This window comes from Amblyomma americanum, chromosome 10, assembly GCF_052857255.1.
Source record: "Amblyomma americanum isolate KBUSLIRL-KWMA chromosome 10, ASM5285725v1, whole genome shotgun sequence".
Classification (NCBI taxonomy): Eukaryota; Metazoa; Arthropoda; class Arachnida; order Ixodida; family Ixodidae; genus Amblyomma; species Amblyomma americanum.
Genome location: NC_135506.1, coordinates 37,553,762 through 37,625,475, shown reverse-complemented (window position 1 = coordinate 37,625,475; position 71,714 = coordinate 37,553,762). Strand labels below are relative to the sequence as shown.

Here is a 71,714-nt window from a genome sequence, read left to right as displayed (position 1 = left end):
CCAGGGCTCACCATTGTCCAGTATAGCTACTCTAGATGACGCACGTTTATCAAAGTTCGTCGTAATATTTTCCACAAATTATACTTTTCTCAAAACCTAGGAAGTCATCTTTAGTTAAATGGTAATATCTTCGGTGTAGAGGCGCTAAGTTTGTCTCTTTTCTCATGACCGCTGTCCCGTTGATGGGCTTCTTCCTTACTGGTTTGAACCATCGTTTATTCTGAAATGCTATTCTAATTCGAGGTCACACTCTCCTGCAGTCACTACTCTCGCTGCTGAGTACCTCCACCTCCGGCGTAATCTGAGAGTATGCACAGAAAAGTATTTAATTTTTAGTCAAACCATTCCGGGACGACCACGTTCACTTCCGGTTCTCCAGATTGCGGAAACAGGTATTAATGGTCTGCAAATTGTGTTGTACTGCGAGCTAACACACCCCTTCATATCCTTAGGACCTCCACTATATTAATCTATTGCCTGGTTACATGCCTTCTTTTCTTGCCTGGCACTGAAGTCACACATTACTACAAAACAGCGTTTTCACTTAGCGCATTGCATACTTAAGGTTATTCTAGAACCTCTCGTCAGTCTAGTCTTCATAACTGCGTTTATTCCTTAGGCACTGTTACGATAACTGCCGCCCACTCTATAAAGGATTAAAATTTTACTATGATGCTAGCTTTATCCTTATTTTTGAAGTATCTGCTCAAGACAGGAGCATAGTAAGGAGGCCCCTATTTTAGCAACCCATATGCTTTATCTGTCCTCCAACAGCAGCACTACAGGAGCCGTGAAGATGACTTGTGACAGATTACAAATCGATGTGAAAGGCATCCTGAGCAATTACTTCTTTAGCAGGACAATAAAACTGGGTTTGTGAGGCGAAAAGGAGGTTTCGCACCTTCTGTGGAAGCCGTTACTTCGTCTTTCTTCGGTGGGTTCACTTTTCCTCCTCCTCCTCCTTTGGGGTCTGAAAAATCAAAACAGCAATTTCTCTTGTTCACGATGGCTGAAAATTACCGGCTAACAGTGGCTTCCTGCACCATCGGCAATAACAAATGTAATATTAAACGACATTCGCGTGATTGCTTCCAAAATGCATGTAGTAATTATCGACACCATGTGTGCGTTTGCGTTCGTTTTCATGGAAGAGAGACTTCCTTGCGCTTCGAGCGTGGCAGTTTTTTTCCTATTGCTCGAGGTTTATGGAGAATCTCGCCGAAGGGTGCAGTTCAAACCAGTGAAGTCATCTTTCGAGTGGTTAGGCTTCTGGTTTGCAATATCAAGACCCCGTGTTGCCTCTGTTTTGCTCTACCGTTTTGATTGCTGATTCGATAAGACATGATATCAATTTAAAAAAGAACTGTAGTTGCAAACAAGAAACAAGATGCAGTGGCGTAGTACGGTAGTTTTTTATGATATCCATGGTCATATTACAGAATAAAATGCCTGCATAACCGATATGCGTAAGACTTATTTTTCATGCACTTCTTCACAGGTGCACTTCCAAAACGAGACAACAGTGTACCCAATGTCAGGGTTTCGGTCGGTTATGTATGACAAGTTGTGGAATGTCTGTGGGGATCTGAATAGCTTAATATTTGCCTCTGAGAAAAAAATCTGCAAGTGTAAACGAATAGTCATGAATTCGTTTGCTGGCTTTCATCAATCAGAAGAGTACATTTTTCTGAGAGTGCTCTGGGGCTATGTGAGAAAATATTCCGCGGCGTTACCTACACTTCCAAACTAGAAAATTCTCAAGGCGCAGTGGTCTAATATATGAGTGTCATTTTAATTATTGCGGCAGCTTACTCTGTTGTTCCTACACGCAAGTTTAGCGACCGGTTATTGCGCGCATACTGCATCTCGCGAGGCTTCTGGGTATCCGCGGCATATCTGCCTATTGACCCAATGAAGTTATTTAGAATAAAGAAAGAATAGTGAAGTGAGAATAATGAGTTGAGAATAAAGTCGTCCGCAGTTACAGCAACGCCGCGCAATATTGAGTCAGTAAAAAGAACATTTTCGAGAATAATTTGAAGGTTCCTAGTGTCATGCTGACAACAATTCCTCTCACACCACTACCCTTTAAAGCTGCTACTGAAGTGAAAAGAAGTGATAAGAAGCCAGCGGTTGTAACAAAAAGTGAAGTATCGCCATTGAAGGATGAACAGATAAAGCCAATCATCTTTGAAACAGAGCGGCTCATCACAAGAGGCAGGAACTCAGAGACTTAAAACGGCAATCGTTTGTATGTTTTAACCAAATACAGGTGGCATATGCCTTAGTCTTTAACATAAGCCCTGTGATTTTTAACTGAGCTGTGTGCAGCGATGTATGCCCAGAGCGTAGCTAGAAAAATTGGCCATTATCCTTCGGCTGAAAGCACATCTGTTAAGAGGTTACGGCTGCATTGAAGAAATAAGATGGAGTCGAAAAGCCTGGAAACGTCAAGCATATAACGCAAATAAACAAAATCAGCTACAATAAATACTATTTTCTGTGTTAGTTCATAACAACATAAGCCCACAGGTGTTTCATTTCTAAGAAAAGCTTATCTCAATAGAAAAAAAGTATCGCCGACGAGGCGGCTTACGCCAGAATGCAGGTATGATCCAATACAGGTTGTCTTTTAGTATGCAATAAATTGAGTGGTGAGAAAATTGTGTGAAGTGAGCTGACTTTTATTTTGCCCACCTGCAGATTACTTCTTGTGAAAAATGTTTCTTTCAAGCATTGTGCACGAATTATAATAACTACGAGTGACGTCTTCCAAGGCGCATTGCTATAACCTTATGCGATGCAGCGAAAAAATTTCGATATGACGCAATGAGTTAAAATGATTACCTTTCATGTATAAAAAGCTTTCTGGCTCTTCCCCAAACATTCTGAAGGTTCTTTTTTCGGATCATAATTAGGTAGACATTTCAGTGAGCGCTTATTACTGTCATTTTCATTCTACAAGCACGAAACGGTCGTGAAGCATTGCATCGTAGATTTGTACTGAATTACCCAAAATCAACAAGACTCGGATGGCAACCTGCCAAACAATAATTCTGCTTGACTTGATCTGCAGCCTTCACCTATTTTATTTAGCTTTGGTCACCGCTACAAGCCTAGTGCAACCTGTCGTTGCTTTGCTACGTATGAGTTGATTTAACGACAGAAATTATTTTTCTTTCCGCAGTCCGGTCTTGTATTGAAACTCCTCACTGAAAATTGCTACTATCATATTTTTAGATATTGTCAAGAAAGCATGAAATAATCATGTTCGTGTTTTGATAGAATATTAGTAGAAAACATACTTTAGTGTGCGCGACCGTGCCAAGGGTACAATGTAATACTCAATAAGCCAGAAGGAAATGTAGGCCACCATGGCAAGCTTGCGACTTTTTTTATGGTCGACTTAGGTTAAGAAAATTTCGCCTACAACCATACGGACAGGAGAGAAGCTAAGTTTGGCGTTGAATACTTTTAGCGAAGAAGGTAGAGCTTACCCTTATTGACGTTGAACATTATTGTTTCTGCAGAATGGTAAGTGTGCTTTCATTTTTCCTGACAGGATTCACATTGTGCCTGTTATAGCAGAATTACAGAACGTTTTCAGTAGCATTATACGTTACAAATCTTTGAAGACGAAAGTTTCTTTCAGAAGGTCACCAGGATATCACGTTGCAACACTAACCCCAAAGTTTTGAGCAAATTTATTGGAGAACTCGAGCATGCTTCGAGCTCACATGGCAGATGTAGCTGGTTGACTTACTGCCGGCATAATTAGAATTGTCTTCTGCCTCCCCGTCTTTTTCTTCTTCTGCAAAAAGAGAATAGTGAACTGAATATTCTTAAATTTTCAATGCATATCGAAACAATTACAATACACTATATTATATTGTACAATGTTATTACTATATTCTTTCAACCGCCTTGTACTTGGCTTCGTTTAGGTGAAAGGCTTGGAAATGGGTTTTGGGCCCCACCTTGAGTAGAAGAAAAAGATCCTTGTGCCATGGCAGCCATGGCGCGCTTTAGCCACGGATGCTCTTGCATAAAAAAATCATCATTATTATTAATATGATATGATGTTTTAGACATCAGCTTGGCAAGAAATTTTGCACAGTGAAAAAGCTCTCTTGAACTAGCTTACTAGCTAAGCGTAATTCTCGAGCAGACTATGCCTGTTGCGACTTAAAAAGCTCGTCAGCAGTGCAGTCGAGGAAGGCCAGCTTACATACTCAGGGTTGAACAAAGATTAATTTAGCCTTTATGATAGAGACAAAACCATATGCAAGGAGTAATTATGCAAAACGTAGGAAACAGGCCTTGCTGCTCGTGCACGAAATCATTATTCGTCACCTCTATCAGCCTCTATTACATGTACTGCAGGACAAAGGACACTGCAGATAACTTTATTTGATCTGAGCAGAATCGAATGGAAAGTTGGGCTAGTTGGAAGCTGTTCATGATGAAAATAGGGGCGCAAACAAAACGGAGACAGAAAAAGAAGACAGCAGGACGAGCGCCGTTTGCATAGCTGGATTATTTGGAAGGAAACGAACCGTTAAAAAAGAAACGATACCAAAGGCAGTGACAAACACGTTAACATATCTGGGTTATAAAAGGAAACAAAGAAGACGAAAAACTAAAACCTGCGCAGGTAGCCTATTTCCTTCATAGATAGCAATACTGAAGGCTTGCTTACGTAGTTTCCGTGCGAGGCTGTGTGTAATGCTACCATCACCACTCTGGGTCTTTGTTGCGGGTGATGATACAACACCATTCTGCCTCAGAGAGAGGACGGCATTGTTGCATTCTCGGAGGTGTTCACTCACCCCTGACGAAGAATCATTTTTTCATTCTCTAAGGCGAATGTTCACATGCCGCCCGGCTTGGCCTATATGTACACTAACGCACAGAGGTATTGAATTTTATACACCGCACTTGTTTCACATCGCACACATTTCGCTGTATTCTTCACCTTGCAGAAACGGCAACTACTATCAACACTTACCGCCTTCCTTTGCACAAGAGGGCAAAGTCTTTCTAATCTCAGGGCGCAGGGCAGAAAGGGCTACTCCGACATCATATATTTTGACAACCTGTCTTAACCCATGAGTTAATCGGTGCATGTAAGGTATCACAGCGCGCTTCTAGTTCTCTTCAGTGGGTGATGGACAGCCTTTGACCCACTTCATTACCTTCATACAGGACTGGGAAATGATATTGCTAGGATAGCCGGCTTTTATCAATCGGGAAACTTTAGCATTGAAGCTGTCGCATAGAAGATGAAGGGAAGTTTTTGTTAGGCTCGACTTGAGACAAGAAACAGCTATTCCATTCTTCACTATTCAGAATTTTCGGAGTTGTATTTGAGGAGTGCATTTTTTAGCTACGGCAGTACTGCCAGCAAACGTGCCTAGAACTGAAGTCCATCTTGAGGTCCAGAAACTGAAACTCATTGTTTTTTGGAACCTCTAGGGTAAATTTGATGCCAGATCCACACTCGTTGAAGGTTTTCAAAATGATCACCATGCTGTTATTGAACCCCGCGTTATCAACTGAGATCAAGAAATCATCAACATAACGAAAGATGCCTTTTTGTAAACCTTCCAATATTTGGCAGACAACACCATCGTCTTCGCTCAAAAATAAATTACCCAAAATGCGTGCCAAAGGCGACCCGATACAAATTCCCGACTTCTGTCAGTATACTAGAGCCCTTACTTGCTGCGACTGCAGCCACCATGGCCAAATGTTCAATTTGCCCATCTGGCATCGCAATCACTTGCTCTATGCGACCAGTCCTTTTCCTTTGTATTTCTATCAAACTTGAGCGACTCTTATGTTCCCAGACTGCTGATCTAGAATAGTTTTTCTGCATTCATCGGCAAGCGCACCATTGTCCAGTTATTCAAATCCTCAGTCATGGGCAGCGGGTCTAGTTCCGAGTCAGCAATGCAGTTTCACAAAGGTGTCGGGATGCACCCACATTAAATGGAGGCATCCGTTGTTACGAGAGGAGTCTGTCCTTTGATAAGTGTAACCACCTGCCTGCATCGAAAAAACGTGGCAACTTCATTGGACGCTGCGCAGACAGGCAGAGATAGATAGAAACGAACTGCGCCTGCCCAACGATCATTCCAAAGAGAGAAGATAAACGACCAAATCTGCCGGCAACATTCGTAGTGCTACAGCTCTGATCCTGTGACGTTATTCTAGGCATGACCTTTTTCGATCAGCACCTAGCATTCATCTACCTGCGAATGAAATCGATAATGAGCTGTCCAGAAGATGTCTTTGTCCATGACACGCATCTAGATCATCAGATTGTTCTCCGCGTAGGTGAGGAACTAGTAAAAGTGCCACCTCTGTCTAGTCTCTGTTTTAGTTCCTGCGTAGATTCGGGACAACTTCGGGGGCATCATCGAGGAAACGAATAGTTGCTTTGGTCCTCAAGAACTGCCGCCAAAACAGGAATTACCTGTTTAAGGAATGACCGAGCAGAGGTTCTGGCGACAAAAGTCAGTGAATAATATAGTACTTGACCATCGTCCTATGGGACTCACATTACAAGGACACACCTAACAAGACGAGATGTCAATATTGGACGCAACCCAGTGGTCCCCTGGTCGAAATGAGCACAGGCTCAAGTCAGTTTTGAAGTTCCAGCCAGCTTTTGGCGCCCTGATCAAACGTCTGACAAAGCCCCTGCAGATTGGTGACGCGAGAAAGTCAGACCAACGGATACCAAGTCGAACACATGGTCCGTGTCGGCGTCACCTAGTTGTGGAAAAGATTTTGGGCGGTGTCGACCGGTTGCCGTTTTTTAAAGAACAGTTTAGGTTTTTGTCTACTATGTACTGAACAGCGCAACTAAGACGCATTCCGTCTCGCTTCCGCGCATACATAGATGACGCACTAGACCGAATCTCCAAGTGAAATTAAATCTCGCCGAGGTATCTTACAAGTGGCTGCTGTCAAAGCGAAATCAAGGAAAGGGACCAAAGTATGAGGTAGTTTTGTTTGGCACTCTGGCAGGGAATGAATGAAATAATGAAAAACACTTATTGACTTCACCTAAGCTTTCTCTGGCAGTTGGGCGAGCCCCTAGCTCAACGTGCCTATAGAGACTGCAGAAGGTCTCGCCCTGTAACCAACACATCATTGGTCTTTCAGCCATGGGCAGGACGAAGCTTCCTCCTAATCCTTCTTTGAAGAGCGAGGAAAATATAGCATGTACGGGAAACCGTGGGCTGCAGAAATACCTCGCAGCGTATTTATTTGCAGACTTGGACGTTTAATAGACTGTTGTAAAGTTCTTCCCACATCTAATTACAAATCATACATGATAATCAAATCGAAAACAATGCATTGGGGAAGCATTTGTGCTGAAGGAAGGTGTATGATGCAATAACCTCACACAGGCTTCGTCATACAAATGTCATACAATTTGTGCGATATTGAATGACAAATTATGATTTTGAAAAAAATGAAGGACATTTGCACAATTTTTAAGATTTGAATGATATTTGCATTGCATGCGTATGAGAACTGTATCAGTTTTTTACATCATACAACTTTTTTCAGCAGGGTTAAGCTTCATCTGTCACCTCAGCGTTCCTAAGTCAGCCTTTTTGTCGTAGAACGCTTCGAAGAAGAACGATGAAGCTAAAACTCTGACCAGCGAAAGTACTCTCACTGAAAACAGTGCGAAGGACGGCGCAGTAATAGGCGGGCACCACGATGTGTTACTGTAAATAGGTAAGTTTTTTTTCCTACAAGAAGATTAGGAAATTACGTTCCTGCCTACTAGGCCATTGTACTTAAGTAACAATTCTTGCGACAAATGTGTTGAAAAAATCCACAGAATATTTATACGTTTCCATTCTTCCAAAGCTTCAAGTTTTTTATGTGTACCCTCCACACTTTGTGTACCTTATCCATATGCGAGCACAAAATTCTTCCAAAAGGCTATTTACGCGCACTCAAGTGTACACAGTTCTGGTCACGCTAGTTGTGACTACTAAGAGCTCCTTAATCTCCGCTGATGCTATTCTTACTTAATTCCTGCGAGGCGCAACTTCATTCAGTTTCTATAAGCAATATTTCACGAAAAGGTGTCCACCTCGAACAATATGGAACAGCGCTTGCAGCACTGTATGCGGAATAATTACTGCAGTAAGAAACGGCTAACTGCCCTGAAAGATCGCGCACTACCCATTATTTCACTAAAGACTTTGTCTTCGCTATATGCAGTATCAATGAACACTAAAAGTATAAAAACTCACCGTTATGGCTAAAATGTGCACTTAATTGATTGAACTTATTTTGTTTAGGAGGATAAGTTGACGAAATAACCGGCTGGATTGTAATGGAAGCTTAGATCAGCCCAAAGAGCTTTTTCTCTGCTCTTTTTCATGCTTTTTTCTTATTCTTCATAGTTACAAGGAAATAATTACAGTGCTCTCAAGTTTTGTTGCAAAATTCCAATTTGTGACTGATATAAAGGCCCTTATTCAAAGAACGAGGTGACCATCCGCGGACAAAATCGGTAGCTACGTCTTGATGCCTTCCTAGCATTTGTAACAAAAGCTTCGAAACCTAACAAGTGAGAGCCTGAGATAAAGACGACTGCTGAGTGTTTCTCGGTGAGAAACCGATGTTTGTATATTACATAGCTTCAATTGTTTTTTTCATAAATTAATAAATACTCAGAAGGATCCAGCGAAGCGCAGCCATCCGGCTACAAGCTATATAGCTGCCTTAGTGGCCGTATGGCTGCGTTTGGGCTGACGCTAATGAATGAGTAATTACTCAGTTATTACAAATCAACTTTGCCACGGCGGTTATCCTGAACATTGAAAGAACATCTGCCCAGTTCGAGTTGTTGATCAACTCTTACTTGTTCTACTATATGATAGTCGTCCAGGTTAGCTCAGTTGGTTGGCAGGCTGCTCTGATCAGACGATGATCCCTGATTCCAAACTCTGACAATAACGAACATTCCTTCCACAACTATGCTTGTGCAGAAGCTGTAAACGTTTCTTTGTAGCCGTGTGGCTGCGCTTGGGTGGATGCTAATAATCAAATACTCCCTTGTACGAAAAGTATCATACGACCTGGGCATGTTTACGAGGTATTCAGCAACCATATTTTGTGTAACATTGCTCTCTTCCAAGTGTAGTGAACGAAAAGAAAGTATGAAAAAAGCCTTGTAAGAATACTACACGACCTTAAAGGCGCGTTTCTACCCAAAAAGCCCACTAGGTTTGTCACCTATTAAAAAACATTATGATAGTGGCTTTTACTGGCTTGATGTGCATCCCACAGCTCTTCCATCACTTGTTCTGGTTAGGTTTGTCGTTATGAGGAGGCGTATCTGTGCCATTCGGTCACCGAAACTTACACGCTGCGCTTTGTTGCTGTTTAGGTGCTGTGCTAACATTTTCGACCTATTTAAATTAGTACGGTTTTGTTGGTTTATCATTCCTGTCACTCCAACGCTAGCGTCCTCAAAATTAGCTTCCTTCAAAATGCGATCGGATGAAATAGGCAGCATCAAGCTTGGGTGCCGTCAAAACAGCTCCATTTAGTGCACTTGTGCAGTAATGGAAACAACATGACAGCATTTTAACAGCGTTCCTTTGGTCCTACCTTCTTGGCCGCCCATGCTGCCGGCCAAAGCTGCAGCCAGCAACACTGCGAGCATAATCCCGCAGCAAATGGCCACCAGAATAGCCTTTTTACGCGTATCATCATCTCTGCATGGAAGAAAAAAGAGAGCGGATTGACATCATTGCATGAAGTTGCATGCCTTTCTTCAGCATCAGTCGCGCCTACTGGACCCAGAGTTGGGTCAGTATATATGTATCTTTTTCCGTTATTGCTTGGGAGCCATAGTTTTTTCATTATTTCTATACCCCAACACCATATAAGATGTCTAGCCGCATTATATAACAATCCAGAGTACTTACGAACTTTTTTTTCACCGGCTACGCATTGCTAACATATCGACGATTGACTCTCACAAGACAGCTTATATACAGGGCCGTGTACAATTATTAACAAAAGGCAACACTTCATAATATATTAATTTCTTCACACTCATTTTTTTTGCCCGCAGACTTATTGTGATGTCCACTTTTCAATCGCAATGTCCTTGGCTACTTACAGTCTCAATGGTGATGAATAAAACCTGTGATTCTTTCGAGTCTCGGCACAATTTCACACTAGTTCTGCGGAGCGGGTCAAGCTTAAATATGACTGAAATGAATCCACTATCGTTCAGAACGATAAACGCCTACGTGACCACCACCATACAGCAGTGCCTATTTCCGTTTCCGGTGGACATTGATGTGAGGGCAATGAGGTTGCTCAGTCTGCTCCTGCAAGAGCTGTACTTGGAGAGTAGGCTGAGCAGTCAAGTACCGACGCTAAGTGCATTTATATGTCTGCTTTAGGCTGAGCAGTCAAGTACCGACGCTAAGTGCATTTATATGTCTGCTTTTCCATTCTGCTCTTTCTATTCAATAACTGGCGAACGCGATAACCGATAACTACTCCCCAACCAGGAAAAATTCGTTCCAGTGATAATGTTGTTTTTCCAGATAATACAATTGGATAGCAAGGTTTGGTAGCAATTACTATATGGGCTAAGGTTCGAATTTCTTCATTGAGATTTAGTTCCAAAAAATGTGGTGTTATGTTCGTCAAGACAATCCTTAATGATTGTGACATAATTTTGTGCAACCAAAATTTATATGAACATCGTGAATGACAGTATATAATAACAATAAAAATGGAGAATGGAAAAAGAAAAGGTAAGCCGTCGTAATCAGAGAGGGTTTTAGCATGTCTGTGCTTCTGATCCAAGCAGCTCATCACATCCCAGTGCTGCACGGAAGTGTTGTGCGCCTAAATTTTTGCGCTTAAAACACTTTGTAATCGTAATACACGTTACTTACAGCCTATTTCTAAAATAAGTTGGAATTGAGCTGGGAGGCTCTTAGGTAACGTTTAATACTCTACTCCTACATCCATAGTGAGAGTTTGAGATAGACTGGCTGGGCTGAGGGCATGTGCCCTCCATACGGAGTGCACTGTGTCTTAAGGAGGAAGAAAATGTATTCCTGGTACGACAGTTGTGTGAGCAGGCTAACGCAACACCGGTCAGCGCTGTCACGGAGCTGCACGTACGGATTACAAACAATAAGTGTCTGACAAGATAAAGCGATGCGGTATACGACGTGTACCTGGTTGTGTTGCCTTCGTAGCGGCATGGCCTCACGATATGTATGAAAGCGTTTTCTTATTTTCATGGGATAGCCTTTAAACTCCCATTCTGCCGAAAATCCGCTGTCGGCGTGGTGATCAAATGATACAGGTGACCCCTGTAATGCAGTTTTGTGGCGTCATCATAATCTGCCCATCGGACTCCGAGATAAGTTCCCGCCGTTTAGGGTGGCAATTAAAGTAGTGATTGGTCGCTCGGGTAGAGCAGCCTGTGCTTCACAAGCCCTACTGGTGGCTGTATTTGGAGCTTTATCGCTGCGCCACTATGCCAGGAGTGGTATGAGGATTCCCTGCATCTCTATGAATGTAGAGAATAACAAATCCTGCACATGTGGGCGTGCAGTCCAAACCTTGGCGAAGTGATGAGAAAAGAGGTCCTCAGGCTGCCGAATGAAGCCATTAAAGCTATCACGTCAGTCCGTTAGTCAGGAATGTCCCTTCAAAATTCGGTTCTGTTCATTTGTTGTGAGTCTTCTCTAAATATGCTTAGTTTAATGGGATCGTTCAGGTTACAAAGCTCTAGCTCGCATTCCGCACCGGTGCTTCATTTCCAGTACTATGCTTTCAATTTGCAACGAAACGCCATGTGCAAGCCCCCGATACATTTCTCTACGCTCAAAACCGCATTTGCGTGTGCGAATGGAAGGAAAAGACTGAGCAGGACAGTCAGTAGGCGGACCGGGCGACACCAAGTGAACATTAAGTGCGCAGTGCTGACGATGTCTGTGGGAACATGGTACGGCAATTACAACGTCGTGATATTTATTGTGGCGAAGTCTTCCCCGATCCGACATATTTATAGATGAAAGGGAAAAAGCTGGATGGATTCTTCGAGTTCCAACTCATCGCGGCGCGGATGGAGCGTCTCGCGTGGCGGCAACCTTTGGTCCACGACGGCGCTGCCAATCCGGTTCCTCGTTATCGGAAAAGGGCTCACCATTTCGTCCCTTATATATCAGCTGCGCGTGCGGATGACTAAAACGTTAACATGAACCTTGCTTTTTAGAAATACTTACATTACATGTTACATTTAAAACTGGTAAATTGTATTGCAAAACTGGGTAAAATAAATGGTATTACTTTAAAAATAATTTATGATTTCACGCATACAAAACGCACACCGGTCACCTGTCTTAATGTCTATAAAAATTTCTTAATTTATTGCAACGTAGAACCAAATAACCGTCAAAGAAGGCGTAAAAATTTTTGCCCTGCATTGAACAAGGGTGCCCTTCGGCAGGCAGAACACACGCTCTGCTGACATAGTTTACGCAAGGTAATTCTTGCAGTGATGAAAAGTTCAGCTTTCGATAAATATAAATAGCGGTACAACCACGCGTTGGTGCCTGTGTGTTCATATCAAGCATCAGTCGTCCAGCTGGCAAGCTGGCCAGGGCTTTTCGCATGCCAATCTGGATTCCTGGCCGCTCATACCGAGAGTGGAGAGACGAAAGGTTGCAGGCATAAATAGCAAGGTTGCATTTTTAAAACTAATTTCGAGAGTGTTCTGAGGACCTTTTTAGCGAATTACAGCCAAGAATAATTGATAATTATTGAAAGAAGTTGTTTACTTGTTTTATTTCTCTTAAAGGAATTTGTTCACTGCCATGACTGCTACGAAGCACACAAACCGGCACATAAAAATTCCCTGAATTCAATCTCACTCTGCATAATTTCCTGATAAGGCATATACTTCCTTTGATTAGTGCCATTTTTCAAGGCACATACTTACTGATTTTGTGCTGAAATTATAAATGCAACGATTACATTATGATTTCTACTCTATAACTCTCAGAAGCTGCACATGGGCTGCGAGCGCCACCACAGAGATGGTTTCCGAATTATTTTAGGCCAGTTGGGTTTCCTGAACGTGCGCTGAAACCACACCACAAATGGTACAGATGACATTATCTAGATACCAAAAACAGCGGTTACGGTACGAACTTATTCTTGTGTTTATTAACAGTGACAAACACCATGCCACACCAGCAGGTCGAAACAGATGACGGAAGCGCTCCCGACACGCCCAAAGCATAACGGTAATTTTATATTAATTACGCTGTAGGTAAAAAAAAATACATGACCTACAAACAACTAAAAAAAAGAATAATTGCCATTATTACTGTAAAAAGTAGAAAGCATTCAAGAAGCGTATCGCGTTGGGCCTGTTGGTGCATGGTGCAAGGTGAAAACCCGGCGCAACAGGACAGCGTTCACAAGAAAACGAGTGCACTGGCACGAATCGTACAATGACGAAGTGTCCTCCCTCTGCTATCTTTCGTTAAGAATGCAATGTTTTTAGCTCTTGTTGCCGGGACACCCCGGGCGACTTTGGCGCCAGAACAAAGAACACGGAGGAGAACTTAACGAACTTTGGCAAAGCGTTCAGACCTCCTGGCGCTACGTGCTGCGCTGTCGACGTGCAGATCATGAGTCGACGGTATCTTCGTGATCCCGTGGTGGCTGAACCTATCCCCCCCCCCCCCCCCGCTGCAGGACAGTCTCAATCCCAACCGTGGTTGATTTGATAAGCTAGGCAACATCGTCGCGTGAGTTGCCATCATTAAGTAACGCACGCGAACCCTAGAACACAGGTCATGTGGCGCCATCTCTCAACACGGCCAGAGACAAGACCTAATTTGTCGCCCTTCGCGTGGTGGCCGTTGGATATTGTGACGGCGGCGTATGTACAGCCTTTGCCATTGTCCCAGCATTCTTGTATAGCATGAGTTCGTAACGTCCGCTCTTCTTGAGTACGTGGCGAGCGCTGGTATCCATATATCGAAAGCGCAAAGAAAGTCGGACGCGCTGTCACTCGTCAATAAAAGCTCAAGGAAAGAAAAGTGGCTGTTGAGGGACGCCCCTTCAAGACTCTACTGCCGCTCTCAGTATACATAGGGGCACTCCTAGATTACGATAAACCTTTACTGTACACTGCATTTAATGCTTACACCTGCTCGCAATGATGAAATACTAAATGAATTTCTTCTTTGAATGTTCCCTGAACTGTGAGCACTTCAGCTTTCTATTGCGAAATTCTGTGTGAACTTGATCTTGATGCGTGTTAAACATTTAAGGTATCTTCAGTCGTTCCATTTCACCGGCTCTTTTTCTTGTGAATGCCGCTTTTCCCGCGGGATTTGAAAATTCAAGGACTTCTCCACACGAAAACTATCACAGTGTATGTAAATTGTTTGAGAGTTAAAACACGGAAAACACTAATGCTTTCTTTTCAATTATTCCAAGAAAACAATACCGGTCTTGGAAAAGATCGGCCAGAAAAAGGTGTACAGGCTTCCAAATATTAAACGCTGTCTGCTATAAAACATGAAGGCGACACAGGGCTTACCTTGTTCACTAGTTCCTACAATGAAAAGAAAAAGAGCTTTCGTAAAAACCACGATTAAAACCAATGAGTCTTCTCGAGGCGTTAGTGAACACGGCTTGGCAGCCTTGCAGCCGTTGATGTGGAATGGCCGTAGTAGCATCCGCGTCCAACGAGGATGGAAATTCAATTAAGCATGCAACCTTTCTTCGACGTCACTGGAGCGAGGAAATGCATTTTTTTGTGCCAGTTAAAACAACTCGGTATGTTCACGGCTGTAGTGCTCTGCGCGCCTTCTGCTGTTAAACCAAGCATAACAAGGTCTGAAACCTTGAAAAACTGGGTCATTGACGGGAGTTGGCGATTACAGCTTGTTCAGACTCAACTTCAAAGTACCTTCATTAAATCCTGTGTGCATGAAACAGAATCAAGTTTTAGCAGTCGAGTGAATAGGCTTATTGGTTCTGGCTTTCCACTCGACGTTCTTTCGTCTGCTGCCGATGTGTTGCTGAAAACATTAAATGTTCCCCAATTATCACTCCGAGCACTTAATCTCAAGCAAGAAAGCGAGTGGCGGTCATTCCGTACATTCATAAAATCTCACTTATGTTATAGAAAAGTTGGAGAAAGACTCGGAGTGGACGTAGTTTTTTTTTTTATGGTGCGGAGTAGCTAGAAAGTTTCTTTATACGCGGGAGAAGCGTGGCAAAACAATCCCAGAGTTCACGGTGTCTTCCCCATGGCGATTTAACTTCCTTGATTTTAGTCAGAATATCATACCCTCGATTTTTTTTCTAGTACCACTCAGCTCTCTTCTGTTTATTAACGCTAGAACGACAGGTTTATTTTCTATCGCTCACTGCACTGTCGTGTTTTTTTTTTCAAGCGAAACCTTTTTTGTAAGTTTGCACTTTAAGGGTATAATTACATTATAAAACCAAACAAAAATATTTTTCTTTTCGCAGGTACAGGATATTTGTTACTCGTCGAAAGGGGTCCTCCGAAATACCCTGCTTTTCATTATTATTCTTTTAGGTATTTGACTTTCGTGCCTTCAATTTCTTCTTCCGCTTTCCTGAGCAGGCCTTTTATACTCTCGCTGGTTCACTGCCAACTCTTGCTTGAGACAATTTTTTCCTCAAGTTAACTTTAGACCCTTCATAGTTTTTTACTTCCTCGTTCCGAAGTCACGCTGTACTGTTGCCCTGCTTAGTTACTAGCAGCACAAATGTACCAGCAAAGTTCCATATAACTGTGTTTTTCTCTCACGCTGTACTGTTGCCCTGCTTAGTTACTAGCAGCACAAATGTACCAGCAAAGTTCCATATAACTGTGTTTTTCTCTATTAACGGTTATCAAACCTGTTCCAAAATAAATTCTCTGAACACTTCTTGTAACCACACGGAAAGTAGTAGTGAAGAGGATATGCCTCCCTGCCTGGCAGCCTTCCTAGTGAAGTATGGTGATAGCGTGCAAGCGTACGTAAACATTTTCAACTACATGGTGCAGAGGCTTCTCCATAACACTAAGTTCCTGCAAGATTTCTCGCGCTCCAACTGTATCATATACTTTCTTGCAATGCACGAAAAATGTACACACGTGTTTGTTATATATTGGGTATATCTACCTGTATATTCTGGAACTCCAGTTGAATGGAGCTATGGCTATCTATTGGTGTTTATCCAATAAGCCTATAGGTAATTAGCCAATATGTAAATAGCGAATAAGATATAGGCAATTAGCCCATAGGTAATTGCCAATTCTATTGGCAATTACCTTAGTAAATACTTTGTCAGCACAAAATAATTTATAAGCAGTGAAAGAAGTAATATATCAAGTCACTTATATTGCCTTTCTTGTTAGTATTTAATTAGCATTGTAAACTTTCTGTATGGTCTAGGCCGAGGCATTATGAATGGCTTGTCATTCAAAGACCAACTCCCTACTATTCGCTGCCTATCAGCAGTTGCTTGATGGTCACACGCTGCTTTTTCTTTTTGCATTATTTGAAAGGCTTTTTTTATAGTGTGAGCTGTTATTACCTAGTTCCTAAGTTTGCCACCGTCGTCGGCGTCGTGCTGGTGTCGCCATCAGCGCAAGGACTAGCGTGCGCAGTGCCTCCCGCTACTTGCCCCCAGCACCTGCCTCGGCAGCAGGTGACAAAGTGGAGAGAGAGGTATCGTCTCTCCACATTTATGGCACCGAAGGAGTTGAAAAAGTGGAAGAGAAGAGGCAGAGGGTGTAACAGGCTGCGAGTGCTAAAGCGATGGAGCGAAATTATTTTTTCACCTTAAGTGAGATGAGGGGGAGAAACAAGGGAAAGGGAAGAGGTGACGGGAGCTTAGGCGTCCCCATCGGCTTCGGGAGGTGGTTAGTCTCTCTCTTTCCTTTCTCTTCTCTGAAATTGAAGAGAAGATTTCTCTCTACTCCCTTTGCCTCTTACAAACTCAGGCCTCACACGCCAACGCGATTATTGGAGCTCTACAGATAACTCATTACAAAGCCCGCCGTTCTCAATACTGGCCCTCCAATAGCCTTCCACGCGGTCTGTTGCAAGTCGTGATGCTGCAGCACTAGCCCGACCTTGCTTTCTCCCTTTTATGCCATGGCGCAGACTTTTCCCAGTTCAAATTTTTTGAGACTATGCCGTACAGTACGATTTCAAGAAAACGAAGCAGCCCCACCATCCGAGAACCGTCGCTGGAACCGATCGCTTATTTCTTTACTGCAGCTTTGTGCAACCAATTTCCTTCTATCTGGCAAGTTTGACGGTGTTAACATCGCGGCCCTGTGGCGGATAGGCAGCTGGAAACCTGTATACCTCTAATCAAGGTAGAGAAATGAAACTGCATTCTTGCCACTTTTTTAAATACTGCGCCATTTCCATTACACTAAAAACCAATTATTAATTATTATTATTATTAGTTTTTAAAACAGGTGAAGCGGGAATATCTGAGTTTCTCTCCATCTCTAAATTTTAATCCGAAGCGCGGCAGCACGGAGCTGTGCTGCCCTGTATTGGCGTTTCAATTCTACCCCTTAGTACGCTAACACCGCAACGGATAAAATTTTCGATGCGTTGTAACGAGCGATGTTATACCAGTTGTTTCAGCGAACACTTTCAGCAATGCTTAAAAGCAAAGTTTTCGAGTAAAACCAACACCTCTACAAAAGAAAGATATATGCTGCGGCAGACGTCAGTAATTATGAAAACGTGGTAATGAGTAAAGACCCTTTTGTCAACTCTGCCAGTGCTGAACCATTTGCCCAGACGAAGACCAGTCTACTTGTCGAAACGTTGGCAAGCACCCAGATGATTTGGCCTGCCTTGTTCACCTTGTGTTGATCAAGAACGATCTACCCACCCTCTCTATGGCATGAGCTGGCTGATTAACTAAAATTTACTGCCTAACTTTTCAACAAAGTTTGGGGTCTATTGTAAAATAGCTATTTTGTATCCCAGAGGAGACACTTTTGCATAGTTTTCAAAGGGAAGAAAGTAATTTTCTATACTTTCACCGTACTACAAAACGTATTTTTTCCGCACAAAATCAAAACTCAGCGCATGATGACCGCAGCATATCTCATGCAAAACGATAGACCGCAGCGCCCAATTAGATTGAAGTGGTAATTGCCCTGACAAGGCAGTTTTGAGGCCTAGATTAGAATGCGGGAGGCGTTATGTCTTTCTTCGGCGCTCTGCGCAATGAAACAATCTAAGCGATTGCCAAAGACGCGGCCATCTATTTTCACAGTCCTGACAAGAGGAGCCAGAAAGCAGCAACTGCCAGGCAGGCTAAATGTGAGGCGTCATCATCCGTTCATTCAGTCACCAGGTGCAACTGTTCGTGTATAACCTCTGCGTGTTACGATGTGCATCAAAGGAACGTTTCTTGCGCGAAAGAGAGCTTACGCGGGAGTGGCTGTAGGCTATAAATCAGTAGTTCATATGATTTGCATAACAAGCTTGACAAAAAGCTTTCCCGTTTACCATTGAAGCGTTGCTTTTGGTTGCGCGTGGGCGACTTTTCTATTGTAGGGACGGAGCCTCAAATTATTTAAATGAACGGAAGTGTTGCCCCGCCCTTCAACAGAAAAAAACTTGAATGTCACATCGTGAATATTGTGAGAATGACTGCTCCAGTGAAACTGCCATACTCCGTTACCGAAAAGGTAAGCATTGGGATCGTTTATGTGAGCGCGCAAAAGGACGGGCAGTTCTCGTCCAGAGTGCATGCTGCCCAATATCTTGGCCATCCTGTTCCGACAGGTTCCACTGTTATCGAGGTTAGTAGCTTTTTTTTTTTTACTAGATGAGTCCATGTACATGAAAGCAAGTGACCGGCCAGTGCTACTGAGTATTCTGATAGCGATATCGTTGCGTATATCTCTGTCAAACAGGAAACAAGATCAGGAAAATTGCTGGCGCATAGGAAACGAGCCCGGCTTCTGCACTATAAAATTACATTCAAGACATCTGCAAACCATATCATTAGTGTCTACACCAGGAGCGGAAAACAAGTGACTGTCAGATATGGCTAAAATTTTGCAAGTGGTACCTGATTGTAATCGACGATGGGCCAGAATTGACCAGCCCAATTTTGCTGGGCTTCGAATGTTCTTTACACACAGTCTGTTATTGGTGCGGCCAGAGCTGACAGGCTACGTGAGCAAGGACCAGGCAAGACGGTGAGCAAACGTTTGGTGGGGCATTTGTGACAGCCGTGCTGCCGGCTCTTACTTGACTGACAGAAAATTTACTGAAAAGAAGTACACAGTCTGCGTTCTAAAGGGCGTCGCCTCTGAATTTACCTTTGATTTTTTCTCTGATTTGTCCAAAAACTGTGTCGCTTGCAGCACGGAGCCCAGTCACATTTTTCTTCATCGGTTTGGCAATTAACGGACGAGGTCTTTCCCAACCAATGGATCGGGAAGGTGGAACCAAAGCCTGGTGTGTTTGTTCTTCCCCCTTTATCACCATTGAATTTTTTACCCTCAGGATGAGTCAAAGTCAGAAAAATGTCTAAGAATCTCACTTGAAGGCGTCCCTAGAGATAAGCTTTTATCTACTGTGAACGCCACGAAAGGCATTGTTATGCGCATCGCGATAGAGAGAAAGCAATTGTAGTGCATTTACAAAACTTGTCTTGTCGCCTTAATTGATATTGCTTTCCTGAATTAGTTTCCTATTTGTGCTGCAACTAATTGAAACATTGAAATGTACAGATTTTTTTTCACGCCTCAAAACACCTATAGTGCAAGTTTCCCAAACATGGGCTCCCACTTGTAAAACACGTGTGCGTCTTCGCACGGCAGAACATTTTAGGCATCTGGATGGAGGCAAATTCAGGCTACAATGCGAAACGTTTCCTGCCAAGGAGTTATCAATTAATTTCAATATGAAGGCGATAAAATGTAAACGAAATAAACTGGTAATTAATATTACTTAGGGCGTGTGAAGAAACCAGCAGCACTAAAATAACCTGCACAATATCACAGAAGCGTGGCTTTTTTCCTTTGCTAAAACTGTCATGTTGCTAAAAAATGAAAAAAATCCTGGTTCCTGCGGTAATCACAAAAGAAGAGCGCAAGGCCAGTGCCTATCAGGGTTCTCAAAATCGAAGGCCGCGTCATGGGGTGACTAGCTTTTGTGTGCACCGAGGTGCAAAGACGCAAAATATAATGCCACCCTTGATCAAAGCTCAGAGTCGAGGCTATGGTCGAGGATCCTTAACCAAAAAAAAAATATAGCCGCGGTGACTCGATTTCACGCATGCTGCACCTACTTCTTGTTGTTAACAAAGCCGCATCACCCATTGGTATTCATTTCGTAAATATCGCGAGTACTCATTTCTAAGTAAAAGCAGCACGCTTTTCACAGCAACCAACCACAAGGCTTCTTTCGTATGAGCGCCACAGGCTCTATATTGATCTATATAAGGCTCGTATATAACAGCTATGGGCTGCCTCCTGGTCGGAGGTGCACTAGGCAGAGTTTAATGATTTGAGTCTGCACGGGGTCTATGTGGCGACATCAAAGAGGGTGCTCGGGCGTACTTTCATTTAGTCGCCATCGAAAAGAGGCCCGGCAGTATGCGACTTCCTGCTCCGAAACCTCATCGTCTGCAGTAAATCGCCTAAGCTGCTGTGCCACCATGGTAGGTTGTGCGTAAAAAGGAGAGAGAAAAATCGCATACGCACCCGTCTCGGTCATCGATGACATCTCACCTAAATGGGAGATAAGAGAGACAAAATTGCTATCAGTCGGCGTCACAAAGGGAATTATTTGAACGATAAAATAACGTAAACCGAAAAGCGTGCTCTAATGACAGACGCGTCGAGAGCGTAGTGCGATAGCGATTATGCGCTCTCTTGAACTGAGACCCAGGAAGGGCAAGGGGGTGCTACCAAAGCGAGTACTCTACAAATGCGCAAAACATGAAGGCACACAATGAACGCTTTGTGATTTTTTTTATCTAAAGCGAGAGCAGTTTATTACAAAAGTTAGGATACCAGCTTTACGCTTAAGATTATGTGAGAGAACAGAATGCTGGACTATACGCGCACAATATGATGCGCGTACAGTCACAAGTGAAAGCGGGCTCGAGTTTTTCTTCCTTCAAAAACTTCCACATGTGAACTTTACTTAAGTATTACTGGCGGTGAATGCCACGTAGAGTTTCTCATAAGAAGCTTAACGCAGCCGCCCAGGTGCTTCTTTCTCTAGAGTTACATTGATGCGTAGTGCAAATTATCATATTTCGCTCCGCTAGCAGGAGAGATTAGCGGCACGTCTATCATTGCAAGAGGAATATTTGTGCAAAGCTTCGTTATGTTCCTTCGTTTACTTCTCACTGCCGCCGGCATTAGGCCTAGATCCTATGTCAGTGATGCGAGTTGCAATCAGACTCATCTCGACCGGTCGCACACTGGCGGAACCGGTTCTACGTTGCTGGAGACTGCTTTGCACGCCGCATCTCGAAAGTTGTTTGTCAGCTTTAAACTATCACAGACGAGAGCGGCGGGTAACCTGTTCGACCTCCGCCGCACTTGCTTGTTGCATATCGCCGTCGCCGTGTCAGTAAGTTCTTTTTGGGTGAACGACTGCCCAATTAACATTATCTATTGTAAGCCCTCTTCGCTGTGTGCCTGACTTCCTTCACGCCTACGAGACAGTTTACCTTTTCAGAGACACAAATATGCTGCTGGGAAAAGATCTTCCAATCCTCCGATCCTCTAGTGGTGGAAGCAGCTCTCTATAAGTCAAAGTTGGTGATAATGAGCCACTCTTGGAATGTAGAACTTTCAGACTAGAACACTGTTTCCTGGTACCAGCGATATCTGGTATTCTTTTGCGCGGCTCTGTAGAGCACGAAGGGGCGTGCAGAACATCTGCGCAGTAGTGTCTCCAGGAGCTGCTGTACGTTATGGAAGCCCAAAGGAGACCAGATGACGAGGCTTTCGACTGCATTCTCGCTAGCTTTATTATTTCTTTAATTTTCCGGATTTTTTTTTTCAGGGTTTCCGTCTCACCATAGAAGCCAATTGCGCGTTTGAGGAATTTCGTGTTGGGATACCGCGAACTTGACGGAACAGAACTACATAAACGGGTTTATGTATGGGTTTAAGTTAAGTATACCTTGAGGTCTACGTGCATAAGAGAACGCTGAAAGGACTATAACGTTTCTGACTAAGGCGCCCCTGTCAAATAATTCCTGCACGTACTTCATACACTACTTGGCGACCGCAGTGCCGGATGCGTGAATCCTTAAAGTGGCAGAAACCTTTGTAATATCAGAAAGTTGTCATGAAGGTTTAAGACAATGGTGTGTCAGGCGACAGCTCCACTCGATCTCAGCTGAAAACCGATTGTTGGTTGCGGACTTTGTTATATTGTGCAAAATAAAACGACATAAAACTGCTACATATGTAAAAATGACATGTATCAGCTGGAAAACTCGAAACATTTAAAGAACAAGGCTCCTCTTCACAGCAATGTTTGTTAAATTTATATGTTTATCCTCTTACGAATTTAAGACCGCTTGGCAGAGTGTTTGACAAAAAATATGACTAACTGCTATGAATTTTAGGACAGCAGGAAATATAAATTTGAGCACTTTGCTATCCAGAGGAGGTAGTCATTTTAGGATGAAACTTTTGTGCATTTCACTGTATTAGTCGTAGTACTTTTATTTCAGTTTATTTTTAGCAATTTAGCTATGTCTGGTACTTCTACCAGCGTAGCATTGTATCAACGTCTGAGCTTTTTTTACCGATAGTACAACCTAGGAACCTTATCGATTGCTTTCGTTTTTTCTTTTATAAAAATTATGGTTGACTGGGTCTGAGGAGAGTGCAGGATCCTGTTCTCTAGTAAAAATTTCAAGAACATCGAAGCCAGTTTATACCTGTTAGAAAATTCCGCGCTACTGGAACAGCTGACGTTCCGTCATAGCAGCTTCCAGGCACAAAACTTGAACGATAACTTGGACGGTACTGAAAACTGACTGCCTCAGAGACTCCGCAGTGCTCTAATTAAGTGGATGCGTCTAGAGGAGGCGGCTTTGGAAAAATAAAGCAACCAGTTGCAAGAAAGAAAAGTTCGCATGATGCCATCAACATCAAAGAGTGCAGCTGGGATTCTAGGCAAATAGAGAAAGAGGAGAGATCAAGTCGCAAAATCGAGAATAAAAATTACAATATCCTAGACTCGGGGAATAGGAATCCCACTTCGAACCTCTAATCTAAAACGACAGATTACAATGGGCGCAAAAAAATCGATTCTATGGGGGTGGCTACGTCTTTGAAAAGAAAAAAGGAGGGCTGAGAGGTTTTTTCACCGATGAAACGCCCGAGAAGTCTTCTCGATTGCTTTGTTTTTTTTTTATGAGAAGGCCGCGTTAGCGCCAAACCAACGGTCCTTGACCGCCCGCAAAAGTTTTGCGGCTTTGGCAGCACGCGCCAATCGCGGAGCTCCCGGGTACTGTAGCAGACGGCTAACACCATGACCACACACATAGGTGGCGCTTTCGGACGCCGGAGCCGGAGGCTGCCAATGTGTCCTCTGCGACGTCGTCTGCTGCAGCCTGTGGGTTTCTTTCGTGCACTTGCCCTTGGTTGTTTGAAAACTGCTTTTTCAGTACTGATCTCTAAATATCTTGTTTTTACGAATGCATTTGTGAGCATATGGAGTGTATGCGGCAGCCTGCCGGACTACACGTGAAGCTTACGTGATTCTGTGTAACACCTAGCAGATAGTGCGCCTTTTGTTGGTATGTCTGGAACCACAACACACATTTATCGTGGTGTTTTACGAAGACAGCTTCGAAAATACGAAGGGTACTTTGCCACACTCTTCTTCAAAGCACTCGCCAACTGACAAACATTGGTGCTATGTAAAATGAGAAATATAATCTGATATCTTTGGCTCAAATGTGTTTCTATGAGTCACACATCCGGCTCGTGCTCCCAGCGACGGGAGACTCCCGCAGTTTTAAAAACACATCTACTTCGGAATGCGGCTTAACACTTTCAGAACCTGATCTAGGATTAATTTGCTTGCTGTACTCGAATAAACGGCATCACAATGCATGATGAAACAAGAGAAGTGCTTTGGAAACATTTGCTTTCATGTATTGCAAAGGAAACTAAACCTCCTTTTCACCTCCAAGTTTTCTCCTATTCATGCCATCCCGCGGAAGCAGCGCCACCGCATCAGTCTTACGTCACAGATGTGTGCTTATCTATGGCGGTGGCACAGCTTTCTTCTCTACACGTTTTTGAGTAACAATGTGCCGTCGGGCTCCCGAGAACAACGCTGACTATATCTCCCTCACTTTTTATGCCACCGTAGCAATTGCCGACCTTTTGGCTTCCTTTAATGATGCATGGAAAGCTGGGGCAGTCCCCTTGGCCTGGAAACATCCCGGTGAAGTGAAGATAGCCAGTCCAGAAAGGACACTACATTTACACAGCGTACGACCAATTTTCCTAAAATCGTGTCTATGCGAACTCTGTATGTATTCAACCAACTGAGCCCCCAGAATTAGTTCGACGACAATGCCTCAATGCCCAAGACTGTTTGGCCTCTGACAGGGGCGGTCCGCCCAGAACATTCTACTCCAAAGAAGAGGTTTTGGAAATGCTTCCCAAGTACAGAGACAACATTATCCTACCCCTAGTCTTTCACACTAAGTTCGAGAGTGTCCGCCATGATGCGGTGCTGAATGGGCTGCGCCGTCTGGGAAGCGGCAGCAGAATATGCAACTATAATAAAGCACTTATAACTGACACGACAACGACAATAGAGATTGGAAATCTCCGCGAAGCCCAACTCAAGATTCCCAACCGGAATACATCACAAGGCTCTGTTCTTTCACCCCTGATCTTCACTATCGCAATTACGAGCCTTCCCCAGGTGATTGGACACCATATCATAAATGTACCATACCATACCCCGTGTGACTGGATATCGTGCACTACATGTAGACGTCACCGGCTTGATAACCGAGGGAACTCTCGGAGACAGCATTGAAAATGTGCAAGCAGACGAACAAGCCTTTGACGAATACACGCAGCAGTGCGGCCTTCATTGCTCTCCTGAAATGTCCAGGCACCTGAATCTACAAGTTCGGATACACCTTCTTCTAGCTAGAGCTTCAGTTTGAAGGAAAGACGATGTCGGAAGTGCAAACTGCGGTTTCTTGAGATGCAGTCGCATTCTAAAGGGCGAGCAAAACACACCCGCAAACATTTCTCCAACTCTGCTGGACAAGGGTCCTCCCGGGTCCCCAACTGCAGGAGAGGACTTAAAAGAGAAGGCAAGCTTAGGCTAGAAAGGGCCATAGTATTCTGTAGAGCCACCTACAGCTTACCATATGAGCAGCTCAACAAGGCGGAGATAGAACAAATACACGCCATCCTACTGAAGGCATACAAGAAGTATTAGGCCCGCGGCCTAATACCTCCAAGTGCAAACAAAAGGACCTGGGAATCTGCAGCACCTAAGATAAATTCCAAGAGACCCAAATTGTCGTTCACACAGAAAGAGTTGTCTCATCTAAAACAGGAGGCACTCTTCTCACCTGGCGTAGTTACTCGGACAGCGTGAGAAAGATCAAGGAGACAACAGACGTCCTTGATCGTACAAGAGCCACCTACACGGTCTCTTATTACTAAACACCTTCAAGGCAACAGATCAGCCCAAGCCAAATCGATTGAAAAATGGAGGCTGGCAACACAGGCTATGCCAGTGAGGGCGTAGCTACGTCAACCATACAGCAATAGTGGCCACAATAGTTGATGCTACCTATCATGTGGTCACCAGTGTCACCTTGAGGAACTTTAACGGGAAGGGAGCCGAGCAGATAGCTATTGCTATCGCCATCGCCGAATACAACGGTAGGCACTGATTTTTTGCAATTATTTCCGAATCCCAAATAACCTGCCGCAATTACTCCAACGGCTGACTTTAAAAAACACTAGTTTTACTGAGTAAATTTCAGCTTCAGGTGAATCAATATACCACCACATGGGCTTCAAGACACGAGGGCCTAACTAGAACCAAGCAGCCGACGCCATAGCTCGCAGACACACAACCTAGCTGCTGACGTTGAATCCCAATCCACGCCAATCATACACACGTACGGTGCAATCCTTGAGCATCTTCAAGGATCCCAACTACGCTATTCCACACCTCATTGAAAACTCAGCATGGAGCATTGTGGCCGCTAGAGACAATTGTAAACCAACAGATTTCTAATCGTTTTTATGTTTTGCGCCACATACCACCAGTACCGAGACCCAATTTCTTTTGGTGCGGGGTTAGACCAAACCTTTATCATATAACATGTGGCTGCAACACACCGCTGAACTCCCCCACATACAAAACGCCACAAGCGAGCAGTGGGAGGCAGCACAGTCTAGTGATCAGCTTGAAGATCAACGCAGAATTTTCAACCGGGCCTGTACCGCTGCAGTAGCCACAGCGGCCCTGGACCAATGGCTCTCCCACCAAGCTTGCTAATACCTTTATTAGGAAGCAAAATTTTCCAGTTCATACCAGCGGGCTTCCGAGACACTGGCTTCACCAGTCTCTGCCCCACTGCTGTTCCGAGCTCGCGCTCGGTGAACCGTGGATTTCTGAAAAATTTTGTACCTGGCAGATGTACTTTGCCACACTCTTATTCTACGACTTATATCAAGCTTGTGCTTCGTATCTTTAGTGTCTGCTTGCCATAAGTGAACGCAATTGCCCTGCCACTTTCAGTGCCTCGTTCCTGTGGTAAACTCTTGTTCCCTTTTCTGAACGTTTTCACATTAGTATTATTAATATTACTCTTTATACCAACCGTACTGCTGCGTCTCTTAAGATGAACCTAGAAGGGGAAAAACTCAGAGCTTGTTAAGAAGGAAGGCCCGTACGGGGCAGGAGGGCTTGAAATGAAAATGGTGTTATGATGAGGGGCGTGAAAAGCAGGGCGATGTCATATCTAATTGCAGGATTAGTTAGGCATTCTCAATCACATTTTCAGTTCTCCGAATACTCTTACAAGCACATATTAAATTGCAGTTGAAAGGTCATGTTTACGTTTCCTTCCTCACGACGTTCATTTCTCGGGGCTTATCACTTTCCGTATGGAGGACCGTGCTCGCTGCGCATTTCCTACTGACGCTTCCCAGCACACCTTTTCTATACCCTAGTTACAAAATCCGTAGATACCTACTGTTCTGTGATTTAATGTTATGCTCTCACATAATCGCAAGGCGCTACCTTTATTCAGAAGGGTCTACCTAACACAAGGGGCTACCTTTATTATTGTGTGTTTGTTTTAATGCAAGAAATGGTAAACGTACGCAAATTCAATTCTTGAGAATCGAGTTTAACCGAAAAAGGTAAGTGCATGCCTACTCTTCAAACATCCGCCGTAGCGTGCCGGCTACTGAGTGCGATATACTATTGCCCACAAAAGGGAATTAGCAAAGTGCCGAAACCAGAAGCGTGGTAATCATCATCATCCGCCTGACTGCAAGCACTGCAGGGCATTGTCCTCTCCCATGTTTCTCCAATTAACTCTGTCCTTTGCCACCTGCGTCAACCGTATGCCCACCAACTTCTTAATCTCATCCGTCCACCTAACTTTCTGCCGCCCCCTGATACGCTTGCCTTCTGCTCCGTTACGCTTAAGAACCAGCGGTTATCGTGCCTTCGCATTGCATGCCCTGCCCAAGTCTATTTCTTCCTCTTGATTTCGACTAGGGTATCATTAACCCGCGTTTGTTCTCTCACCCACTCTGCCCGTTTCCGGTCTCTGAACGTTACAGCTATCACCTTTCTTTTTATTTCTCGCTTTGTTGTCCTTAACGTCTACTTAGGGCAGGCAGTGACAGCTGATCCGGATCACGACAAGGAAATAAATAGAAGAATAAGAATGGGGTGGAGCGCATATGAAAGGTTCTCTCATAAATGAATGGCAGTTTACTAGTACCCCTCAAGAGAAAAGTATACAGCAGCTGTGTCTTAACTGCACTCACCGATGGGCAAGAACGTGGAGGCTAACGAAAATGGTTCAGCTTAAGTTATAGGGACCACGCATCGAACCTTGTTCGTACGCTTCATAGAATGCATGGAAATCCCGTTCCTGCAGGTTGTATGAACGCGCTGGGCGTGTCACCGAAGATTGACTGGCGAATTGTGGAACGAGTTTTTGGTGCAACGTTTTTGTGTGAAAGTGTGCTTTTTCTTTGCCCAAACCTTACGCTCGCTCCTAGATACATAGAGCCACCGCGGAAGGCCTCCTCCTTTCTTCGAATGTCGGGGCTTTAAACACTGAAGTGCTGTGTCAAATGCTTGCGCGAGGGAATGTATCGTTGTCGGATACGTTTGCGACAGTCTTGCATGAGCACTATCGAGACTTGGGGGGGGGGGGGGGAGGTATTTGGTAGAGATGCGCTATAATTATCACTTCTAGGCTTTCTCTTTCACAACTTTTGAGCTCAGACAAACGAAGAACTGCTGTGAACTGCATTCTAATGGCGATGAAAAGTGTTCCTCTCATCATAAAAGATTGTTGTGGCAGCCACCGTATATGTTCTTGCCTTGACAAATTCGTTAAAAGAAAAAAGACGCAGCTTCTATTAGGAACGTATGTTTTGGCATAGTATGAAAAAGTAACGTCCACACACTGAACCTAGTCTATTGGTAACGCCGTATAGCGTAGAATATGACTCACATTTCGCTTGTACTGCTTGAAGATGCACCCACATAGTGCAAAACATGCACGCTTTAGCGAGGTGAGGCCGCCAGGTCTAGCATTCGATCGTTCTATCTTATGTTTGGTAGCGGAAAGCCTTCGCCCTTGCACAACCACAGTCGGTACTTCTGCGAAGCACAAGACTGCACTTCTAGATTTACTGGGCATAATAGACTACTCCGAGGTTGGTTATTGGAAAGCAAAGACTTAATAGAGCGGTCCTGCTGACTATCATCATTGCGGTCACTATCAATGGACCTTGTAATTCCAACAGCACAAATAAAGATTTCAACAAAGGAGGAAACCATAAGGATGGAGGTTAACCGGATAACACTGCCATGAAAAACTATAATTCTCGCTGTTTTCTTATTGTCGTGCTACTGAAATACCTTTGTTGGTGAGGTTCATGCTTTATGGTTTAGGGGTGTTTGACGTCCCAAAGTGGCTCAGGCTATGATGGAAGCCGTAGTGAAGGGCACCGAAAATTTCTACCTCCTGGTTATCATTAACATGCACTGACATTGCATAGCACACGTGCATTTAGAATTTCACCTCCATCGAAATTTGGCCGCCGTGGGCAGGATTGGACTCGCATCAGTCGGGTCAGCAGCGGATCGCCATAACCACTGAGCCAACGCGGCGGCATTTTACGGGCGCAATTGTTGCAAATATTAAATCTTCAGACTATTCCTACCACGTATCAGTGCAAATGCTACGCATTTAACGATGGCATCTAAATAAAAGAAAACAACCCTGGCGGCAGTGAAAGGTATGCTCAAGTGCAGCCAAAGGTGCAGGCATGCCTCAAGACCAGCTGTAACGGAGGGCTTCGAAATAATTTCGGCCATCCGGGGTTCCTCAACATGCACTCAAGGACAAAAGTTGGTGGGATGTGAATTCATGGTTGCTAAAGCGCGACAGAAAAATACGTACGAGAGAAAGATCGACGCGGAAAGGCACGAAAAAAAAAGTTTCTGCGTTGACACACTTGTCCGTCAACTGATGTTTTCCCTTTTAATGGAGCAGACATATCCCCTCAAGATTCAGTTTTTTTCACTAACATGCTTTCCGCGAACGCACAGGAATTATTTTCTTCTGCGAAACCTGATCCCGCCAACTCCTGTCAATGATCCGCACATTTAGATCGGTCGAGCCGTACACGGGCTCTTTTGAGTCCTGGATTCATCGCTATGCTGTCGCTGTGGCGAGGTTTTGGTCCCACGCTGTTGGCTCAACAAGCGAACGCCATAGCAACTGAGACACGGCGGCGGGTTTGGCGCTACAAGCAGAAGGATGACTTGTACGCACTCGCTTCCATGGTGATAGCTTTGTCTCTTGGTCCGGACCGGACACCAAGCAAGGCAGGCAGGAATCCGGGACGCAGATAAGGTCGTTCTTCGCAGCAGTAAAGCCTTACGCAGGTTATCGAACGCACAAGCAAAGCTGAGCTGACACGCCCACCAAACGGCACGAGCAAGAAGCGGCCAGCTAGTGTTTCTTCTTTCACGAAGAAGGAGCGGAATTCCCGGCGGGTCGGCAAAGATTCCCAGCCTCTTTCTCTAGTTACACTGCAACTGCTGATTAACCAACAAGTACGTCACTTCGCGCTAGATATTTGCGTTCATCACATAGAAGTTTGCAATTTGTCCCTTTATTGTGGCGCGGCCAACCGTCGATGCATTTGAGTAAGTTTAAACTAAAAGCTGTCTTGCGAAGAAGAGAAAAAGCTTCGCCACTGAAAAAAAAACATCATTCGAAAGGTCTTTCTGTTTGTTTGTTTTAAAGGAATCAAATAAACGAACAAAATGATCTGTTTAAGCCACATATATGGGGGTTGGGAGCTCAAGTCATCCACAATGGCAGAAATTTTTCCCTTCTCCTCAGGTATTTACCCTCTGTTGCTACATTTTACAGTCCGCCGCTCATCCAATCGAAGAGAAAATAAAAAACAAGACAAATCAGAAGTCGGTTCATAAGTAGTAGAAAATATTGATGAAAAGAAAGATGGACCGTCGACAGCGGCAACATGAAGCTTTTAGGCTTCGTGGTCTAAGCAAGCATCGGCGTGGCTGTATAGCAGCAAAGACGTCAGACGGAGGTATGTGTACTAGCCGACCCTGATCTAACACAAACTTGGCATCAGCGAAAGCAGATACGAGCCTCAAATACCCGAGACAGGCAATCGCTGAACTAATCGCACAGGGGCAATATTCCCACAGCAAATTTTTTTTACAAAGGATACGCAATGCGAGATTTTCTATCTGTCAGCTTCTAACAAATTTTCTTCCTTCCAATCGCTTCTGCATTTGGACGAATGCACGGAAGAAAATTCCCTGAGACGTCTGCACACCAATTGCTTTTATTGTGGCTGCACCAACATAAAAGCACCATTTAAGGAAGCAAGCAAGTAAACTAATCGTGCTGTATCGTGCTTCGCGGTCGAGGAAAGCAGGAATGTAGTTATGATCTCCAGAGATCGCAGCACAGCACCAATAAATTTATCCCCTGAGGCACAAAATGCGTGAGAAAGTTAGCCTAGGTATTTAGCACACTGTTTCATCGCTGTAAAAGTTCTCTGCTGGTAATCATTAACCACCGCTATTATCCTGCTCCCCAGCCGCCGCGGTGGCTGAGTGGTTATGGCGCTCGGCTGCCGGCCCGAAAGACGCGGGTTCGATCCCGGCCGCGGCGGTCGAATTTCGATGGAGGCGAAATTCTAGAGGCCCATGTACTGTGCGATGTCAGTGCACGTTAAAGAACCCCAGGTAGTCGAAATCTCCGGAGCCCCTTCACTACGGCGTCTCTCATAGCCTGAGTTGCTTTGGGACGTTAAACCCCTATAAACCAAACCAACCTATCCTGCTCCCCTTCTGCCTGGGGGCGGTTGTTCTAAGCTTGTTGCTTTGTCCATGGCTTTGCATTCATGTTGTGAATTACTTTCTGTACTTTCCTTTTGCTTGCTCTTCTTCCCTTTACTGTATGTTGATATGCCGAGTGCGGTTCCAAATCAGGACAGAAGGCGACACTTCTCAGACATGCCTATGCCTATTTCTCAAGCCCCCTAAGGAACTGCTCTATGTTCTCTGAATACCGTTTTAATTTACAATTTGCATCGTGAGGACGTTAAGCAAGTTACGTTAGAAGAAAGCAACTCCCGTTGTTTGTTTAGTGAAATAACTTAGCGTAGCTTCGAGAGTGCTAAATCTCGTGGGTCAAAAGTCTGAAGTGAGAAGGCACAACAAAGAAGGGTAGCTTGCAAAGAGTTAACCCATTCTTAATAGAAAACAAACTTATTTAAGGAAGAATATCTATAGGCTGGTGCGAATAACTATGCCGCGACATGGTTATTGTTTTTTTGTAGCAAGGCTTTTCAAACTTACATAACCAGAAAGATCAGAGTTACAACTTTTCTGCACCCATAGGCTTGCGCCAAAATATATTTCAACGACAGTTATGCACATTTACGTAAAGGAGAGCGAAAAAGGCCACATGCAAGCCAGTCGCAACTACTCCTTCTCGAAGCCCCATTGAATCATTGGTCCCAGGATCGGATATTTGCTGTATCTGTCGGAGTTGAGGTACTCCTCGACGTTTGGTAGCTCCTCAAATCGCTTCAAGTAAGCCGTAAATATTGGAAAACTCTCGAACGCATTCGCGTTCAGCTCGTAGTTCCAGTCTAGGGCCTCGTAGAGAAGGAAGTCCACGTATGTGAGCCTCTCCCCGAGGACCCACAGCTTCTCTTGCAGCTGCTCTTCCCAGGGCTGAAGGATGCCCTCCATCCTTTGTTCGTACTTGGGCCGAGTCTCGTCGTAGTTGGGCGACGCGACCGCCATAATCAGGTTCCACGCCAAGTCACGCGCGTGCTGCTCCAGCTGGTCCAACTCCTGCGTTTCTTCTTCGTCCCTGCACAAGAAAGCACACGCGGCGGAAAGGTGAAAAGGGAGACGCAGGTACATGAAAAAAGAGAAACACATGGTAACGTTTTCGGAATTCAGAGTTTACTTTATTTTTGCTAGAAAGCAGGTACACATCATGAGCAAGAAAGTTTGAAAGGGGAATATTCTTCCAAGGATGACGAGACAAAAGGCGTTTCATGTACGCCTGACAAAGCCTTGCCTCCTTGCGAGAAACATTTCAATCTCTAAGCTACAAAAGCCGTTGAAAAAACACATTGCACCTTTATTTACGCGCTGAAAACAGAAGTATTGTGAACAGGGCATTATATGAATTAAAAATCGTAAGTACTACAGAATGCAGGACACTGTCCGAACACAAGATTACAATCAGTCAAGTTACTGTAGTGTCAGAAGGCAAGAGGGAGCAACAGTTGCATAAATATGAATCACAACAAAAGAATAACTCCTAACCAGTAATTTATTACAATGTCAAACGTAGTTAAACAGAGTAGAAGTGCGAAAGCATATCTTTAGCCTGGTTGGCTCATAGTTTTCATTTGCTGAGTCGACGGCACGTCTTGCTGCGACATTAGGTTCAGGTTAAACTGAGTTCTAGGTTAATCTGCTCTGATCTGTCAGCGCCTCAGATGCAAGTGAAGACGACGATGTGCAATAGACAGCGCGATAGTGTGTTTCTGCTCAACAGGAATCGTGATAGGCTGCGCTTGCTTCAAAGGGCTCTCGTGCAGTCCCCAAAGAAGCTGATGCCCGTGGCCATGGGTGGATTATGCCGTGGCCAGTGAAGTCACGGCAATATTTCTTTAATTCATTCATTCAAAGCCAAGGCAAAGCCTTCAGCGGTGGCCCGGTTTTTACTGCTTTTGTCTGGAAGTAGATCCTTCGCTCTTAAAAGCAAGGTTCATGACGCGATCAGAGGACCCGAAGCAAGAGCCGATTTTTAGCTGCCAGCAAAGCATTACTGGAAATAAATGTTTGGTGTAGGAATAATGGCTGCCATATTTTTCTATGTGTTTTGAATAAAACAATGCTACAAATGTCCTTGTCCTGTATGGCGATCATCCTTATCCCAAAATTGTGTCGTTAACACGAGCACAAATATATGTTCTATATATTATGATCATGCTGTATATGTCACGATCGCAATTCCAGGAATCAGAATCCCATAAGGCCCATCAGATTGGGGCCACCTTTATCGACGTTGCGAACGCTTTCGACGTATGTGCCGTAACAAGCTCCTTCTATAGATAGCTCTGTCATCAAGAGCACAACATTTCTTTTATTTCTGCTATTTCTGGTTTCGTTTCAGTTTATTACCTTTGATAAGGACGCCATCAGGTTTATTGATAAATGTAGTGAAAACACGATGGTAAGCTGGTTAATGTACTCTAACGTTATCCTATATATAGCTAACCTCAAGAAGCAACTGCTTCTAAACATTTTTCCAAGTTTTTGGAGGGGAGCTATAATTGATAAAAAAAGTAGTTTGTGGAACCTGCTGCTATTTTTTAACAGAAATAGAGATTCCTTTCCAATGCACGCATCATTCTAAGGGTCAATGTTATGAGCTCGTAACGGGTATCGTTTTCTTAGCGCCAAGTTCACATGTAGGCTAGAATTGTAAAGTCATGTGGATATCATCTTTTGCAAACCTCGGTCAACTCTGACATGTTTAGGTTTGACATTAAAACATTGGGCTAAAAAAGGCACGTTAACAGCGCACAAATCCTTAATGCGACTAATGCATGAATGCGCTTTGGTTCTCTTCCTTACGCGTTCTTCCCGTAACAAGAAAGCAATCGATGTTTATACCAGGGGTATCACCGTGTTTTATGCCTAACAATGCTGAATACTTATAAGTTAGATTGCAGGTGCACAGGGCAATGAGACAACGTTTTCATCACACTCAAAAGGCCCGTAAATAAAAATACCGTCATCACAGCTTGCATCTCCTCTATGTCCATCTGCTCTTTAGCATAAGCTAACTGGCGTGATAGCCACTCTACATCATGCAAATATAACGATATGTGAATGGCTTTAAGTACTGCCTTAGTCCTTATCGTTTTTTTGAATCAACAATTCAGCAGTGGAACAAGTGGAATGGGTAACCATGGGATTTTCTTATTAATCATTTTGTTCATGGACTGACCAGTTTTGTGACAAATTAATATTTCGGCCATTTTGCTTGAATATTTGTACGTGATACTAAATGTGTACATTCCTGTTTGCGTCCTTCTATGCTTGGCTATTATGTTCATCCTGCTATGCCTCACCGTTCTAACGACAGTATTTGTACATAAATATTATCTTCAAGAATAGATTATGAATAATAAAGGAAAGATAAATAATAAAGCCGGTTTAGATAGAAGGTACGCCAAGTGAAATAAAACAAGCGATGTCTTTGTACTACAAAGGAATGCGCTCGACTTTTACCTGCTCCAATAACAAAGACAGTCGAGCCTTGTGGTTTGACTACATCTTGTGTAAAGCCTGTAATCGTCGCTGGCGCATTCCGCGGTCTAGACAAGGCAGTAAAAAGTGATGACCGCAAGCTACTTCGCCACGTACCTTGCAACTAGGTCGTGCTGGCGAGCCAGATAGCGAATGATGGCGACGCTCTGCGTCATCTTGATGTCGTCGTCGATATAGTACGGAAGGTTGGAAAACTTCAGGCCCAGGGAGAACTTTTCCCCGTACCATTCTTCCCGGTCGAAGTCTGGCTCTGGACCGTAGTTGTAGCGTTTGTCTTCGAACTCGATGCCCTCGTACACTAGCAGGTTGCGTATGGGCTGCACCATGCCTCTTATGTTCCAATAACCAAGGACTGGAGACATCGCTGTGGGAAGCCATGAAAGGAAAAAGCATGGGTCACAATGGAATATGTAGGCATACATGCATTATTTCCAGCACAAAATGGCAGGAAGTTTAACCGTGTAAAAATTAATATTCGCCCAAATGCTCCCTCTATTTATCAGCTTTGAAGCGGGGTATTATGGCGGCTAGTCGTTGTAAGAAAGGTGAGTTTTGCATGTTATAGCACACCGTAAAAAATAAGCTTCACTGCATGCGACAAAAATGTAATGAAAAATTTTCCAAACCATAACGTTTACATCGCTTCAACGGCCGTAAGTCGTCATCGGGGCAACGCTAAAAATTTTCGGGGCACACTTCACCTTCGCCTTCAGGGCGTGAATGCGTCCGATAGCGTGAATGCGTCCGATCAGCGGATTGAAGTCATCTTTGCTTCTCACTTCTCAGACACTGACATTGTTCTTTAATTTGTTCCATTTTATTTTAGTGCAAAAGCACTAATTTACAGAGTGAAACTCAACCCACAGACTTTTGGCGTGCCTGGTCTTGAGGGTGCGGAAATGAATAATGTCGCCACTGGGTTTTGAACCCGCGGCGGCGCGAACAGATCAGCTGCGCCGGCCACTGCACGAAAACACTATGCTATCCTGATCAGCTGATCACGCCTCGTGTTAAAGCGTAACACACAATAGTTCTGTTCATTGCACATCGTCGTCTTCATGCACTTCCATCTGCAGAGCGAACATAGATCAGTTTAACCACGACCAGTGCTTAACCTGATTCTAATATTGTCGCCAGACGTGCCGACAACCCACCAGAGCAAATGCAAGAGCCCAACAACGATAAACACATATGCTTTCACATGTTTCCTCGGATTAACTACGTTATAACCCTACCAATTTTTCGCTTCTTTATATACTTATTTTTATTCTCATATTTTCATTTGCCATACGATACATATGCCTGATTTATCTCTACAAGAATTCGCAGGCATTGAATGCAGCCGATGCGATAGAGAACGCATTAGAAAGCGGCAGAAACATCTTTATAAGTTTGAGTTGACAAGCGGCTCCCAAGTCTACTTGGAATGATGTTTTGAACGGGTCTTTTCCTCTCTAAAAGGTGGTCACTGTTAACTGACGTGCAAGTAATGGGCCACAAAGAGAAACTAAATTCTATAAAAATCAATAAATTGCCGGGGGCTTTGGAATGTTTAAGGTTTGAGCCTGTGGAAAGCAGTTTGCACTTTCATGCACGTACGTATCTCCAAATAGCCCTAGGGGATCCTGTATGCCAACATAAAGAGGAATATTCGCAGCTGAGATGTCCTGCGCATTCCCAATTATCCTAGCAAAAGCGTCTGTCGTGGGAGTGGCAGCTGTCATTGACATGCGACTAAAACAACGTTTACGATATCTGGACAATAGAGACACATAACAGCGAATTGTGTCAAAATGTATATTTTCTTTAATAAGAGAAGTACAGTTAATACGGCCTCCGGGTACAAGAAGCGTAATCCGCGTGACTATCGTGGTTCTTACAAGTGGGCTCCATTTAACTTCAACATTACTCCGAAGGCGTTTTATGTATGCCCTATCCTAGGGGTGCATCGATCTTCGAAACTAAATTTTTCTGTATCGCTATGCAAAACGATAAAGACGGAGGCGTCGTCCCATATATTTACACGTAACCGCGAAACGACAGGTAAAAGGACACTTTGTGCTATTTGGATTGATTTACGGAGATCTTAACGTTCCGAAGCGACTCAGGCTACAAGAGATGTCGTGGTGAAGGGCTGCCTAAATTTCGACAACCTGGGCTTGTTTAACGTGCACTGACATCGCACACTAACTACACGGGCCTGTAGCAGCCGCTGCGGCCAGAATCGAATGTGCTATTTAGAGATGGGTCTGCGTCGAGCTACTACTGCTTTCTGGTCACAAATAAGGTATATTCACTGAAAACGTCGTTTTATAAGCTACAAATTGTAGTTGTCTCCATCACCGGCCATTTTCTCAAGACCGAACCACGATAACGCCAGTACATATTTTTATACGGGGTCTCTCAGGCTAGGCTAAACTGATATTCGTTTCGTAAAGGTAATCGCAGGCAGCTTTCGATAGTTACGTCGCATGTTGCAATCGATTGAGGCGAAGCTCTACATATTTTTAAATCCAATTTTCTCAGCTGTAAATGGTCCTTGTGTACCCAAACAAACTTAGCCTAGCGCATAACCAGCCACAACATTATATCTGAGTAAGACAGCAAGTTGAATGCAGTCGGTCGCGGTATGTGTTTAACGTTGATTTTGCCGCCAGCCTTGGAAAGCTATGGATGCGAAGTTCCGCGGGTCCCTAACCCAAAACAGGTAAAGTAATCGTCAGCATTCTTTTTCTTGCTTATTTGCAAAAAATTGTCTTACTGCTCCCCAAGACACACCTGTCGGTGCACAGAAGACTGTTACTTGAGATCGCCTTTAAAAGAAGGAACAGATTGCAGGAGCGGAAATATTGACAGGAAAATACCAAGACAACAAGAGCTACCTTAGCTAGCCCAGCCTGCTTTAAGACTTTATGGTTTGGGGATAAAGTGTGCGGGCTCCATAAAACTACCATAATGATTCTGCGTTGAATTGCGGTTTTCGAAATTTCGACATATTCTGCGGCGTAGAATGGCGTGCCCTGCACAGCTCATTCCCAGACTGAGTGGCGGCTTGCCCTGGCGTACACCAGAAAAAGTGTTGGGCATATATCTTCGTTTTGACCTTAGCGTTTCTGCGTTATTTTTTGGGTATCATGTTGCCCGACACAGAAATATGTTTTCCAAAAAACACAAACTAGATTATAATTTTTTACGCGCCAAAACAACACATTAATTCAAGGGAAACAAGAAGTACATTTTGTAAAAGACCATTCATTTTTTGACACGGCTAATACAGTGCGTAAATTGGATGCGCTGGCTTTGTGTCGGATTCTGCATGTTAAAGTCGATGTGGAGCACTTTGGCAAAGAGGAAATTGAGAGCAGACGTTTCTGCGTTGTCATCTTGCGACAGAAAAGCACCCAAGATTTTAATGCTAGCAAATACTCTCCTAACCCATTCTTCACAACCGATGTGCCCGTTTTGATGATTGAACGTTGAGGGTATTCGGCAGTTTCCAGGACCACACACACAGTTTCCTTGATCAGGTAAAACAGGTTTACAAAGTAAACTCACCGAACGGTAGACGCGGAGCTTCACGAACCTCACTGTTTTTTATTTTGTTTTTTTTTTTTGGCAGCGAGGCTGATGCTTACTGCAGCAGGTGACGTCCTTCTAGAACACAGCCTGAATGCCGGAGGATCCGCGGTTCTTAACAACTCAGCAAATTCCGTGCGCAAGCCAGCGCTCGAAACCACCCAGCCGTGTGCGGAGAGACACGTCGCGCTCCTGCAGTATTTCGATCTGCAAATGTTCGATCCACCTGCTTTGAGCGCAGCACAAAAAGAAAAGCACCGTATAAACGAGAAAATAATAAGCTACGGGAACAAGACCCCCGTCATCGTAGCCCCATGGCAACAGCCGTTTGATTTCGTAGCTTCTGTTCACGACTATCGAACGCTCGTGTTCCCTGAGCTTAGCACCGCAACGCACCTCGCAGTGGACTGTCGAGCCATCTGTTGGAGCTTGTTCACTGCACTCTGTTGGAACTTGTTCACGCACGGTACGCAGCAGATCAGGTGACATGCTCAGTGTTCGAGAAGGCCAAGAAGTTTGTTTTCAAGTGCAAAGCTATTTTCTGGCTAATTCCTACTACAATACGGCAGATGTGTGATCTGATGAGAATTATTTCGTGCTTTCTATTTCTACCCGCCTATCAATACACCTCGTGGTGCGAGTCGCTCAATGCAGATGGCGCGCTCAGCCTCAGTTGCAGCGTTTGCTGGCATATTTGAAGTATAAATTTCGTTTGAACGATCAATAACTTATTCACATATTGACCAAGTATTTAGGATACCATGTGCCAACTGAGCCGAAATTGGGCCCTCTAAACAAGAAAAGCCAAGGTCGCTGCTAAACTGCGGAGAATTATAATTCTATTAAACAATTGTATACCTAGCCGGTTAAAGGGATTCTAAGGAGGCAACCTGCAGAGTTACCTGGAATAAAATTTTATTTTATTTCACTTTTATTTCTTGCAACTAGCAACATGAAGGAGTCACAGAAAAAGTAACTATGACCGTCGCAAACTTGCCGTCAGGCGGATGATGAGGTCTAGCAGGTTTTCGGTGCGCCTTTCTTCAGGGGAAAATTAGTTTGCGGTTTATAGTTTTTGAAGTTCTCTTGTAGCTAATGGACACATGACGCATTATTATAGATGCACTGCCACCACACGCGTATGAAACTAACGGTCCTGTCGTCATTAACGGTTGTGATCTTCTCAAGGAGCCCCTATTTGAGGACTTTGCAATCTTTCTCAAGCGCCTTGGAGTTTTCGCCCCTGCACAACGCGGAGCGCACGCGTCTTAGGTTTAGGTTCCTCCCATATTTCGGGGGGAGGACGTTTATTGCTATGCGATGGTCCTTGCTCTAATCGCACCTCATTTCGATTGCGAGCCCTAGCCGCTATTTTACGGGTTACGGTTTCGCTCGAGCTTCGGCAAAATGTCCCTCCATGTGACTTATGCGAGCTTCCTGCTTTGTCGAGGAGGCGGCGTTAAGCAAAGGGTGCCTGTGGTTGTTTGGCGTCAGTGCATGTTAAAATGCCTCAAGTTGTGCGTCTTTTCAGAGCTTTTTAATTACATCCTTCCTCTCATTCGGTACAACACGCTTGATGTTGGCACGATGAAGTGAGCCACTCTGGCGTGTTTCTCAACTCACCGTCACAAACTGAGCTTAAGCGATCATTCATACAAACGAGTAAAAGGCGACGCACGAATATTTTTGGTCGTGTATTTACGGTAATTTTCTCTATAGTTGGTCTGCACGGACTTTAAGGAATCGACTGAGATTCCTAAGACAACTGCAACACAAACTTGCGGACAAAAATTGGACTTCTTGGCGATTGTGTGATTAGCGTTTCGTCGAACTAGTTTTCTTGAAAAATATTTGTCACCTAAGCAAGCTTTAAAATAACCTTGAAGAAGCAAAAGTTGTTTGGACATAAAAGAAATATGCAATTAGGTGTGAAACAGGGTACATTAATAAATATACAATAAATATTAAAATTTTAATGTTAAAATTTAAAATATTAAAAATGCAAGTATGATTTAAACGAAATCATGCGCAAATTTTTCGGGTTTTCTTAGTTCATCAAAGAAGCGAAAAAATGTCTATCTTAAGCAACTTTCGCTTTAATTTCTTTTTTCTCTTGTTGCTGTCGGTTATGAAAAAAAAACATTTTTAAAATTATAAGAAGAGTAACATTTGAGAAAATTACCATCGCAGCGGTGGCGAAGTTGACTGTAGCACGTGAGAAGGCCGCCTGGCTAAAAGGCTTCAGTTTTGCGCGTGCCACAATGTGTAACATATTTTTTGTAACCAAGCTTTGGTACGTTATGCAAGCAATTTATTGTTCTAGAATCAATGAGCAGAGGTTGCACCGAGTTTTTGCGGGTTTTTTTATGGGGAAGCCCTTGGGAGTGGACCCGGCGAACCAATCTGTTTCATTGTGTCCGCTGTTAAGAAATAGGTTTGGCGCATTTGTATCTGCGCCAGTTGCTGAATCGATTTATGTTCTTTCGGGACGTGAATGACCCCTTCCTGCGAACTGTGTGTCAAGTTAGGCTGGGTGGGGTCTTGCCAAATTTATATGTTAGTTTGGCGAGTATGCCAGGGGGTATTTTCGGCTTGCTTAGAGAGGTGTAAATAGCATGTCGCGTCTCGCAAGAACGGTTTTCAATGGAATATCTGTCAGCTGTATCGCGAAAGAAAATTTATTAGGACCTGTGTGATGTCTTTCTTCCGGTCCCATTGTACAGGTGGTTGAGCTGTGCAGGTTCATGGCAGGCAGCTCTAAAACGAGTGAAAAGTATGGCTTTACCAGGTGGAGTTCTTTTTTACGCTCCATACGAACACTCTTGAAGTCAAGATGTATCTAGAAGAGAAGGGTATTTTTGTACCTTGGGGAAATCATTTTTTCATATGCCTAAAGCCGGGAACGATTGAACACGTGTTCTTAGATTGTTGGGAATCCTTTTTCTTTTCGGACAATCTACAACGAACGATTAAAAAAGACGTACCGGTGAATGCTTTCGGAATCAGATTTTTGCCGTTTGACAATGAAGGTGGGGTTCCTTTCGACATGATCATGATATTGGGCCTGCACAGTATTTGGCGATCCAAGATGGCAATCAGGCATGCGGACATTGACGCGAGGTTCATAAGAGAGTATGTTCGGGAATCTGTTGGAAGAGTTAATGAAGGCCACAAGATACAAGACCCAGTGCCTGAGTGGCTTCCGAGAATGGAAGCTTTGTTATACATGCATGAATTTTACGGTGTTTACGTAACCCCAAGTACGGGTGACGTAGTTTTAGCATCTGTGTTGTGTTGTTCGCGTGAATTAGTCTGTAAATGACGTGTGAAGTCGCCAATGAAGAAAAAAGCGGTGGCGAAGTTGTTGAGCATCCGCCTCGCATGCGGGAGGAGCGGGGTTCGATCCTCAGTTCCGCCGGGTACCCACCGGTGATACAATCGGTACAATCTTTCAGCTGGTCTGGTGCTCGGCTTTTTTAAGGTGAAATGCTTGGGAAATGGGTCTATGATCCCACATTAAAAAAAAAGAAATTACTTTGTGTCATGGCGCTCTTTGGCCATAGATGCCCTTGCATCATAAAAATTCATCATCATTTGAGAAAATTACTTGAAGTTTACTAAAACGCGACTTTTTTTAAGAGATTCACGCATAAAATGAGAAGTCCATAAGATAAAACCATGCGGCGGCTCATTATACACACCAACTTAATAGCTTTCAGTCTAAAACTTTTAATCGGAGTGAATCTTTTTCTGTGCGTGTGGCGAGAAAGAAAAATGTAATCCAGAGCCAGCCTCACTGCTAGTACTTGCAAACGGTGCCGAAACAGCAGAACACGTACATGCGCCTGCCTGTTTGTTTTTTTTTACAAATGTATGTACTGCAGCCCTTAGCGAAATAAACGTGCGCTGTCTCGCTTCACATCCGGTTGATTAGAACGTAAACGACGCCTTTGCGTCAGTAAATCAAATCTCATCTTTGGGGCTCGTGGCGGTCAGGAATGCCCACACAGCATTTATATGAGCTTTCTCCTAATTATTCTCCTAATAGCCTAATTATGTACTAAGCGGAGGAAGAAGTATCCAAGGGGCATTTTATCCCTGCTGTTGCACATCGGAACGAATACCGCCCTTCAACACGCTCACGCGCACTCACATCAGTAGATGATGGACTGGTAAAGAGAATCTTGCCATTTGACTCCAATTTTCCTCATTTTCTCACGCACTAATTTTAAGCTTTTCTTACTTTAATAATTATTTTCAAGACGAGGCCACCTAAGTGTTCTCTTCCCCCACTTTGTTTACCTAAATGCATTTCTATAGTGCTTGAATTTGAGGTGATGGAGATCCGAGGCGTTCCAAGCATGGCTAGTCTGAAGTGGTATCACTTTTGGGTTCTTTTGACTGCGATTGATACGACGAATCTGAAACACTGTTTTGTTCATTTTAATTGAATTTCAGATCACGGCACACAGCATTGCCTAATTATCTTCATGTTATTTTAGGCCCAGGCAAAACGGGTCATGCGGTGCTTAATTCTAGCCATGATATCTCCTATACAGGCTTGCTGTTGCTGTCACATAATTCAGTATGCCACCTACAGCGTCCCGTAGAGTTTTTCCGTCTAAAGTGGCCAAAATTTTCGTTTTCCATAATACTTAGCATCCTCCTGGTGGTAGCACGGATTCAAGAAGTTATTTTTGTTGTTGTATTGTTATGAAGCTCTCTCAGAGAAATACTTGGGGCAGATCTTGTTTCACTACATATCCGCGCTGCTCTGCATTAATGTATGCTGAGTACGCTTATTATGACCGCAGATATAACGAATCCTCGCTTATTATCAACAAGTGCAGTACTACCGTCAAAATATGCATCTGAGCAATGGTTGCACGTCTCAGATAAAACGGATAACTGTCGCGCGCATCAGTCGGTTATAGAGAACGTGCTCGCGCCGTTAGCTCACTCCGAAGTTCAAGAGGTCACGCTTCCAGCAAGTGCGGAATTCGAAGAGCACCTGTGAGCCCTCGTTACCGCGCCTCATTAGAATGCAATAAAACCCGGCATTGAAACGGCAAGTAACCGCCGGCCAAGCGTGCCTCAATGGCGTACCACGGCAACCATTGCATGCGTGTTCGCCAGCTGGGAAAAGCATACGAAGTGGAAGTAGCGCGACTGTTTCGAGACAGGAGCGCCGTCGAAAACGAAGCTACTGCCCATGGTCGTAGATCAGTTAACAGCAACGATTCGAGAAGTTTGAATGGTTTGCGGTCGTGGTATCACGTGCTGGCAGCATCATACAGCACACAGGGCAGCTGAAACAAACTGTGCAACGAGAACTGCATTACTTTCGTCGCTGCATGGCCTAAGAACGATAGGTGAAGCTCTCGAAAACACATGCATTCTGAAGTATGTGTATCTGTGGCCACGCGTCGTTAATTCATAGTGGACCAGATGTTTGTTCGGATGACCTAGTTCCAACGTACTTACCACAACATCGCAGAACCGCTTGCTCTGGCGAAGCCGTTTAACACAATGTGCGAGCAGTACACTACAGCTTGGAATCTGATTAATGTAGCTGACCTGTCATCAGCTCTCATGGACGCTTCAACCAAGATTGGTTATATGTCACCCCTAAAGTTGATTGTTAGCAGCAAGGGTTTTAGATGCGGAGGATATGACTGCCGTGGAACTCTGAAAAGAGCCGGGGTAGGGTCTGCTTTGACGAATTAGAAGCGCATAGCGATTCGCCATTACTCGCCAAAACTAGTCAGTTTAGATCAAATCATGAAGTGGTTCTCGCTCTTACTCACGGAGCATTTCTTCAGTTTTCAGTGCGTTTAAAATTCCAAAGCGACTAAGGCTGTCAGCGGCGCCGTATTGGAGGGCTCCTAGTAATTTCAACCACGAGCGGTTCATTAACGCGCAGTGACATCGCAGAATACACGGGTCTCTGGCATTTTTCCTCCATCGCAATTCAACCGCCGCTGCTTGGATCGAGTCCGTGTCTTTCGAGTCAGCAGCCGGTTATCACAACCACTAAGCCACCGCGGCGGCTCTAAAGTGGCGGAGCAATCGTCGGTTTAAGGCGAAGAATCTGTCTCCTTTCATGCTGAAGCTGCACTCTGGCTTTTTGTCCTTTCGAGAGTAAGGGCTATGCTCAGAACCCGGAGGCAAACGGATGCAACCAAGACACCGAAGCATGTAAGGCTAAAATATTTGCGCGCAGCTCTTGAAACGTCACCTGCCATCGCTGAAAGGCGGCCCGCTACGCTGCTAGCCTCCCTTCGAGATATTTTGTGGAAGACATCTTCCGGTTGTCTATTCCTTTGCTGTCACAACGTTGCCAACGATCGCAGTAGCACCTGCTGCAGAGCACCGTGCGTCAATACTCGCATGGACAGACCACATTTTTTTTCCTCGAAGAACGTCCTTGTAAGCGCCTCGACTCTTTTTTAAGGCTTATCATAGCCCGCTGCACAACTCTGCAAAAATATAACTCTCACACATTGAGCGCATTACATCAATACGTTCGATAAATCACCGTTGGGCTACGTTTAGATCTTCGGTGCTTATATAGGACCCACATACCCACATATCTGAAATCAAAAGCTTCTCTAGCAATGACTCGATCTCTTTATTGCCACGTTTAGTAATTGTTTAAGGGTGGAATTAGATCCAGTGCGGACATCATGCTTCAGTAAGGCATACCAGATTGAAATGCTGCCACTCATACAGAGAATCGCATGCAGTTCTCATGCCCCTGATAGACTTGAACTTTTTCAACGACTTTTTCTTATATCTAACGGGCCAATATCGCTAATTAATGTGGATTGAAAGTATCTGAAGAATGTTTTAGCATTATGTCCCCTGAGTGTAATTAATGACACCGTAGGGGGCTATCAAGCCTGAAGTATAAAAGGGTACAGACGCCACATTTTTGGATCGCATTTTTTTGTTTAAAAAGTACTACGGGCCTAGTAATCATGAGAATGAGCTCAAAACGGCAGTGCGCATCGTTAATACTTAATTACATACGATTTTTTACCAGAAGTATTGGTCTCAGTCGGTGCCAGCGCTGAAGGGCACCTTGACATCACAGTAGATCAGCCAACTGGAATTAGCACGTTCATGATGACGTCAGCGTCACCGGCAAGTACTGGTTGTTGCTGTGAGGAACCTCTGGGTTTTGTGACTTCATAATAATTGTGGAAAGTGGAACTAGACGTCACTCGATTCTGATGGAAATGCTGAGCGGCTCCTTGGAGAATATTCAAATTCATAATAAATTATGCAGCACTAAACACCTGGACTATCAATTGTAGAAAGCATCTGCTTAGGCCATGAAGACATATCTTATCGTTCGTAGGCGTTCTAAATTTGGTGCTGTAAACCTTTAGGAGAATGTATATTGTACCAACATACATGGAATGCAGCGTGTCCTCGAGTGCTGTGACATCACACACGCCTCCGTTGCAGTGCTCGAACCTGACCTTGACAAACCCTCTGACTGACCGTCATCAGGTGGCGTCTGTGTAGCGTGCGGCACGGTTCTAACAAAGAGGAGGGTGGGGGAGGGGTAGTTTCTTTTGTCCGATTAGTACACGAGGCCTGCTTGCATCTTCGTTTCGATTGAAACGGAACGCAAAAGGCACCCGTATTCTGTGCGATGTCAGTGCACGTTAACGATCCCCAGGTGGTCAAAATTATTCCGCAGACCTCCACAACGGCAAACCTTTCGCTCCATTTTCTTTCACTCTCGCCTTCCTCTCTTCCCTCAGGGCGCGGTTGAGGTGTCCACCTCAAAGTGAAACAGTTACAGCGCCATTTCCTTTTGTCGAAATCCACTAACTTTTTAGCAGCATAATTACCACAGAAAAACTAGTAAACCATAAGTTCTAACTCAAAGCAGCCTTAAGAACAGTGTGATGAGCGTAACGATCTATGCCCTTAAAGAGTCTAAACTAGAAAAAAAAAAACTACTTGCGAGATTGGAAAGCAAAGCGCACGAAGCAACGCAGCAAACCCTCCGCTCATCGAATACACAATGCAGCACGGACCAACCTGTTCACCTTTCCAGTATCGCTGTCCCGGCACCGGTAGCGCTGAGTGAGGCGCCGCACTGAACCGCCACTGACGAGTGCATGGAGTTTATAGTCGGAGCCTACGCTGTCTGGGAACGATGTATTCAAGCTGAGATCACAAGGCAGAAGATAGTTTGACGAGAGGATAATCCTTTATTTTAAACCAAGTCAAGCTTTCTCGGACACCTCTTAATTTTGAGCAACTGTATAGTACTGTAGCATACTCTCATGAAGTATTGATGGGAATGCGTAGCGAAATCTTAATTTTAAGGATTATCCTGCCCTCCCACAAAATACCAATGAGTTGCGTTCTTGAAAATTATTAGTAGAACTCTACAAGCCCACAGAAGAGAGATCTGCGGATATATTAACATTACTGTGCAATTCTAACATATGCGAAAAAATTGTAGTCACCAATTACATCCATAAAAAAAGGATGTGCTTTTCTAGACTTTATGGGTATGCAACAGTGGGGTCCGACACACTGTTCTAAATGAGAACAGTGCGGCGGAATATAATACCCCCTTCTTAGCTCTCAGTAAGGTAGGCCTATCCTGGATCCCTGCGTGTGTTTCCACACGAGCATATGCTCAAAACAATCTACACAGCGCGCTCAAATATGAATGCCAGAAGACAAAGCCGGGTATACGGCGTGCAGTCTGGCTCTAGTAGTGCTAGCAAAAGATGGATTCGCCTAAAAGAAACTCCGGAGCCGAGCATATTGAACAGCAAGATTCGCTAAGATTTCCTGCGCATATAAACGTGTATGGCTTAGCCATCAAAGTTACCAGAAAGGGGGTAAATGCGGGTAGCCTGTGGCGACAGCATACAGAGTACCCTCCGAGCTTCCCTAGAGAAAGTAATTTTATTCATGAGTTCCTCCGGACGAAATCTGCCCTTATGTACCTGAGCGTAGTTTCCCTTCTAATCGCTCTACGTTCGTTGACTCATTTCGGCACAAGCTTCTAACGCGGCACGAATAAAAAAAGCGACAAAAATATCCTTCATGTGGCGCCAATGGGCCTGCTATGAGGAGAAATAAGAGATACCGAACCCACTTTGTAGCGTTCTCTTGCGACAGGTGAGGATCGATTTTGCCCTGATTTGGGAACCGTAGCTCCTGTAGGACGCGTCCAATCTCCCGTGCTTAGGAACAAGATAATGCTCAAGCCTCCGTGCGCGCTTCTACTTAGCATAAACCTTGAATACCACGGCCACAACGTGGAACTCTTATCCACACACTGTGTGCGCATACATAGCAATACTGTTGCAATAGTATGGTTGTGCTATCGAACACTGCGACAGGTCGACGGCTAGAATTATCTCTTGATCGTTGGGGCAAAGCAGGACCGAGTGAGCTTTGAATTAGGACTGGCGTGTAATGAATGCTATCAAGAGCGAACCAGCTTGTTCGCACTTATCGCCACTTTTTCTCGTGAGCTCTAGAAGCAGAGTGACAGATGGACTCGCCTCTAATTGGTCAAACTCTTTGCGTCATAGAGGGGCTGAAAGGATTACGTACGAAGTGAGAGGCAACTCTGGCGGCCTCTGATTCGTCAGTGCGAAATTGGTGGGCGGTGTCCAGGCATTGCCAAAGTGCCAACCGCTCCTTTATGGCCTGTCTGCCAGCCTTGACTTCCATCATACTGCGCATTTCACGACCACCGCGAAAAAATTCCATCAGCCTATGAGGCTCTTCTACCTTGAATGTGAGGCAGCGTTTCACTATTCGCAAGGGTGCAATAGTAGGGGACTTGTGCTCACACCATGATTTTCCCCTGCACAGTTAGCGCCAATATGTACGACCGCCCTTTAAGAGTTTCCATCATGCCCGTAAGTATTTTCCAGGTTGCAAAGGCGTACATACCACATGCAAGTTAATCACAATGCAAGAGATGGTTAATTCGAGTTTTGGGCATAGTTTGGTATTCAAGACATTACCACGTCAAAAGTGTGAATTTTTTTCCTCCGAATATTAAATTTGAATATTCGAAGTTCATGGTACTACGGGTGATTCCGCTTTGCTTGAGGTACGTGGAGCTGCCCAAAGACCAGATAAAGATATTGCCGGACGTCACTGTCCATCTACCGCCTTCGTACGATGGGAAGTCCTGGCTCCGCGAACACGTAGCCACGTTCTTCCCGAGGAAATGAAATATCATAACCACGTGTTTTGTACAATACATTGAGTGCACCGCTCGACTAGCTGTCTGCGACAACACATCTCGATGCGGAGCAGATCTGTGCGACATTCGATACGCGCTCGCCAACCCCTGAAGTCTCATAATGAGCAAGGCGTCCAGGACCGTCCTAATGCCCTGGTTTAGAATATAGTTACACAATTTATTCTGAATTCGTGAATGAAGCTGGAACTTTTCGGAAAGTTTTGTAGGTTGAGCCAGAGCCCAAACAATATGTTACTGATTGCTAGTGTAGATTAGGAAAAGATAATGTATATAATTTTAGTATCACTAAATTGATGTTGCCTAATTACCCACATACCCATAACTCCTGTCTGCTAGCCTTCTATTCACCGAGTCTTGTGGATTGTTGTAGTGGTTCATAGAAACAGCAAAGAAAGCATTTTAAAAAAGCATCAGTAAGACTATTACAAAAAAATAAAGCATTTTCAGGTAAAAATTGTGTTTTGAATGGAAATAAAAGCCTGAGAGCACCGTTCCAAAAGACATTGTGAGGCCCGTAGTTATTTAAAACTGGTCACCCTCTCAAGGAGTGTTATGAAGTCAATGTGCGGAACCACTTATTTCACAAATGAACAGAGGAGCTGAAAACCATGAGCGTAGGCTAACGGTTAACGGTTGCCTCCACACGGCTCCTTTTGTTACTGCTCACGTCCTGCGCCTTTACCATCAACTAAACGTAGCAAAGCTCGAACTTTCATTTGCTGCCGTGGAGCATTCAAACGTAGTTAATGAATCAACCCTTTAAAGAATTGAACGCGACTGCCGCCTTTCCGCTAATCCATTCTCAATATGCCAGCAGCGTTTGTGATCTGTACTGGGCAGTTTTAAGATCTGTAGAATGTACGATGTCACAGTTGCCACTCACACCAACTGCTACCTTGGTCGTCGAAAAGAAAGTTTATCCTCCTCCTCTCGCAGTACAGCCCTCACACGGTTGTGGCCGGTGGTACCCATGGCGGGTACGTTCTTTCCGGACCAGTGGGAAACATCTTCAACTCTCTGGTCCAAGCACTGCGTTTCAAGTGAGTGGCCGATTTATTGCTGGTCTTCTGGCTACTTCGGGGTATGTGCTAAAGCTACTACGTCCAGCTGCTCATGTTCATGCTAATAGCGTTGCACTGTTCGGTCCTTTAAATGCGTGCCCTTGGCGATTCTGTACACTTTGTGCAATTCCCACGAACACCCTCCAGCGTCATTAAGTGGGAAGCAGATTGTGATTATGGGAGAGACAATCGCTTGCAATGAATTTTTGTTAAGTCTACAATATAACGTCATTAAAATGTTGGTGCAACAGTGTGCTTAACGAAGCAAGCAGTGTGTTAGATTTTATAGCCACTCTTCGGCACTGGCAGTGTGCAAAGGGTTTCTTGCGAGACAGTGACTCTCTTTCAGTTCTAGGTTCAATTTATTGCTTGAACAGCCGGGCATGCGTCACTTTTGTGAAACGGTAGGTGTGCTTAGTGATAGTAGTGCATGCTTAGTGATAAATACTCCTGAAGTTAAGAAGACTTTCCGTATTGCCCCAGTGTAACGGGTAAAATTTCCACCAATGCTACAGGAGCACCACTACATGGCTTAGCAACGAGCCGCCAGGGTTCTAATCTTTTGATGCAGGCTCTACATCTACAGCCGGGCAGGCATATAGTACAAATACCTTTTGGAACTTAGAATTCCTAGGCAAAATGCCGCGCTAAGTGAAAAGCAGATTAGACACTTGGCGTATTCGTTATCACAGTTTATCTGTGCTGTAACTTCCACTATTCCCTTTTATATACCTATTTCTTTTCATCTCAGATTACAGTTACAAGAGTTTCGTGGTAATTCCGCTACTTGCTGAGTGGCAAATACGCAGACCGAGCATGTGTCAGTGGAAGTTTGGATCTTTGTTGTAACGAGCTCAGAATTGATGACCTTCACAAGCGAGTTCCTATCGCTGCCCTGTATCGCGTAGAAAATATCTTGTGCCGCCACAGTACTGAGCATTTACACGGTTCTTCAGAATCCTAGCTGCAGGTGTTGGATTGCGCAGATTTACGTGTTATACAAAGAACTGGGCGAAGGCCTGAAGTATCTGATGCCCCATTTCGCGTCCCGTCCATTCCGTTTCCGAGCACTTATTTGGGCCAGTATACACTCATCTGTGTAGAAAATTATACGCACACGCACACACACACCAAGCCATAGCTTTCAAGACCACGTTATGCACAAAATCCGCCCCGTCGCCGAAGCAGCACCAAAGCACCAATGCAGCGGATGACACGACAGAGCCGCTGCTCGATTTGAACAAAGACGCGCTTTGGCCTTGAATGAAAGAATCCGCTTTCTCACGTGGCAGCATCATAGTCTCGGCCTGTGTTCGCCGCGCATGCTTTGTCTTCGTCTCTCATTTTTATGAGTAATATAATTTAATGTTGTAGATCTTACTCTTACTCGCGTTCCTAATTACATCACCCAACTGCCGCTGCAAGCAAGACTGTCACGTCATAATCGTAAGGTGTAGCTTAAATGTCCTCCGAATTTTCACTGGCCAGACCTCATAAAGAAATATACCTTTAGTACTGAAATTAAAAGTCAGTCATTGCCGACCTCACCTTCCAAAATCAAGAGAAAGCAAGCAAAAGTAAACGTCGGTGGCACTAACAAGAGGAAAGACAAGGCGCAGTTGGGAGCTTGACGTCTTTATTTGAGAGAAGTAAACGATTACATGGTCAGGAAGGAACATGTAACACTGTGTTAGCCCCGTCCAGCCGCGCAAAATATGCTCTCGTCAAAAGATATAACCAGGGTATATAGACGTAGTGAACAAACTTCCACAGACACGTTATGAAAACAGGCTTGGTTTATCTTAACCAGTAAACTTGTTCACCTGTTTATCGAGCAATCTTCAGCTTAATGCCACTGTATGTAGCAGGTAATGTTAGAAAACGAATACATTGCTGATAACTGCTCCAATAAATGAAAAAAAGAAACGCAAGTTTGCAAGATGAATTGCGCAGCTTCTCCATCGCTCTACCGCCAGAAGTCACTACTGGCAGCCCGCAGCCTGACGGCTCCTGGACTGGCTGCATGGGCATGCTGCATCGTAATGTAAGTGTATTCCTCTTTGCGTTGCTTGAACGAACAGAAAACTATCAACTCGCCATGGTGACTTATTGCGATTCCAGTTTTTGCCTGTAATCTGGAGCATTCCACGTGACATGACGCAGACATTGCGCTGAACAATCGTAGATTTTCTGTAAATATCTTTTGTATGGTATTACACTGGTGAAAATTTGCCGAGCTGGTTTTTGGCGACCAAGGTTTATTCGTGCCTTGGCTCCCATCATTAGTTTATCAAAATAGCAAAACATCATCTCACGAAAAAATCGTAAGATGTGAAATTTTCTATTCATGGGCACGAATATTTTTTTTTCTGGGATTAAACAGTACAGTGCTTTTATCTACAACGACTGCAAAGTAATAACTTTTTTGCTCTATATATCAAACATGCAAAAATGTAGATGACATCTGCAACCTGAATTTTTTAGTAATCTTCATAATCTCGTCGTGCTATCTAAATTCACACATTGTGTACAATGTAGAGAAGCAAATAAAATCATTTCAAAATACAAGAATTGAAAAAATGCCATAAAAAAATTTTTAATTTAAAAAATAGCAAGATATGAAGATGCTTGATGCAGTGGTTCCGGCAAAATACGAAAGGCAATTCGTTGCGCAGTACCAATCATTGGCACAAATTCACGGAAGATTAACAGGAGCACTTTGTTTTAAGCGTTATAGCTATTTTCTAAGCTTATTACGTGAGCCCTTATATACCGATATTCCTTACTTGCTATCAGTGCAGCAGTGGATTTTAGTTGAATTTATTGAGCCATTCATATAGATACACGTCCTTAATCCACCATGCTCTAGCCGCATCTTTATAGCATGTCGTCCTTGATTCCCGTTTTTCTGAAGTTTCAAATGAAAGGTGCACCTTCAGTCTATGTTTAACTTCCAGTTCGTGAGCACGTCCCATGGCATTTAGAAATTTTATAGGTTGCGAATGTACTTTGTTTATATGGTGACAATCAACACTTTAAGCGACCCGTTCTCTGAAATTTAAGATCTTCTCCTTCGGAATGGAAGTTTTGCTTCACTACGCTATCCAAGCCTTCGTACTTTAGCGAAGTCATAGTGGCTCGTTACCCAGCAGCAGCCGTCCTCAGGGTGCCTATCCTAACTAGCACCTTGCCCTTATTGTACCTGACGTAATTTCCTGTTTTATATCCTTCTACATTATTCACTCGCTCGGTGTCACCGGATGCTTTCTGCGAGTAGGGCCTCCAGGCTACGCATATCCTGGAGCACTTCCTTAAATCTCTCTTTGTGTAGTGTAATTTTGATATTATGCGACAAGCATAATTTTGATTCTTATTGCACTATCAACTTCATTATATTGGAACAAAACAGCGCGAAAACACGGCACTACAGAAAGCAAGAACATAGACACAGCGCTGACTTGCAGCTCGGTGTATTTCGTGAGAGAAAGCATTAAATACAGAAAGCAAGCACCAGAAAAAAAAAAACAGGAAAAAAACACAACACTTTAGTGATATCAGTTGCTAGTATCTAAAAAAGCTGCTTCTTCATTTGATAAGTGAAGAGACGGTTCGCTCAAGCACTCACCTCCTCTGTGGTGGATGATAGAGGCTTCATAAATGTCCCTTTGAATCTGGCTGCTATAGGTGCGTAGCACTTTGCACTGCCAAAAATGAGGAATGCAACCACATGTAGTCACGTGTTTGGGACTAGCAACACCTTTGCTATTCCTCAAATCATTTGCATGCTCTCTTAATCTATCGTTAATGCAACGACCAGTCTGCCCGACACAAGTGGCACCGCAAGAGAGGAGGATTTCATAGTCATGTATAAAATCTATCAAAATAAGCAGCAGAAAACGCAAGAAGAAACACAACACACTACTGACATCACTTGCTAGCATCTAAGAAAGCTGCATCTTTATTTCCTAAGTGAAGGGACGGTCATAAGTGAAGAAACAGAGGGATTTCATAGTGATCTATGAAATCCCTCTTTCGTACGTGCGGTGCCACTTATGTCGGGCAGACCGGTCGTAGCATTAACGACAGATTAAGAGAGCAGGCAAATGACTTGAGGAATAGTAAAAGTGTTGCTACTTCCAAACACGTGACAACGTGTGCTTGCATTCATGTTCGGCAGTACAAAGTACTACGCACGTAGAGCAGCCAGATACAAAGGAAGATTTATGAAGCCTTTATCATCCACCACTGAGGAGGTGAATCCTTGAGCGAACCGTCTCTTCATTTATCAAATGAAGAAGCAGCTTTCTTAGGTACTAGAAAATGATATCTGTAGTGAGTTGTGTTTTTTTCTTCTTTTATTCTGGCGCTTGCTTTCTGTATTTAATGCTTTCTCGCACGAAATGCACCCAGTTCTAAGTCAGCGCTGTGTCCTTGTTCTTCGTTTCTTTATTCCTGTGTTTTCGAGCTGTTTCGTTCAAGTATCTTGAGCCAACTACCCCAACAGTCGTCCCTTCTGCAGTCAACTTCAATATTTATGCATCTAAATTTTTTGTTTCCAATTTCAATATAGAGCACGCTTCTCATCACACAGCCTCTCAGTATATTCTGTCAATGCCCTGCGCTCACCGCGCTGTTTTTCCTCATTCGTAATAGAACCACTTCTTGTTTTTTTTCTGAATCCCTTTCGCAGTCTACGATGGCTAGACTCGGGAGCAATGATGCAAAATTGAGGCTCTTGTCGTCTTGGAAATTTGTCCTGCAGGAGAGTGACCTGGCCATGGGTCCGTTCTTCCCTGCCACTGAACGCCTCACCATCGCCAAACCTACGGCCGTCTTCTACCTCGAGGAACTGCGCATCCTGGCAGGTCGCACAACATCCGAGGAGAGCAGTGTCTTCGGATACATAATGGCTTTTGACTGGATGGTCTGTATACGCCACTGGAACGGGACGTGTAGTGTTGCTCAATTACTGCATGCATTCCTTCCTTCACTGTCAGATGTCACTGGAAGATTGCATTTCTACAAACCTGTCGCGAGCATCGATTATCCGATAATCGCTGCTCATTATTCTCGCTTTCACTCTTCAGAACAAAAAGATTCGGCGTGGTTACGTCAGTTGGAATTCCTTTGTACCAAAAAGAAAATAAATTAGGAAACGATAGCTGTTGAACGAGGACATTAACCCAGCCTTTGTATCGTCGCCGTTAGCTGACTTGTATTGGACTAGTAAGAAGAATACAGCAACTGATTGAGGAAAATCAACCGAGGAAGAACATGACACCTGAAGCAGTCATCAACGTAACAGGTCTGCGTGGAACAACACAGAATAAACCAGAAGATGGAAAGAATCTTTAGTCAGGCAGCCAACATTCCAACTGGAGGCCTCTTCTTCGTCCTTGCGAGTGCGGTCAGCATTTCCAAAGTTTATATTCGCTTGTCACCTGGGGGAGGATGGCAAGGAGAGGGCAAGGCAGACAGGCTGACGAGTGGCGGAATTCTTTGCTGGTCTCAGAAAGGTAACTTGCAACATTGTTTGCCCATAGTTGAGTGCTGCTCCCGCTGGGGATAAGAAGAGAGAGCCCTTTGGACCTGGAAAGAGCAGATAAATGAGAACTGCACAACCAACTGAACTGAATTAGTGACTGGTGGTTCAAAATGAAAAATAACAGAAGTTTACGAAAGAGAACAGTGCCATAGCGTGATCCACGTTAGATTGCCAATAACAAATAAAGGCATAAAAAGCTATGTTGAAAATCGGAAACCGTAGGTGCCCACCCGAGGTTAGAAGACAGACAGAAGATTAAAAAGCAAAAGAAAATTAGTTCAAAAAAGAAACAAGGAAGAAGCTCCACGAAGCACGATTCAGGCAGGTGTAGTGTTGTCTTTCGTTTGGTGCGCTAGCACTTATAGTTGCCAATCCCTGCATTTGGGCGTTGTATGTTGATCGGTCTGTCTCTTTGTCTGAAGCCGAGTTTGAGGTAGGCCATCCGCCCACGGGTAAACTGCCCACGGCGTCTGGTGGCAGCCAATTTAATCGTGAAAGGCTGCTCAAGAAGAGCTACCGAGGTCGCAACCCAAGTCCCATCGACGGCCACACCTGCCCTGTGCCACTGCACCACTGCTCACCTGCCCACCGCGTTGCTTACTTGAAAAACACAGCTAATGAGGCGAGAACCTGGGTTGCTAATTAGGCGGAATCGCCTCTAAGTGCACCGAGCTAAGCGGAATGAGCAGCAGCTATTAGGAGGAGAACGTGATTCAAATGATGCTTGCACAGCAGCTAAACGGAAGCAGCAGTAGCGGTTTCAATTCAGTGGTAGCCTGGCACAACCTAGGAAAGTCGTAGCTCCAGCCGATAATTTACGTCATGCTAGCGCACATATCCGCATTTCGCCTAATTACCCAATTCGACTTACCTTTTTTATTCTATGACTTTTAACTTCCTTATTTCTTTACTTGATTGTTTATCCAGTCTCTAGACAATCGCAAAACCTAAGGTGCAAATCACGTCAGTAGACGTGAGTAGTATGTAAAAAACATTCCTAATTGAAATCGACAATGAAAGCAAGGGAACAACATTTCTTTAATTACAAATGTCAACACACCTATGATAGGTCTAACTCAGACAAATCCGAAGAAACCAATATTATGATGAGCAGTAACCCCTGATTGGCGCTTCCGATTACAGGTTTGGATGTTCCTCAGCGTGGCACTTCTCATCGTGTCTGCGGTGACTGCCTTGCTTAACCACCTGCACGCTAAAATGATGGGGCACCGCCCTTCTGTCATAGACCAGCTTACTGATGCGATGTGGATGTACGTGGAAAACCTCTTTTTAGAAGGTAATAGTTTCCAGGTCCCTCATGTCCTTTTTACTTTCCTCGTGCTGAAGAAGGAGGATTTTCCTTTTTATAAACGAATATTGCTTGTTAGGAAAGATTAGACCCTTAACCGTTAAGCTTGTGCCTCGAGGTAAAGCTCTCGTAGCTAGAACGTTCTCTTATTTTTATCTTCATTTAGTCGTATACCTCTAGTTTATGAAAACAAAGTTTATTTATATTTTGCTATGACAGCGACGTAATACTTGAACGCATGGCGAAATGCTCGGAGGAAACGTAAATTACGGCTACACATTTACTAATTGATGGAACTTGACAGCTTCAAAAGCAAGATGTTTAAGGCCGGCTGGTAGGCGGTAAAGAGTGATGTTTTAATATTTTTTTTGGACAGAGCATGCCTTAAGCACGATATCACGACAAAGTCACCAAATATTATTTTGCGCTTATCTAATGAAACGAATCAAGCACTCGCGAAAGCTACAGCTGCCGTCTGTCGGCGCTATGGCTTGACAATGTTGCACCAAATCGTCATCGACCTCACGGCGGCTTCGCCACAGCAATAGATATCTAGGGCATCGGTTACACTGGAGGTGAAGAAAGCCGGGCAAAACTTTTGCAACAAATCTTTCTCTTTTGCAAAGCCTTTTGAAGTGAACAGCGATGATTAAATGAGCACAGTGAAGAGCAGGATTCTATTGCTTCTGACAAAGTAAAATATAGAAACATGGGAAAGCCACTTAAGTAGGTACTGTTTGCTAATTTCACACCGTTGCCGGCAAAATCTGTTATCTAGAGCAGCAACGCTTTACTTTCAGTTAAGTTTATTACCTTTAAGGCCCCTCTTTCTTCGGTGGTATTGCACAAGGGCCTGGCCTGGCTTTACGCTCTGGCAAGCACTGGCCTGTGCTCTGGCATTGTCGACTGCCATCTTTGTTTTCTTGATCAAGTTTATGTCATCTTTATTTTCCTCTTCTCGATAAAGTATGAAGCATTGCTGTTCATATATATACAGCGTGTTCAGAATTAGGCTGCTGATTTTTTAAAATGTGAAGCCCCGTATTCTAATGCCGCTTTTTCACTTTGGTAATGAAGCCAGGTGGACACAAAGTGGGGTTATATTGTCCCCATAAATCACTAATAACTGAAATTCATTAATTAACTTTTTATTGTCTGAAGTTAGCGTGGATGTTTATATTCAGAACTTGGAGACAGTTCCTTCAAAGGGCTATTCTGTTTTGCACAATTTTAGTAACGCGCCTGTGTCCTCAGATGCGGGCATCTAAAGTTTCTTCCAAGTTTGTAAAATTACGCATGCGAGACAGCGGCTCTCGGCGTGAAGCACCTCCCTCGTCTGACGCAGCTGTTGCGAATGGCACTCCGCCTTGCAAATGTATGCAGCGAGAGGCGACGCGGATAATTTTTGTGGCGTAAGGTGCACTGGCCGAGGTTGAGCAGTTTCGCGTGGCTCCTGGACAGCAGTCCTGCGCTTGCGCGGGGAGCGGTGACGTCACACGTCACAGCTGGTGCACCGGGGCCGCTGCCGCCGCGCGCGCCTCGCCAGTCTACGCATCCTCTGTAAGCCACACCACGTGACTGGTCGCGTCACCAACCGCGTGATGAACCACGTGCCCAGCCACGTCGCCGCGCCGCCGGCAGCTGCTCCGCAGCTTCCTCCGAGTTCTCAATATAAACTTGCACGCTCACTTCAGGCAATAAAAAGTCAACTAATGAATTTCAGTTAATTACTAAATTTGCGGGGACGGTTATATTGCCCCACTTTGTGTCCGCCTGGGCGCATTACCAACGTGCAGAAGCGGCGTTGGCGTACGGCGTTTCATATTATTTTTTTAATCAATAAAATCTTATTTTAAACACTGTAAATGTATCGTTTGTGATGCTCGCGCAGCGTCGGCCAGTGCCCCAAAGCGCAGCGGCCAACGGCTGCTGAGCGCCGTCTGGTGGTTGGCCACGGTGGTGCTGATGAACGCCTTCTGCGGCCACATGCGCGCCTGCCTGATGATCAAGTCAGAGGTGGAGAGGATTGAGAGTGCTAGCCATCTAGTGCGGAGGCCGCAAACCGTACCGCACATGTGGCTAGGCACTTCCTACGTCGCTATGGTGGCGGTGAGTCGCTTTGAATACATTGCTACTCTTCGGGGTGCTCCGGGGGATCGCCTTGTTGCCTCCCTTGCTTCATATCTTTTTGTTCAATTGAAATTTTCCGACATGCATATTGGAAGGAATAATGTAGAGCGCCGAGGAGGAATACTTCAGCAGTGACTTCAACAATATTTCAACCATCCCTTAGCATCTTAAGCCACTACTTCATAGGTACTTCAAGGACGACTACGGCACATAACCTATGTACGGAAAAGCCGAAGTAAATACAGGGAGAATATAGTACACTGTCCTAAGCATATTATAAAGTTGAATGCTCTGGCTCGAAATCAGCGGCCACAACTTTCACCGAAGCCATGGAAAGAGGTAGCTGAAAAATGTATCGAGAACAAAGTACGCAGGTTGGTTCAGGTGTATAGAAAACAATGTATGATCTGTAATAAGAATGAAATTAAGCATGCCTAATGAAGGCTGCTAGTTATGAACAGCGGCTACATAACATTTCGAAAAAGAATGGCGTTTATCCAAGGCGGGGTATAGATTCGCCTACGGCGAGCTAAATGCTTTTCTTATGTACACCCAAGGAGTGGTTTCAGTAAATACGAGGTTATGAGAGGGACAGGGAGCCAAGTATTTTCTTCACTCGGGTAGGGTTCAAGTAATTTCATCTCTGTATCTTTTAGTGTGCCCCGCAAAGCTCCAAAACTTAATACACAGTTCTTACAAGTCACAAATTCATGTCAACATTCTGGTAAAAAATTTTCGAAGTAGGAAAATTGTAAGGTGCTCTTATGAAATTATTGACAGTAATGATTCGTTCTTCTCTTTCTATCAATCGCGTTGGACAATTACGCTGCCAGAAAAAGACAACGGGGAAGGCTTTTCACGATACCAAAACCCTCATAGAAAACAAAATTCAAGCCTGCCGTCGGGCAATGTGCGCATATATTGATTGTTATAGTGAACTGTTGCATTACATGAAAAAACTGCTTTTATCAGCGGTTTTCTAATACGGAATACTGTTCGTCCTGATTTGTTGGGTACTATTTGTGTCGGCGTGAATTTTTTCGACAAAATATATGGAACATATGCATAGAACAACGGAAACAGTAGTAGAAGGTGCTCGGTGGAGTAACTTCTTCCTCAAGACGCAGAAATATATGCTTGCATACAATATAAGTAACTGACACAAGTCGTCAAATTTAATTTATTCTTACCTGGTACTGAGAACCTTTCTGCCGGGACGGTCTTCTAACCTTCCAGTGGTAAAATAAGAGCAGTGCGATAGTTTCTAGGCATCACGTCGTTTTCCGGTCACTACAGGAAATATTTTGCTATGTGTTTACCAGTCCTCTGAAGCACATACCCTGAGATCAAGGATTATTTTTTAAGAGGCAGCAGAAAGCACATAGTTTTTGATCAGTCACTACGGCGGCTACAATCCCTCTCAAAACTTGCACATTTTGACGAAGATCTTGACACTTAACTAGGGTGCAAGCAAACCCCTACTTTTTGCGTGACTGCAACACCACTCGCGTTGTGTCTTCAACTATTATGGCCTCTGGAAAAATGTTTCATGCCTTCTTCCTCGTTTTTTTCTACGGTTTTCAGTCTTGGAGGATCGTAGTGTTCAGCTTTCTTTTGCCAATCTTTTTCGTTATTTTTTCGCCCCACGTTGGTTACGTAGTATTAAGGCGATGCTTGTTCTTTTACGGTTCGGGGGTGGGGTGGGGGTCGTAAGGAAGGAATAATGATAAGTTCCTAGTCACTCGAGACGTCTGCACTGATCCGGATTAAAGAACCGGCTACAGGCGCTTGAAAAAGGAACGCGAAAGACCTGATTGTGAAATTTAAAGAGAGTAGCATTTTCACCACAACCACCATTGTCCAGATCATCTAGCATCTATCTAGAAGCTTTCAATGGTTCGTGACAACATTAATAATGAAAAAAAAGTAACTTGTTTTTGGTCATACAATGTGATACGTCAAGTCTGCGCTGGCAACTGCTGAAGTTTTTCTTCACTCTGTCGCTGGTGCCCAACACAGCGTCGCATCGTCCGCCGAGCTACCGCCATGTATTCGACATTCGCTTGAAAAGCAAGAATTGACATCCCGTATGTACGCCCAGCCTGAAACGCATGCGGACTCATCGAGTAGGCTGCCCCAGCACTTTGGACGGCACCTATGGGCTCGGAGTGTGTCTTGTTCACGCGTTCTCTACGCGGAGTGCGTCCGTCAGCAGGCAATGTTCTGTTTCCCCAAGAACACTAGTTGCTCTCCTTTTCGCTAGTGGCTGACCGCATGGCTTCACCAAAGGCTGTTACTTGAGCAGTACGCCCCGTGACATTGAAAAATGGTCAGCGCAAGCACCACCAACGCACTGCGTTATTGCACTGCGTCTCACTAGTTTCACTATTTCTTGTGTTCGTAATTCAAGACGCGGAGTTAAAAGAGGCAGGTTGATGCTGCAGACAATGGACGCACCGTGCCATTGATGACTGGTTGAAATATTGCTGGCGCAGTAGAATGCGTCATAGTTGGTGTATTTTGCTAGTGCTGCTTTAGTTGCCGGGCGGCTGTCCCGGTGTGCTTTATCCTGCATTCTAAAGAGCAATAACACCACCCCTCCTAGCCGCTGCTTAAACGTCAATGCGCACGTAACACCAACGCCAAATGAAACGAGAGTGACTGAAATACCATCACAAAAAGAAATATCTTCGTTGCAAAGAAAATACAGGTGTTTTTCAGTAGCACTTGTACCGAGTAATGTTTGCAGCCTTCAAGCGAAAATCATTCACCTGATATTTCGTCCGATTCCAATAACATACTCTGCTCTTGATGTTCGCGTTTCGCATTCCTGGGCATTTTTTTTTTCTCTGCTGGATGTATACAACGTCCATCACACTATGCGTGAACACGGCTCCGCGTGGCGCCGTACACATGCAGCACTATTGCGACCAAGCTGGCAGCAAACTAGTAAAAAACAGCAAATGACACGAAGCACCTTGAGGTCCCTCTTCTCGTGTGCCACTCTGCTTTTATTCATGGACGAATTACATGCAGTACACTCCGCAAGTACGTTGCCACGCGGAGCCGTGTTCCCTCTGAGTGTGATTAGCCCATTACATCAATGCACGAGAAAGGAAGCATCACACTAATTTTGGGTTCATACTTCATGTTTAGCGTTCACCACTGAGTGTAACTCAGAGAGCAAAGCGATTTACTCGCTCGTCCAAAAATGCTACGTGCTTCAACATTTTCATGTTGTCGCACTGCAGAACTCGACTAATCCTGAGTTGCGCCAGATCGGCCGTGTGGTCCGTGACCGGGCCACCGCGGTGCCAGTGGCCGAGATGTACGGCAAGCCTCTGCTCAAGCGAGTAGCACGAGGACAGGCCGCCATAATCAGTGACGCCACCTCACTCGCCTTCCGGGTTTCTTCCGTATGCGGGGACTTCTCTGGAGCGGAGTTCTACCTGGCCCGGGAGGGCCTCGTGTCACACCCGCTCAACAGCTTTGCCCGTAACGATATCGATCCGAAACTCTTCGCTGACATCAACATGGTGTAAGTCATTTTATGACATTGTCTTTCTTTCTGTCACACTCTGGGACAGGTATTATTAAGCTTCAGCCACCGTCAAAAGAATGCAGCCAAAGGGTGTCGCTTGTGAGGTCTGCAGCGTGCCTAGTTATGCATCCTGAGCGACTGCAATCTGTCGAAAGAGGGATAGCTTCGTGTCCTCAATCCCACCAAGCTTTGCACTGCCAGATGGGTAAGGATCCCCGCAAAACTCAAAGAAGAAAATTGCTTGAGTTGCATAGTTTTCACGGGGCTGCACGTTAAGAACACGCATTCCAATATACCAGAAGACCAAACAGAGAGAAAGATGGTGGGCGAAGCACTCGTCTTAGGTCCTTCTCCCTCCCTTCTCTCCCGTTGGTATGTAGCGTATTTTCTCAAACAGCGTTTACAAACCAGCTAGCGCTAAACATTAACTATGAGGGATTCCTCACTGATTCCTATTACATCCTTGTTATGTTTCTCCAGCTGCACATACTTGGCGTCATGCCTCCAGTATGTCTGGGGGTGAACCAAGAATGTGAGCCCAATACTGATCGTGGGGTCGGCGCACACTATATCGGGAAGTAGGGAAACAGAAATGGAATGTATTTTTAACAGACAAGTTATTTTAGCCTTGTCCTTATCTTCAAAGAAGCCTTATTTTCCTTATCACCACCTTAGCAGAATGAAATGGTTATTCATGGCGGCTCTAGGACTACTAGAAGACACTTTCTTAGAAATCGAAGGGTAGTAATTTTAGGTATGATTGACTCTGCGTTTAATGTCTTTTCACGGCATAACACGACTTACACTCTGTCACTAATCTTTCACTCTGCACGCTTACAAAAATGTTCGCTTTCACACGGTAGACATTATTTCGTGCTATCTTCACAGGATTGTTCGTTACGTGACTTAGCTTTCACACGTTTCACATCGCGGTAGTGTCTTTGCCGTCCACCGAGTCATGCACCCTTCCAATATGCCTGCCTTCATCCGTAGCATTGGGCGACTCGTGGAAGCCGGATTGGTCAACTACTGGTGGAGCCGGGCAATGGGTGACATGAAGCGCTGCGGAGGCGGATCTTCCTCTACCTCAGGACCAGAGCAGGCGTCCACTCTGACCTTCGAAGACATCTTGGGGGTGTTCGTACTCTGGCTGGCTTGCGTCGGCGTCTCCTGCATTGCCTTCCTCGGAGAGATGTGTGTGCTATTCAAGAAAGGGACTTCCCTAAAGGCACCGGTCAGCATGGCGCGCAGGCGCCGCTTTGGACGGCTTCCGAGGTCGTGGAGGGTCGTGTGAAGGAAATGGAACTTGACGCTGCAATATTATCTTAATTGCTGAACCCTGGCAAGGGTAGTGATCTTTCTGTATGTAATGTGGTTAGAAAACACTCGCACGCTACAAATGCTATGATACAGCTCCGCAGCTTACGCTAAACTCACCCACAAGTTAATGACCCGAGGCCACAATACGGTCAGCTAGTAGGCGCAAGCGTTCTCAGCACAACACTCTGGCCAAAATTCAAGCACTTCAGCAGACGTCGATACGAAATCTCATTTTAGATAGGACAGTAATAACTTTATTAAAGTACCGGCAACCGACGGTGTAACGCGCTGTGACGTCCGCGAAGAATCGGCCGGGATTATGCCCTACTATGCACTACCCCAGTTCAGCCCGTTTGTAGTGGGTAGTGAGGCTTGTGATTTTCGAGCGCACCTTGGGCCTGCTGGACGGCCCAAAAGCTCTTATTAGAAATGGCATTGAATATGAATATAACCATTCAAATTCCACTCGTTTTCATTGTGTTTTCTTTCGTCTTTGCCATTGGTTGAAGGGACGTCACTCAATGTCTTTCCTCTTACCCGCTACGTCAAGGTCACAAACGGCGGCTATCTGGCGCCTTGTCCGCCAATCACAAAGCGTGAGCGAACAAACGAATACAAATGTAATCAAAGAGGAGTCGCCAAGTTGCACCTGCCCTTGTGGCTTATAGGAACAGGATACCTCAATAAACCAGAAGTTGCCTGTTGCAAGGGAGTGCCGTTATCTACTTCCTATTAACGACAAAATAATAATTCAGAGGAACTGGCTCGCTCCAGCAATCGCGCAATTGATTGATGGTTGGTTAGCTTTTCTCGCCTTAGTGTATTTGTAGGAAAACGAAACAGATTTCTCGATCAGCATAGGTCAGAAGTTCTTGAACGACAGAGCCTCATGCTTATTGGCCGCATGGAGCTGTACAATCTTTTGCGACGCAGGTTAGCACACACTTATTTTCTCTGATTGTTCCTCACGACATTGCTGCCCCCAGCTACAGAGGCAACTTGATATGAGTTAGAAGGATTTGTGACAACCTAAAATTAACAGTCAACGAATAAATCTTCCAGTGTAAAATACTTGTTTGCAACCTATGTAATTTCTATAGGTATGATCCTAACTAGCGTCAAATCTCATAAAGCGCCAGGGCTGTATTTTATGTCTAATTTTTGAGCAGGTGAAAGTCCTGCATTACTCGACAAAATCAGCGCTTTCAAAATGCTTTGTGTCTTTATCGTTTTTGAAGGACCCAGTCTTTGTGCGATAGATAGAGCAATAAATTCGTTCCACCAGAAATAGGAACGGACGACCAATATCATAGCTAAATTTATCTTAAAAATTACCTTTCCACGCACACGCGAGGCTCTTCTTCATTTCCAGAGCGTGTAGCTTGTTCTCTCTTTAACTTACAACTGAACACCTGCGCACCATTTCTGATCTGCAGTCTAGCAAAATCCACACAGCTGTAAAAATAATAGAGATTTTCGCGCTCTCAAATAGTCTAATGCTACTTGAAAGCGTTTGAATGAAGCACTAGCTGGTTCAAGCTATTATCTCCTCTTCTGAGGTCTATCTATCTGTTATGCAGTTAGTGCAGATGCTTCTTGTAGTTGACATGGCCCAACGCTGTCACGACTGCGGACGACGAGTCCGCCACTTCTATTGGACCACGACCGGCTTTATTAGTAGTCGTAATGTCATAGACTTTTTTTAGTGATTTGAAAGCGCACAATCTGGTTGTTGTCGAGCACGTTCTGCAAAACAGACAGTGACCTATTTCAATGTTACAATACTGTGGAAAGATTGTGCAAAAATTTCTTTCGAACGAAATTTAGAAATATTTTCGGCCACCCCTCGCGTTGTTGCATCCGCTGTATCGGACAGCTTTTGAGAGAAATAGGTCTGTAAATATTGGTAAAAGTTGCAGGTCCTTCAGGTTTTTGAGAACTGCACAATTATGGTGCGTGTCAGCTTCAGGCTCCGAATTGTCTCCTATATGTTATACGAAAAAAACGTAAGGATATACAGATGTTTGTATGAAGCGCGAATTGTGTAACAAATTTATCAAGATGCAGCGCGGTCGGTGTGGTTGAAGAAATTGCAGTAATTTACCCAGACGCTAACGAGACAACTTCTTGTTGATAAGTGGATAGACTTTTGTCCTCCAGTGTCCTGGAAGCAAACACTGAATTTTGCATCCCCGAAGTATTTTGCACGCATGCATGAAACATAGTTCTGACGTTTTGACGCAAAAATAACGTGTGGAGTTCCCATGTGATCACCGGTTCCGGATGGTAAGGTTTCTACCGGCCATTCCGGCTTTCCAGTCGCACCAACCCCACCCGAACATGCAGGGGCAAAGGGAATTAAGGAGTTCCAATTAAAACGGCGCCCAAAGCTATTGTGCTCGCACAGCTGCAATAATTATTGCCCGCACCGAAAGGTATGAATACATGCTAAATCAAGTTTCTTTTTTTCATTTTCCCCTCAAGAAGACCGGAGCTATTTCATTTATTGCAAGTTCTCAAGTACAGTATTCTGTTGAAGTGATGGAGTAGGAGAAGGAGAAAGTAAAGTTAAAGCGCTGCTGGAAGTAATTGTCTTGTAGTCTACCGGGCAAGCTACTCTAAGAGTTGGCGGCGAAAAAATATGACACGAAACACAAGCGCACTCAACATTCGTGGACAACATCAGGTTTATATAATGAGGAGAAGGTTCGTGCAAGATTAATGGTATCTAAAGGGAGCCTTTAAGTAACTTTCGAAATTCTTAGAAGCCACTTGTGCGCCGTCTTTTTTACAGATCAGGACGATGAGAAATCATCGACATTAAGAGGTATGTTTGCACACCCTCTTGTATTTCCAGTCGCAGCCTAACAATAAACTCGCTAAATGAGATTTAGACCCGACTACGGCGGCTCCGTTTCGACTGAGGCGAAACGCTATGGCGCCCGTGGGCTGTGCGGTGTCAGAGTACGTTAAAGATCTTCAGGTGGCCGTAATTATTCCGGAGTCCTCTGCTACGGCACCTCATTCTTCATTTATTCTTTCACTTCCTCCGTTATTCCTTCTCTTACGGCGCGGTTCAGGTGTCCGCCAATATGTGAGACAGATACTGCGCCATTTCCTTTCCCTAAAAGCGAATTTTCATTTTCATTTCTGTCTTTTTCAGCGCTTGAACAACAGAATATATTTTGCCTTCTCCGTTGACATGGGGGTTTCACGTATAAAATAAGCTGCACGTTTGGAGCTTTCAGCAGCAATTATTTTTTTGCGTCAAAAAAACAACCGGGCTACGAGGTGCTGTCTCGTATCTAGCAGTTATGGCAAGCAGCGCCAACTATCTGCCACTTTGGCAAACATTGCAAAATACTCGTTCTATCCGAAATTCGTACGCTCTGCCTAAAGGCAGCGCGCCGCTGTTGCTATGGTGACGAGTTAATGTTTCCCCGAAAGCTCAATAGATGGCAGCATGGAGATGGGAAGAAAAACTTTAGGTAAATGGCAGAAAATTGAAGTAGGAAAAACGAATACATTCAACAATAGCAGCTTTGCAGGCGGGCAAAGTTATTTCTCGTTCATCGGTGTGGCTGGGAAATTTCTCCGAGGGTTGGTAAAATCAAATATGTTTTACCGACACGTACAGAAGTTTTTCTTTTCAGTAGAGAATTGTATTGCTGAGAAACCTTGGCGGGGGGAACACTGGAACGAAGCGGTGTGCGCTAATATGACGTGTTTTCACCACGTTCGACATCTCGAACAAATAATCAATCTCCCAATACAGTCCCAGCAAATGACCTTGGTGTGAAATTTAACTTACGAAATTCAGCTTAAGGTAAGGTAGGCTGCTGAAATACTTATTTCGCCGTCGCAATGCGTTTTTCTCTGCCTCCCGTAGCAAGTGGGCGCGGCATGCTAGGTGCTGTCTAAAAAATTCGCATCATGTATTACCCGTGACGGCTCAGAGTAAATTCTCAGCAAGTGACTATTTAGTTGCGATTTGCAAGCTCGAAACGTGAATCCATGATAGAATGACACAGAGGGAAGTCATTTTCGAGCATTTCCTTGTGATGCGTTTATTAAGGATTTTGACTGAAGCCGTCGCCTCAGTAATACACCAGGGGTATCATATTCATTACAAAATACTAATAACTTGCTTTTATACCGTTCTTTACAAGGAAGACTAAGTAAATTTCGAAAATAGGATTTTTGAGTCAGAAATTTTGGTTTTTGAGACATGTTATTGCCAGGTTTGGCGGACACCAGAAGATTTTCGAATCATCTAAATTAGTATGAAGGTTAACTAATTTCCAATAATTAACTTTAAAACTATTATAGTTAGCAATCTAGTTGTAATAAGAGATTTATAGCCGGCCGTTAGTAACCGCCATATCAGTTTTTGCAATTTCGAAAAGGCGATTACCCTCGCCGCTGTGGCCCGCCAAAATTTGGCTGCATCGTGCGTGAGCACTTGAGCTTCGGAAACCATGCAAGCACAGCAACCCCTCCAGCGCACGTAACTGGTCGAAAAAGTGAACTTTTGTCGAGCCCAATGGCGAGGCTAATCGCCTTTTCGAAATTTTAGAAACCTACGGCGGTTACTAACGGCCGGCTACAAACTCCTTGATTCCTACTCGACGTCTAACTTTAATAGTTAAATAAATATTGTTGGAAATTTCGTATTACTAGCAAAGATCATTCACTGGTCTTCTGGCATCCGCCAACCCTGGCAATACTATGCCGCAAAAGCCATATTTTTTCCTCGAAACTATGTTTTCGAAAATTGCCTAAAATATTCCTTGTAACACTTGTTATACCGAGCATGTACAGCGGCTGTCTCCCTTCAGGCAATGAACTAGAAGGAAAAACACTGGAGCCACCCACACTGCTCCAATCTAGAAGCCTTTCAGGATAACTTTATTGCTCTTCTTAAAATATGTTTAAAAATTATTTCCAACGAGCAATTAAAGTTCATGATCTTCCTATGGCGTTATAAACTTACGTCCATCTGTGGGTGCCATACAGGCGACGATGATGTGAAGCGTCGCATGAAGCTGTAGGCATGACGTCAGGGGCTCCTGCCATCACTGCTAGAAATGTCTTGCGTTAGACAGCCATGCTTTGGCAGGGCGGCTGCTGTTATGTACAGGGCTCGTTCGCTTTGCTGCAGGCAGGATTACCTACAGACCAAAGCGCCATTCCGATTACTGAGGTACAGAGGCATGGTTTCCTCTGTAGCGCTCAGGAACCTCTATGCCAGAAACGAAAACATCGAGCCGGAAGACGAGATAATGCCGCAAGAGGGAGGGTCTGCTGTCTCCTACTATGAGGATTTGCACACTCTGTACAACGAGGCTCGGGCACCGACGGAGCCGACCGGCACGATGAACCGTGACACAATTACCGTATTCGCCGGAGCCTGTAGCACTATGTTAAGCCCCGTTTTGCCATCGAACACCAGCGGCAGAACGCTATGCCCATGCTACAATTGTCCTGACGTCAATTGCGCCTTTCCTCTCCGTGAAGGCGGAGCCAATCAGGAAACCATAAAATAAGGAAGCGTGAGTTGTGCCGGAAGAAGGTGTAAGCTCGGAAGCTACCGTTGCCAGAAGCATCCAGAAAGCCGGTGTTGTAGCCATTTTCGACAAAGAGTTCGGCTTCATCGACGACCTGTGCTCAGCCCTTCAGTACTACATATGCGGACGTGAGGATTAGACGTGTGGGAGAGAGAAACAAAGGCTACCCAGATCAGAGTGCGACCCTGCGCAAGCTCAGCAAGACTCCCCGCAAGACCACAACGGAAGCTGACGACTTTGACGTTGAGGATGTCGCTGAGTTCTTGGAGGACAGCTACGGCGAACAACAGCCTCTTACGGAACTGCCTATATACTTCTCGCCCCTACTTCTACAAACCATAGCAGTGCTCATAGTATCCGCCAGAATCATATCACTTGCGTCCCTTCCGAGGTGAGCAGGTTGCAACTACAGCACGCTAATTAAGGAACATGCCGGTAGTAAAGCACAAACTGTGTACAGTGGTACTATAGCCAGTGAGCGTTTCCAGTTCCCTGCCAAATATAATTAGATAGCTCAGCATGCCGGCGAGTGTGGAGGCTGTTTGTGTCAGCATTTATCTTGAAGAGAAGCATTGACTTGTTATTCACCGAAACTGCAGGCACGGACAAAGCAGAGGAAATGGAAGAAAACTTTTGACTCCTCTCTCTGTAGTTCTGGCTCTTTCGTTTCCGGGTTTCCTTTGTGCTGCGAACACTGCCTCCCAGTTTAAATTCTTCCAGCAGACGCATGTCGGAACGTGACATGCATGCGTTTCAATCTTGTAAATCACCAGATATGCAAAACAGGGCTGGAAGCCGCTGTTTCTGTGTCGCAATTGTAACGCGCAAACAAACGTCGATTCTGGTAAACAAAACCTTGTGGTGCAGAGCAGAGGGAAAGAACAGTGGTGAAGCATGCTTCAGACTTCTCGACAAAGGGCAACGAAAGCTTCCGCTCAGTTATACCGCCTCTACATTCATTTCATTTTCCTTACGTTGTCATCAAGACTATTGCGAACATCTTGCCTCAGGTTCAGTTTCATGTATGCTTTCTCAGATAGCATTCATTATTTAACGGCAGTTACGTTTTGGGTCTTTACATTTCCCGTCTCCGGTTACTGTGATTTATTTGTTCGTTACAAAAATTGGACGCGAGATTAAGTCATTGTCGACAAGCGTTCCACGAGAAAAAAAAAATAGCCTGCATGCAGTGGCATTGTCACGGTTAATAGATTGCTGCTTTTTACTCTCATAGTGAACATGTACTGCGTCAACAAATCGTCACTCCGATGATTGTGACATCGAGAACCCAGGCAGTCTGATGCGAGAGACAAAATATTTACGTTGCTTCATCATGCAGGAAATTTCAGCTCTTGGCAGCACTTACACCTCTCACTTACACCAAGCACTCCCAAGCAGTAATGAACTGCTAAACGGCGGAATGAAAAAGTAAAAAAGCTAAGTGAACGTCTCGCATCTTTTTAACGCCTCTCTAGCAGTTTAACACATCTCTTATTACAATTTATTGCCAACTTAGACAGGAGTATTATACAGCTAGGGCTTCATTCTAGACACTGGTGTCCACCCTGTAACCTCCATTTTGTACTACAGACTGCGTCCTTAACATATCTTTGGCAAGGACGCCTAGCTGTAAATCTCTGTTCTACGCCCAGATTTCTACTTGAACTGCAAGGCAGAAAGCCAGAGCTTCTTTCCGAGTCATTATATGAACTCATGCAGAGTACACCTATGGTCCATTGCGGAAAAAAAGAAAGCTAGGCAAGATGAGAACGTTGTAACGAGCACAATCTTGACACGATTCCGACTACTAGAGAACACGATTTGCTGTGTGTACAGTCAGAGAACTTCCGCTTGAAAAATCTAACATACCGCCTATGTAAACCTTATCTGAACGCCGGGGATAGGCTTTTTACTTCCTGTACTGTTGCAGAAATGGAGGGGAGGGGAGGGAGGGGGGAGCCAGAAGAAACAACCCTCGTGCCGAAGCCATATCTCATTTTCAGATGACGCCAAAGATAGACCAGTTGGAAATGTGTGATTTTTCACTCATTAGAGAGATGAAAGAACCATATTTTAAATATTTTGTACATGTAAGAGGTCACGACAAATCACGGGCGCTTTTCAGTTTCAGCGGTTGCTTGAACGAATA

At 44.4% G+C, this 71,714-nt stretch overlaps 3 protein-coding genes and 1 long non-coding RNA gene across 4 annotated transcripts in view; 1 reads left to right on the top strand and 3 right to left on the bottom strand.

The window, feature by feature from the left end:
- LOC144107084 (uncharacterized) overlaps positions 1 to 9,752 on the bottom strand; it is a 331,526-nt gene extending 321,774 nt beyond the window's left edge. Inside the window, exons 1-3 of the mRNA XM_077640067.1 lie at positions 9,652 to 9,752; positions 3,764 to 3,811; positions 902 to 970 (exon numbers count right to left, since the gene is read on the bottom strand). Coding sequence (XP_077496193.1) covers positions 902 to 970; positions 3,764 to 3,811; positions 9,652 to 9,706 — 172 coding nt within the window. The 5' untranslated portion in view covers positions 9,707 to 9,752. The remainder of the gene's footprint in view (positions 1 to 901; positions 971 to 3,763; positions 3,812 to 9,651) is intronic.
- A 4,886-nt stretch (positions 9,753 to 14,638) lies between these two features.
- On the bottom strand, positions 14,639 to 30,338 carry LOC144106697 (uncharacterized). The gene is made up of 3 exons (XR_013309096.1): positions 30,175 to 30,338; positions 20,816 to 20,842; positions 14,639 to 14,653 (listed from the first exon to the last, which is right to left on the bottom strand). It is a non-coding gene; the product is annotated as an uncharacterized LOC144106697 (long non-coding RNA).
- A 1,496-nt stretch (positions 30,339 to 31,834) lies between these two features.
- Positions 31,835 to 38,970, bottom strand: LOC144106640 (glutathione S-transferase-like). Its single transcript, XM_077639480.1, has 3 exons — positions 38,808 to 38,970; positions 35,349 to 35,616; positions 31,835 to 32,769 (listed from the first exon to the last, which is right to left on the bottom strand). Exons 2-3 carry the CDS (start codon positions 35,612 to 35,614, stop codon positions 32,373 to 32,375), a joined length of 663 nt encoding a protein of 220 aa, XP_077495606.1. The 5' UTR covers positions 35,615 to 35,616; positions 38,808 to 38,970; the 3' UTR covers positions 31,835 to 32,372.
- Positions 38,971 to 48,703: 9,733 nt separating this feature from the next.
- LOC144108209 (putative glutamate receptor) lies at positions 48,704 to 63,972 on the top strand. Its single transcript, XM_077641488.1, has 8 exons — positions 48,704 to 48,739; positions 50,029 to 50,132; positions 52,107 to 52,197; positions 54,916 to 55,077; positions 56,842 to 56,995; positions 58,899 to 59,116; positions 62,389 to 62,675; positions 63,672 to 63,972. The coding sequence occupies exons 1-8, from the start codon at positions 48,704 to 48,706 to the stop codon at positions 63,970 to 63,972; spliced, it is 1,353 nt and encodes a 450-aa protein (XP_077497614.1).
- The last annotated feature ends 7,742 nt before the right edge of the window (positions 63,973 to 71,714 follow it).

Excerpts from the sequence above, each read along its gene's own strand:
- LOC144108209 (XM_077641488.1), top strand. The coding sequence starts at position 48,704 with ATGTACGACCGCCCTTTAAGAGTTTCCATCATGCCC. Across the intron at positions 50,133-52,106 it reads GTCCAAGCACTGCGTTTCAA|CTTCTCCATCGCTCTACCGC; the intron begins GTGAGTGGCCGA and ends TGAATTGCGCAG. Across the intron at positions 56,996-58,898 it reads GGAAAACCTCTTTTTAGAAG|CGTCGGCCAGTGCCCCAAAG; the intron begins GTAATAGTTTCC and ends ATGCTCGCGCAG.
- LOC144106640 (XM_077639480.1), bottom strand. The coding sequence starts at position 35,614 with ATGTCTCCAGTCCTTGGTTATTGGAACATAAGAGGCATGGTGCAGCCC. Across the intron at positions 32,770-35,348 it reads CAGCACGACCTAGTTGCAAG|GGACGAAGAAGAAACGCAGG; the intron begins GTACGTGGCGAA and ends TTTCTTGTGCAG.